General features: G+C 39.4%; 1 protein-coding gene across 1 annotated transcript; it reads right to left on the bottom strand.

The window, feature by feature from the left end:
• Positions 1–12575: 12575 nt before the first annotated feature.
• TNS4 (tensin 4) lies at positions 12576–56929 on the bottom strand. The gene is made up of 13 exons (XM_070729149.1): positions 56792–56929; positions 47860–48444; positions 41158–41560; positions 39162–39565; positions 36781–36867; positions 35246–35353; positions 28054–28146; positions 25487–25564; positions 25124–25192; positions 20525–20693; positions 17526–17594; positions 14104–14130; positions 12576–13275 (listed from the first exon to the last, which is right to left on the bottom strand). Exons 2-13 carry the CDS (start codon positions 48326–48328, stop codon positions 13149–13151), a joined length of 2103 nt encoding a protein of 700 aa, XP_070585250.1. The 5' UTR covers positions 48329–48444; positions 56792–56929; the 3' UTR covers positions 12576–13148.
• Positions 56930–70275: the final 13346 nt, after the last annotated feature.

The following is a 70275-nucleotide window of genomic DNA, read 5'->3' on the forward strand; positions in this document are numbered from 1 at the left end:
ATTAGCTGGGACTCGGGAGGCAGATGGTATTTACCAGTTTTCAAACTACTCAAAATTTCTGCTACTGATTCTCTGAACTACTCAAAATTTCCACCACCAGTTCTCCAGAATTGACTCATTCCATTTTCTTATGGGAAAAGATAAACTATTTATTCAAAATGAGTCCGTAAGTAAGCAAATAGTGGTACAATCATCTCCATTTAGTGGCAAATGTGCTATTTCAAATCTGAATAGAATAAATGGCTAGTAAATTTTTTTTTTTGCTTATGTCTGGTTCTCTTATCTACTTTCATAATTTTGGGATCATAAAGAATCCAATCTTATCTTCATCGATGGAAGAAAGCTTCATTTATGTAATTTCAATCTTTTTTTAAAAAAAAAATATTTTTATTGGTTTTGCACATTTGAAAATAACATAAAACAAACATAAAACAGTGCACAGTGCATGTGCCCATCACCCGACTGACAATACCCACCACCACCACCACCAATTGCAGGGGGTTCAAATATTTACTAGTTTATGTTCTTTTATTTCCTTAGCTCTAATTTGCATTTGTTTACTATTCAAAGAGTGATTGGAGTTTAGTTTTCACATTTTCATCACAAATTCTACTCAACATATAATCTTTCACCTTATTCCATCGTACCATCAGCTTCTCCAATTTATTTTCATCAAAATTGTTTAATCTTATTTCCATGATTTCAAAATGAATGTCCTCATGGCTGAACCCTGTTTTGCTTCAGCAAGAAGGCTGGCGGCTGCTGTTTTGTCCATACAACTGGATTTCCAGATTGCTTACTGGTGGAGGAAAATGCCATCAAGACGCAAGCCATAACAGATGGGTAGGCAATGGATGAAATGCTGATCTTTCGGGTAGGATGGACGTGTTTATGGGTATGTGAGTGGGGTTCTGTCTAGTAAAATTGGCTATACTCTCCCAATGCTTTCCCAAGCAAAAACCTTTCCCCTAGGAATTGAACTCTCAACTGTGTTGGTTGGGTAGGCTCTACTTTATAAAGGAACTTGAGTGGGGATGTGTGTGAATGCTACTTGGTGGAGCACAAGATAAGAGTTGTACTTTTTTGAGCATGCCCAACAACTCCCTGGAAAAGCCTGTAGAGTAATGACTGTTCTGTCTGGGTCACTCCGGAAGCCAAGACCAACCCAAAAAGAGAAGCCAGACACACCGGTAAAAGGCAAAGGCAGTTTATAAAATTCAAGAAAAACATAGGTAACAGAAAATGTCCTTACAAACAGGAAAACGCTGTATCTTCAAATACATCCATGAAGGCAAAAGTCCATGCAGCAATACAGGATTCTTGCTGCCAAGACGAGGCTGTAGATAGCAGACCTACACCTCCCACGGGTCTTCCAAACTGCTGGGCCACAAGCCAGGAACAGAGACGTTGAGAACAAAGCAGGTCACCGTAACTCCAACTGATAACACTCCACATGGCTTCAAGGGCTTGCCTGCCTTTTAAACCCTGCTAAGGAGGACCACACCCAAGCCCAGCTGTTCCTAATTCAGTGCTGATAATACTTCTTTAATTGCTCCTTTCTTTGATCTGAACATCTCTGTCGCAAGTCAATGACGGCTTGTGCTTCATCACCTAATGACTCCAAGCTACTGGCTGGGGAGAGCCCCCCCCCCCCCGGGCTCTCATGCTGTTCTCCTTCGTCCCATTCCTGACTTTCCTCTCCCCCGTCCTCTTCGCTGTCCTCCTCCTTCGGGCATGGAGCCAGCAGAGACCCAGCTGGTCCCTGAGCAGCCGCAGGCTGAACCACAACACCGACAAATGCCTAGCAGTCTTCCAGAGGTCTGTTAACACGAGTTAAAAGACTGCTGGAGTGATCAATGCCTGGAACACATTAACTGACGCTGTGGTTTCTTTTCCAAACCCCAAAACCTTTAACCTCAGATTGTCTACAGTTGACTTCTCCCCTTTTTAAAGAAGTTTGTAAGGGGTTTGCATAAGTGCAACATGGTGCCTACTGTCCCTGTCCTTCTGTTCTATTGTCTTCTTTTATCTGTTATCTAATACATGCTTGGTTAAATAATTAAATAAAATATTTGTGTGTGTGTGTGTGTGTGTGTGTGTGTGATGGAGGAAGTGACTCCACTTCAGAAATTAAACCCCTCAATTTTCTGATCTAGGAGAGCTGGGGGATTAAAGGGCCACTTACCCTCTCTCCTATGTTTTCCCCACCCACCCCATTATTGGAACTGGTGAACTGACTAAGATTATTTCGTTCTAAACGCATCCTGCAGGTCTGAGAGATCTTGCAGCCTGGGGATTTGGATTAAAGAAAAGTGGGAAGAGATGCTATTTGATAGAGGAAAAGAGTTTGAAAGAGCTGAATTCTGGCATTGCTAAAAGTAGAACAATCCAGGGAAACAGTATCTAGAAATGAAGGGGGTTATATATATATATATTTAGCTTCAACTGGCAGACGATGTAACCAACCCATCACAGTAAAGGTATCATTCATTGTTCAAGGAACAAGACTTGCCCGATGACCGAGTGAAAATATTACTACTTCTAAACTGGAATTACCAAGTTCTTAAGTATCTCACCTTCGTGGTGGGCTGGGACGCTAATAAGGTAGCTTTAGTCTGCATTTAACACAATACAAATAGTCCTTGACTTATGACCACAACTGAGCCCAAAGTTTCTGTTACTGAGCAAGACCATTTGTTAAATGAGTCTTGCCCCATTTATGACTTTTCTTGACACAAATACTATGTGAATCACTGCAATTATTAGGTTAGTAACATAGAAACATAGAAGTCTGACGGCAGAAAAAGACCTCATGGTCCATCCCTTATACTATTTTCTGTATTTTATCTTAGGATGGATATATGTTTATCCCAGGCATGTTTAAATTCAGTTACTGTGGATTTATCTACCACGTCTGCTGGAAGTTTGTTCCAAGGATCTACTACTCTTTCAGTAAAATAATATTTTCTCATGTTGCTTTTGATCTTTCCCCCAACTAACTTCAGATTGTGTCCCCTTGTTCTTGTGTTCACTTTCCTATTAAAAACACTTCCCTCCTGAACCTTATTTAACCCTTTAATATATTTAAATGTTTCGATCATGTCCCCCCTTTTCCTTCTGTCCTCCAGACTATACAGATTGAGTTCATTAAGTCTTTCCTGATACGATGTAAGTCTTTCCTGATACAGTAATATAGATGTTAAATGAATCTGGCTTCCCCATTGATGTTGCTTGTCAGACGGTTGCAAAAAGTGAGACGGTTGGCATTGGTCTCCAGAATTCTTAACAATAGCCCACTATTTTTCTCTGAGGATTTCTAAGAGTTTCATTTAGGTTGGGGATAACAGCATTTCTACTGGCCAGTTCTGTAAAATATCTATAATGGGGTGATTATAATACTACGCAGTTCTACCTCTACTCTTGTTTCTATTTTAGGGAAGATTACTATAATGGTGCTTATGATGTTCTTGGAGTAGTTTGGAAAAACATTATCAATAAAACTTCGATCAGACATCTCGGTCTCTCTCTCATTCTCTCTTGCTCTCTCTCCAATCTATATCTAATCTATGTACACTGCTAAAATAAATAAATAAAGGGAACACTCAAATAACATATACTGGATCTGAATGAAGGAAATATGCTCATTGAATACTTTGTTCTGTACAAAGTTGAATGTGCACAACAGCATGTGAAATTGACAGTCAATCAGTGTTGCTTCCTAATGGACAGTTTGATTTCATAGAAGTTTGATTTACTTATTTTATCTATCTATCTATCTATCTATCTATCTATCTATCTATCTATCTATCTATCTATCTATCTATCTATCTATTGGATTTGTATGCCGCCCCTCTCCGTAGACTCGGGGCGGCTAACAACAATGGTAAAAACAACATGCGACAATCCAATACTAAAACAACTAAAACCCTTATTTTAAAAACCAATCATACATACAAACATACCATACATAAATTGTAGAAGCCTAGGGGGAAAGAATATCTCAATTCCCCCATGCCTGATGACAGATGTAGGTTTTAAGGAGCTTACGAAAGGCAAGAAGGGTGGGGGCTATTCTAATCTCTGGGGGGAGTTGGTTCCAGAGGGCCGGGGCCGCCACAGAGAAGACTTGGAGTTATATTGTGTTGTTTAAGTGTTTCCTTTATTTTTTTTGAGCAGTACATATATATATATATTCAAACATATTTTATTGATAAAAATATATTTGTGTGTGTGTGTGTATGCATGTGTGCGTTCACACATGCGCGCACACACAGACAGAGTATTATGTATCTGTTTTCTTAATTCATGAGTAGTTATTTCTAAATTGAACTAAGATCAGAGCAGTTTTATATAAACATGTCTGTCTCCATCCTTTGTGGCTGAAACCTGAACATAGATGCTAAAATATCCTCTTCTGCAAATTTGGAAGATGGTTCAAGAAAAAGGAATTCTAACTTCAAGTCATAAAAAAAGACCAGAATGAAAGTCAGGGAAAAGAGCCAGTCTAGAAAACCTTTGATTTTATTGATATCTGGGAAATCAAAATCTTAATCTCTTCATAGCTCTCTTTACCATTATAAATGTGTTTTAATGAGGTGCAGTTATCATAAACGTGAGTAAATTAAAAAGCAGAGCTTTGTTCATGGCTTTCCAGGTTCCCTCAGAGAAATAGACTGTAATATGCCAGGAAAAAATAGCAAACTTGAACATTAGTAAGAGGTTTTATTTTAATCAAAACCGGACTGCATTTAGCAGGAACTTAAACCTCTGTTAAATGTTCTACTTAGTGAGTAAAAGTAGGATAGATAAAGTAGAAATTTAACTCACTGGCACCCTCTGCAGCACAAGAATAGTAAGTTTAGTTTCTCAGCAGGAAGCTGTGATCTTCTAAATCAAGTTGTTTTAATAAGGAAGGAAAAGAAGAAAAAGCTCTGGAGTTATCAGAGCAGTTTTATATAAACATGTGTCCTTCCTTTGTGGCTGAAATTTTGCTATGTTGTTGCTCTATAAAATTTTCTTCATCAATGAAGCCAAGGAAACAGTTCCTTCCTTCTCATTGAATTATTGTCACTTATATATACAGTGATCCCCCGATTATCGCGAGGGTTCCGTTCCAAGACCCCTCGCGATAATCGATAACTCGCGATCTAGCGGCATGGAAGTAAAAACACCATCTGCGCATGCGCGTCCTGTTTTCCATGGCCGCGCATGCGCAGATGGTGGGGCGACGGCAGTTCGGAGGCTGGCAATGGTTATTTTTCATGCCGACCCCCCCCCCAGCGCCTCCGGGCTCCTCGCCGCTACCCCCGCCCGCCCGATTCGCCCCTCTCACCGGCTTTCTTGGGGCACGAGTCCTTCTGTCACTTCTGATTTTCAAGTCCAATTTGAACCTGGGTTTTTTGCCCTCTCAAGTTGCTAGCTCTCAGTGAGAACACTTCTGTCACTTCTGATTTTCAAGTCCAATTTGAACCTGGTTTTTTTGCCCTCTCAAGTTGCTAGCTCTCAGTGAGAACACTTTCCACACTTCTGATTTTCAAGTCCAATTTGAACCTGGTTTTTTTGCCCTCTCAAGTTGCTAGCTCTCAGTGAGAACACTTTCTACACTTCTTTTTTTTTAAAATTCGCAATATAGCGTTTCGCGAAGATCGAGATGGTATCATTTGCTGAAAAATCGCGATATAGCGATTCGCAATGATCGGGATCGCGAAACTCGGGGGATCACTGTATATATATATTGACTAGTAACAAAGATTGAATTGCATCTGACTTGGGAGCACAACTGGATGGAATCTGCCTGAGAAATGTACCCCAGCCCAGTTGGTTTTTAGAACATAAAATCAAGGTATACATTCTTCCATTTTCAATTCATGTGTTGCAGCTTTTAAGCAGCTCAAGAACAGTTTTTGGAAGGATTTTGGCAATATAAAGAAGTCTTCATTTTATTGATAGCTTAGAAACAAACTCCGGATAGGCTGATAACACACACAAAACAGGAAAGCATAACAGGAAATTCAGAAAATTATAGCTCATTCGGAACACTTTATTGGTTCGTATATTTGTTTATTTTCCCAGAAGAAACAAATGACTTTCATATTGGTGCCAAGAAAACAACATTGACGTTTTCATGAGGTCACTGGAAGTTGGGCTGATGCTGAGGGAAAAAATTATTTATTCAGTTTATTTTTTTAAATTCCTGGCTATCTCTAAGGACACTGCATAATGAAATACAAACATATTCCCTATGCATAAAGTGAAGTAATAAGTCAATTAATATAGCATTTTAAAATCAGCAGAGATTAAAACAAGCACCACCGGGAAAATCCTAATATATGAGGGAGATATGATTCTTAAAGAATATTATGCAAAAGGATCATGAAGTATTTTTTTGAGGAGGCTCAAACTACCCAAGGAGTTGCTGATACAGTTAGTTTTACAGAGGAATTATTAATTCTACCATCTGCACTTCTATAACTGTCTGGTTTAGTTCTACAATTTAAAAAGACAGACACAGACTTCAGAGGATAATTAGAACTGTAGAAAAAACAATTTCTACCAACCTGTCTTCCATTGAAGACCTGTGTACTGCGTCAATGTGTAATGAGTCAAATATTTACAGACCTCTCACATCCTGGACATAATGTGTTTCCACTTCTACCTTCAAAATTACACTATAAAGGACTGCATACCTGTTGTGATTCCGTCTGAGGCCCCTCAGGGAACGGCTGATCCTCTGCCGGCTTCCTGCTCAGAGGGGGAGGATGAGGAACAGGAGGTTCAGGTAGACGGGGAGGAGGAATCTCAGGCTGAGGGAGAGGGAGGACAGCCAGAGTCCCCCGAGGGGGAGCTCTCCCCAGCAGCCTGGATTCCTTAGATGAAAATGCACAAGCAATCATCGATCTCCGGCAGAGAAGAGCAACACAACGAAGGGGACAATTAGCCAGGTACTTTCAGCACTAAAGAGGCAACAGCTGGGTTTGGGTGTGGTGCTCTCTGGAAAGGCTGAAAAGGCAGACCCACCCTTCCTGGCTTGTGGAGTATTATCTTTGGGAGTCCTGGGACCTGGCTGTGATCTTTGGCGTCTTGGAATTCTGGTTTGTGACTTTGAATACTGAAACCTTGGGGGGGGAAAGGTGTGGGTCTTATTCTCTACAGTGGTGGGTGTGCCAGCAAGAAGTCTGCTGTATTGTCTGGCCATCAGGACTCTGCTGTGAAGTCTCATAGCCTGCCTGTTGGGAAGAACAGGTTTTTCTCTGTGTTTATTTTTCAAACTATAAAGTGCTTTTGTTTTTACCAGCGTGTCTGGCCTTGTTTTTCCAGTTGGTGTTGAAGTCTGGGGACACCCAGACAGAACAATACCAAGACAACTAGACACAAGAACAGTTCCCCCCCGCCAAATGCCATCAGTCTGCTAAACAAATAATTCCCTCACCCCTTTCAAACTATTCACTAAGGTTGTATTGCTATTACTATTAGTCTTCTCATCGTTTCTAATTCATCCCATCCTACTTAGGACTATGATTGCTTATTTGTACCCTATGACCAGTAGTGGGTTCTAAAACCTGTTGCTACTGGTTTGTCTGCATGTTTGTGCATACATACAATGCTTTTACACATGCACAGAAGTGTCATAGGTGGATGGGCGAAGCCTCTTCTCGCTAGTGCTACCAGTTTTCAGAACTGGGGGAAACGGGAACAACCCACTGCTGCCTATGACTGTCATCCTGTGTTGTACTTTATGATTCTTGATGAACATATATTTTCTTTTTATGTACAGTGAGGGCATATGCACTAAAGAAAAATTCCTTGTGTGTCCAATCACACTTGGCCAATAAAGAATTATGTTCTGTTCTGTTCTGTTCTGCTCTGATCTGCTCGGCCCTGCTCTGCTCTGTTCCGTTCTATTCTGTCTCATTCCGTTCTATTCTATTCTATTCTTAGAGGATAAAGAAGGAATTTGTCTAGCACCTTGAAAGATAACAAAATGGGGACAACAGAGATCTCTTGTAGAGCATGATTTACAGCTGAGAAAAAGAAGCACAAGATGATCAATGAAAAGTTCTCTCCTCCTAAAGAAGCTACTGCAGTACTTCAGCATGCAATGGTATTCAGAAGAAGCCTTCCATACTAATCTCAAGCATATATGAAAAGGGGCTGTCCATCTTCTAATTCTCCTAGGTAGACCATGACATTTCATTATCTCTAACAATATGAACTGGGCATAAAAATGAGCTTAGAACCATCAGAACCATTGTCATTGGCATGAAAAGAGCCCTCTAAGGATAAACCACAATATGGTTTCCTTAGATTTACTTTGCATTTGTAAATATATTTTCATTAATTCAATGAAGCAACAGATTTCAGATCAATGTAATTAATAATCTCTGAGCCATGGAGGTGCTGTAGTTAGAAATCAGTACTGCACAATACTTCTGCTGCCTGCCAGCTGCTTGCAGTTTGGCAGTTCGATTTTCATTGGCTCAAGTTTGACTCAGCTTTCCATCCTATAAAATGAGTACCCAGATTGTTGGAGGCAATAGGTTGACTCTGTAAACCACTTAGAGGGCTGTACACACTGTAAAGTGGTATATAAGTTTAAATGCTATTGCTATTTAGCAAAAGATAAGCATATTGATGGCTTTTTTAAAGGCAGAGAGAGCTGATGGTCAAGCACAATATATAAAAGAGCATATCCTATAATTTGGAAACAAAGCAGGAAAAGGCATTCTCCACCCTCTTGTTATCATGCTCCTGAAATCAGAAAGATCTCCTGAAAGGACTTCCACAGACTTGAATTTATTCTCAATTTTAATTTAACTTAATTTGTGTTTATTTAGCCTAGTAGATGATCACTTAAATATGAGCTAGCAGTGATGGCAGCAGTCAAAAAAACTAATTCTTGGTTGTATAAGCAGGCGTAGAATCAGAATCCCTTGAAGTATTAGTACCACTTTATAAATCCTTAGCAAGGTCACATCAGGAATATTGCATCCACTTACAAAAAAGATGTGGAGACTTTAGACAAAGTGCAAAGAAGAGCAACTAAGATGATCAAAGGCCTGAAAAAAAACACCATGTGAAGAATGGTTGCAGGATTTGAGTTTGGTTAGTCTAAAGAAAAGAAACACTAGGGGGAACAAGGGAGTCTTCGGAGAGGGGCGGCATACAAATGTAATAAATTATTATTAATTATTATTATATGATAGCAATGTTCTAGTATTTGAGAGTTTTCCACAAAGAGGATAAGGTCAACTTATTTTCCAAAGTACTAGATGGCAGGACAAAAAACAATGGATGGAAACTAATTGAGGATAGAATTACCCTGGAATTAAGGAAAAAATTCCTAAAAGTTAAAACAATTAACCAATGGAAGAGCTTGCCTTCAGAAGTTGCTTCATCACTGAAGGTTTTTTAGAAGAGGCTGGGCACTTATTTGAAAAGGTGTAGAGCTTGAGTTTGGATTACAAGACCTACAAGGTCCCTTCCAGCTCTACTCTGATTGATAGCTAAATAGAAAGCATATGACTTCATGGACATAAAAACAAAATGATAACAAAATTTTATAGTTATAAAATGGACGAAGAGACTGTCAAGGAGCTAATGGTAAAATGGGCTCAAAATATTTTGGTATAACATAGAATTAGAAAAGTAGTATATGGAACAAAAGCTATAAAATGATAAAATATATAGCATATAAAGAAAAAATATATAAAATGGTTCATAGGTGGCATGTCCCATCAGCTAGGATTGCAAGAATACATCCAAATACGCAGTAATGGGCAGCCAAAATTTTTACTGCCACACTGTGGGTGTGGCTTATTTTGTGGGTGCGGCTTGCTGGCCATGTGACCAGGTGGGAATGGCTTGAACAATCATCATCACTCAAGTGAACTGTTAAATCCTCAACTTACAACCTCACCAGTGTCGCTCTCTGGAGTGACAATTTGCTTCGATCTCCTTCCTGGGTCACTCCCTGCCTCAGGCTGGGTAGCTAGGCGAACGGGTGCCAATCAGCTGTTGAGAAAAGATGGGTGAGGAAATGGGCCCCTGCAACTCCTGCTGGTGCTGCCGTTTTCTGAGGAGGAGGAGGGTGGGAGGGTGGGATGGTCAGCTGGAGCTGGGCACACAGCTTCATTTATGTTGTGAACCACCTTGAGTCCTCGGAGAGGGGCAGCATACAAATCCAATAAATAAATAATACACCTCCTGCCGATACACCTCCAGAATGCTGGAAGTTCAAACACAACATAGGAACCTATTATCACATGTGGTAGTCTTTCCCAAAGCTAAACCATATTGGCATAGGATCAGGAGGTGGATTGAGGAAATTACAAAACATATAGAAATGAAACCAGAACTATTTTTACTAGGAACATTTATAGGAAATCAAGATAAGAAAATGCAATATCTAAATCTTACACATCATTATAGCAGCAAGAATATCATTTGCCCAGATGTGGAAAAATCACAATATACGAACAGAAGAACATGTAATCCATAAAATTCTAGAATGTGTAGAAATGGAAAGGCTCACCAAAGCAATCAATGAAAAAGAGAAAACAGATTATTTCATGATTTGGGTATAAATGGTTAGACAATATATTAGGAACGACCCATTTTAAGCATAAGCGTAAAAGTAAGGAGTTTGCAAGAAAATGTATCACAAATTAATAGAAACAAAACATTGAATTTAAAATTTTAGTACTGTGTGTTAATTACATTACAAAAAAAAAGTAAAGTGAAATATGTTTAGTATATGTAAAGACTATATGTTTGTTTGATATACTGTAAATACCAAAGAGAAACAAATAAATTAGAAATGCATCTAAAAGAATGTAAATATTTTTAATGTAAAATTTTAATAGAAAAATTATTTTTTTAATAAAAAGAAAGCATATGACAGTTTGCCAGTTGACAACAATCATTGAGGCAACCTTCTGTGAATAAATCACTTCCAGGTGTCAATAATTTTGGGTTAAGTACAGAGCATTTTCCACATGGCCTCCACATTTCAAATATAACACCCAACTCAAAAAGATTGCTTGTCCTGTGAGAACCCACTCAAAAAAGTTTTTGAATTATGCTTGCTGTTTGTGTGATTTGTGAACTCTGCCACTTGTGAGTTATTGAGCAAACCCTATTTAAGCAGGATATGGAGGACTGGATTTCAGTGACAGGAAGTCACACTTATTGAGTATTGAAGAAAAGTTTTTTAAGGACAAGAATAGATTGACAGTAAAAAGAAGTAGGTATCCTTTCATTGGAGGCTAGACAGCTTTCTGTTTGGGATGTTTTAATTTCAGTCCCCACACTAATCAGGATGGCCTCTTGTACCTTTATGAAGCTATGCTATAGAACAGTGATGGCAAGTCTTTTTTTCCTCAGGTGCCAAAAGAGTGAGGGTGCGTGCTATTGTGCATGCGTGAGTGCCCACACCCATAATTCAATGCATGGGTAGGGCAAAAATAGCTTCCTCTGCCCACCGGAGGCCCTCTGAAGGCCGAAAATGGCCTGTTCCCCAACTTCTGGTGGGCCCAGTAGGCTTGTGTTCCACCCTAGAGCCGGGGGAAGATAAAAAAGTCCTCCCCCATCCTCCCGGAGGCTCTCTGAAAGCCAAAAATACCCTCCTAGAGCCTCTGTGCAAGCCAAAAATCAGCTGGCCGGCGCACACATGCATGTTGGAGCTGAGCTAGGGCAACTGTTCATGTGCCAGCAGATATGGTTCTGCGTGCCAGCTGTGGCACCTGTGCCATAGGTTTGCCATCACTGCCATAGAACTAAGTGTGAGTCTAGTCAGCTCTTTATTTAATACACAATATGTTAGCTTAAGAGTTAAAAAGTACTACAAGCCCCAGAAACATTTTTAATGTTATGTTTTCTTGCATGGGAAAATAATTCAGCATAAATGAAATCAGTGCAATGGTATGTAGATCATTACCTCTCTACAGTGAAAATAATTGGCTTATGCACTCTGAGGGCCTCCCTCTCCTCCTTTTCTTATCCTACTTCAGCTTTCCTTTCAAGGACACAAGCTGAAATCAGGTCTGTTGAGCAGGTGGAAAGACTGTCTAATAGCATGGAGGGAGAACAACTTGGTGTACTTGAGAAAATGCCATTGATCTGACAGTCATGGACAGAAGCAATGAAATACAGTATAGTCCATCCAAAGTATGGTTCAGCAGTTAAAATGGCCAAGTGAAACAAAAATATATATAATTGTAGTAATTAATTATTTTCATAATGCCATAGGATGCAATGAAAAAGGTTATCTGAGGGAGAAAGGCAGACTTAAAGCAGCATTCGGTTCCTGGACCTCTCAGAGTCAAGGCTGTGAGCTGGTCTTCTCATGTTTTCTGAATTTACAGTATAATCGAGAAGAATATCCTGTTGTGGCTAATAGCCATGCAAAAGGGTGTATATGTGAAAACCCCAAAGACTGAAGCAATAAGAACTGGCTTAATATTTTTGTGTAATGATGGAAATACGTTTTTGACAACAAAACAACTAAAAATGATTTTGAAACCCTGGGTATTTAAAACTGCATTTTCATTACATTTCAATTTCATTCCAGCACAAAGCAGCTTGCAAATTTAGTTTATTGGACTTCCCCATTGGCCATTACAATAAATGAAGAAGTGAAACATAATATACTGAATATCAAAAAGGCATTGAAATGGTGTCAATAATCTATTACATCACTATCAGCACTGTTATTCCCAGTACTTGAGTTGTCATTTAAAAAAAAAAAGCAATATCAATTGTAAAAGGTATGCTTTCCAATAAGACAGATAGGTTTTTGAGAAAACAGAAGGTCAGAAAATACAATGCTACTTTATCTGCAGATAGGATAGAACATACTTCTGGTTCTCTGTTAAGCCATTCCCATAAAGTCCTCTAATTTCTCATTGTAACAGAGTGAACAGATATTAAAAAGCCTGATTATTGTTTCCGATCAATCAATTTCCAGCCAATGATGGGGGCAGGGAGGATCTGGAGGTTATGAAGGTTGATACCAACAATCTTAAGTAGGATTCTATTGATGAAAACCAATCTGCAGCCTCAAAACACCAGCTAGAAGAGGTAACATCGTTTGGCACACTGCAGAAGGCAAAGAATTTGGTAGAAACAGACATTTCAGTACTGCAGCAGCCTTAGACATCAAGAAGTTTCTGGATAAAGTCAACTATGTGAGAAGCGGGATGAACGGCATCATATTCTGCAAAGAGGTGGCAAATATTCTCGGAATCAGCTGGGCTCTTGGAAACAACACCAAAGATCCTATGGTGGAAGGCAGACAGGAGATTTAGCAGTTTTAGCACTTTATAGTCATGACTAATGATGATGAAATTGCTTTGATTCATCATCATTAGTCATGATGAATCACTAGGTGTTGTGTTGCACTACTTTTCTTTTACATCAGGTTTTATATTGCACTACTTTTCTTTTACATCATGCATTTTGCTTCTGGTATTTCATAGGAGGGGCAGGATGCTATGAAAAGCATTTTAATCCTTTGTTCAAATAGGATCTGGTCTGGGCTTGAAATTTTTTAAGGAATAGGAAGAGGCTATACCCAAACTGACTCACTGATCGTATGCACTCAATTTTACTCTTTCCTTCCATTGATTCAGCAGAGATTAAGAAGCAGCAGAGTGCAACAATAAAGATTAAAGCTTAGATCCAAAATTAATTAAGAGTGTAAGTACAAAACGGGACATAAGCTGTAATGTTAATCTAGCATGTATAAGAAACTTCTTTGAAATTAAAATAAAATTTATATTTAAACGTTTAGTATGTAGATTTGGTTCAACAAGGAGGCATTTATGCAACTCCAATACCTTTAAACTCTATGTGTGTAATTGTTTTTTTTTCTTTTTAACATTTACTTGGCCAATAGCTTAAAAATCTCCCTGACTAATATCTAATACAGGAAAGACTGTAGAAGGGGTATGAGTAAAAAATTTTTTAGTTGGTAGCTATGTCTACTCTATACAATCAAGGCTTCCCTCCCTTATCTGAACTGCCTTACATCTGAAATACGTGTAAAAAATGGATGGTCTTTGATTATGCAGTCATCTTTGATTCATGCCACCCATATAAGCTTACCTTGAAGTTTTGGAAAACTTTTGCCACCTTAAAATGAAAAAAAGACATTGGATTTAATAAACATGAAATCACATCATTTTCTTAATGTAACTTCAAAGAAATAACTGAATTCATATAAGAAAAAAAAAGGCTTAGCTTTTGTTGCTGAAGCTTGGTGAAAAAAAATTGGAATGAGAAGAAACATAAGTAATATTCCCAGGTTTTGAACTTTAAAAAAAATCATGTTATTACTGAGACAATTCTGTTCTGTACATTTTGACCTTTTTCTGCAATTTTGATGTTACATTGCATTAAAAAAATAAGTGCGTTTAGAAAAGTTGTATAACCCTTCTTAACATTCAAGATTTTTTTTTCTCCAACAGAATTTTATCCAAGAACAACCCCAAATTTCCTGCACTAAATGTCTATATTGGAAGCCTAGTTGAAAATCTGAATTAGTTCTTCTAGTTCACTGAGCATTATGGATTTCAACATTACTTCAGATTCTATGGATATATATACTGTGTGTGTGTGTGTGTGTGTGTGTGTGTGTGTATATATATATATATATACATATATACATACATACATACATACATACATACATATATATGTACTGCATGTGTGTATACATTTGTATGTATGTATTTGTACACACACATACTCACAAAAAGAGAAGATGGTTTAGTTTCTTTAAGTTTCTTTCATATAAGCCTCTTCAAGCTGAAATTGATATCATGGGTTCAGTCAGTTATTGAAGAATGCAGATAATATTATCACCAAATCATTGAAACTATTTTCTGTTTCAAGGACTTGATATAAATATACTATTTTAAATTAGGAAAATGCCACTGATGTATATCTCATACAGGAAATAAAGCATAGGACCGCCCTCTTGGCAATAAAATACAGTTACTAATCTTGTTGCTTTTGAACAGAACTGCCATAATGTCTCAGCTTCTAATCAACATCTATGAAGTATCTTTTACAATGAGCTCCTTGCCTGTCCTATGGTTTTTAGCAACAGTCATTCCTATCTTCGAAAAAGGTAACACCAACCTCTTTGAGAATTATAAATCAATCTCCCTTTGCCACATCACCTGTAAAGTTATGGAAGCCATCATAAACCAATCTATCACCTTATATTTAGTGACAAATAACCTACTCTCTAATAAGCAATTTGGTTAAATTGTTGTGTAATCTGCAACTCATACATTGCAAACACATTTGGACCTCTCAACTTGACCAGGGTAAAGCAATAAATGCAATCTATGTAGACTTCTGCAAACAGGCAACAAATAGTTAAAATTGGAAATGCTATGTCAAATCCAGCACCAATTAATAGTAGTGTTCCCCAAGACAGTGTTCTGGGACCAACACTCTTTCTGCTTTATATAAATGACCTTTGTGACCATATTGCAAGCAGTTGCATCCTCTTTGCCAATGATGTAAAACTATTTAATACCACAGACAATTCTACTACCCTACAAAACAACCTAGATTATGTATCTGAATGATCAAACAATTGGCAACTCCAAATCTTTGCTAATGAAAGCTCAGTCCTGCACATTGGCAATAAAAATCAAAACATCAAATACAAGCTGAATGGAAACGACCTAAAAGATGACCCACACTCTGTCAAGGACTTTGGTGTTCTCATTTCAAAAGATCTAAGCCCCAGAGCTCACTGTAATAACATTGCTAAAAAGATATTAAGAGTTGTCAGCCGTATTTTATGAAGTTTTATCTCTGGTAACATTATACTTCTAACTAGGGCATACAAAACTTTTGCCAGACCCATCCTTGAATACTGCTCACCTGCCTAGAACCCACATTATATTTCAGACATTAATACATTAAAGAGGTTCCAGAGGTATTTTACAAGATGAGTACGCAATTCCCTTGCTCGCAATAAAATTCCTTATTCCAGTAGACTTGAAATTTAGTCCTGGATAACTTTGAAGTACGCAATCTATGTTCCGACCATAGTACACAAGATCTACCTGTTAACAACTACTTTAATTTCAACTGCAATAACACTAGGGCTATCAATAGATACAAAGTAAATGTAATCTGCTTTAATCTTGATTGCAAAAAATACAACTTCTGCAATAGAGTAGTAATTGTCTGAAACACTTTATCTAATCCTGTTGTTAGTTTCTCTAACCCCCATATCTTTTGCGTTTCTTCAGATTGATAGCTGGAGAAAGGCCATAGAATGGGACAGAGATTACATGGAAAAATAGGGAGTGTAGAAGAAACATAATTTTTTCTTGTATGTAAATTTCATTGTGTTCAATAAATAATTATTGAAGAAGAAAAAATGTGGCGCATTACTGTTTGGGCGACCAAAAAGTTATTGCTGGCTGGAGATCCCTTATAGTTGGTTTTTATTTTTTAAGTTTTTTAGCAGAAAAAAAAATGATTTATTGTTTATTTCTTTGAGGATTAGAAAAAAACCCACCTTTAAAAATAATAATCATAAAGTAAAAGTTAATTGTATTATATTTGTTGCAAAGAAAATCTGTAGTTACTACTTTCTATTCTTTTTGCTTATACTTTAAATTTTTCCCCTTTTCCTTTTTTAGTAACTCTTGCTAATTTTTTTCCAAAACTCTTACTAAAAAAGTATAAATAAATAAATAAATATTTGAATAATAAAAGTTCTACAAAATTACAGGTAGTCCTTGACTTACAACAGTTCATTTGGTGAACATTACAATAGCACTGAAAAAAGTGACATGGCCATTTTTTTAGTTACAACCTTTGCATCATCCCCATGATCATGTGATCAAAATTTAAATGCTAGGCAACTGGTTCTTATTTATGACTGTTGCTGTGTCCCAAGGTCATGTGATCACCTTTTAGATAATTCTGACCAGCAAAGTCAACGAGGAAGTCAGATCACTTAACATTTATCAACTTTGGCAAAAAGATCATAAAATGAACCAAAACTTACTTAAAACTGTCTCACTTAAGAACAGAAAGTTTAGATTCAGTTATGGTTGTAAGTAGAGGACTACCTATAATTCAATATTTATGAGAAGTTTTGATTTCCCTCACATCTTAAATTCTGGATATTAGCCATATATGAGAAGATCTTTCACAGGAATGATAAATTAGCAGCTTGGCAGCTTCCCAAGATTGAAATCATTTGATTTTTTTTTTTGCATACAATTGAATAAATACATGTAACATGAAATAAGGACATGAATGGGCTGTATTACACAATCTATTTTATAATCTCCCTTGTGGTGGAGGATTTTTTTTTCCAATCTGCAGCTCAGGGTATGGCAATGATTAAATGACATTCTTCGTTCCTTGTCCCTGCTTTTTCTTGTGCATAACATCTTGAAATTGCTTTGATGATATGTGTTAAAATGGCCTGAAAATCATTTCAGCCTTCAATATTTGTTGCAAGATTTAAACTGAAGAGTACTCACTTTCGATTTTCAGGATCCATGTCACAAAAACTGATGGTAGCCAATGGATAGTGCCGTCTGAAAAAGATCCTATGGGAAAAGGGTGTTTGTGTGTGAGGAAAGCAATGAAGAGGTTCAAAAAATAGAGAACATATTTGCATTCCCGCCAGCAGGAACTACCATGCCATCTTATGATGAAATTACCCCAGTCTATGCTTTTCGGGCTAAGAACTGAGATGTTCAAAGAATATTTATTTATTTATTTATTTATTTATTTATTTATTTATTTATTTATTTATTTATTTGTTTGTTTGTTTGTTTGTTTGTTTGTTTGTTTGTTTGTTTGTTTGTTTGTTTATTTATTTATTTATTTATTTATTTATTTATTTATTTATTTATTTATTTATTTATTTATTTATTTATTTATTTATTTATTTATTTATTTATTTATTTATTTATTTATTTATTTATTTATTTATTTATTTATTTATTTATTTATTTATTTATTTATTTATTTATTTGATTTGTATGCCGCCCCTCTCCGTAGACTCCGGGCGGCTAACAACAATGATAAAAACAACATGTAACAATCCAATCCAATAGTAAAATAACTAAAAAAAACCCTTATTATAAAAACCAAACATACATACAGACATACCATGCGTAAATTGTAAAGGCCTAGGGGGAAAGAATATCTCAGTTCCCCCATGCCTAACGGCAGTGGTGGGTTTTAAGAAGTTTACGAAAGGCGAGGAGGGTGGGGGCAATTCTAATCTCTCAGGGGAATTGGTTCCAAAGGGCCGGAGCCACCACAGAGAAGGCTCTTCCCCTGGGTCCCACCAAACAACATTGTTTAGTTGACGGGACCTGGAGAAGGCCCACTCTGTGGGACCTAACTGGTTGCTAGGATTCGTGAGGCAGAAGGCAGTTCCTGAGATAATCTGGTCCAGTGTCATGAAGGGCTTTATAGGTCATAACGAACACTTTGAATTGTGACCGGAAACTGATCGGCAACCAATGCAGACTGCGGAGTGTTGGTGTAACATGGGCATATTTGGGGAAGCCCATGACTGCTCTCGCAGCTGCATTCTGCATGATCTGAAGTTTCCGAACACTTTGCAAAGGTAGCCCCATGTAGAGAGCATTGCAGTAGTTGAACCTCGAGGTGATGAGGGCATGAGTGACTGTGAGCAGTGACTCCCGGCCCAAATAGAGCCGCAACTGGTGCACCAGGAGAACCTGGGCAAATGCCCCCCTCGCCACAGCTGAAAGATGTTTCTTTAATGTGAGCTGTGGATCGAGGAGGACGTCCAAGTTGCGGACCCTCTCTGAGGGGGTCAATGACTCCCCCTAATATTATATTGGAGGTACACCAGCATAGTTCCCTCTAAGCTGAGCAGTGAGAAATCGCTCACTTAAAAATCATCATCAACTCAGAGTTTTTCAAACCTGCCCAGAAGCCGAGAGGGAAAGAGTGAGAGGGAAAGAGTGCCGCCCAGTCCCGAAGGGACTGCCGCTCAGACACTATACTTTTCCGCCTACACCAGGAAAAAATTAGAGGGGACATTGTACACCAGGGGTGGGTTCTAATTATCCTCGCTGCTGGTTTGCTTCATCCTGCGCTGTTTGCACATACACAGTGCCAAAACCCCAGCTTCTGCGCATGTGCAGAAGCCAAAAACAAGATGGAGGCATCTATGATGCTGCCAAGAGAGCCAATTCAAGAGTGTGCCCAACTGGCAATCACTACCAATTTGATGAGTGAGGAGAAATTTCCGATAACGGTTCTATAGAACCGGTCCAAACTGAGAGCAACCCACCTCTGATGTACATTTTTAAAATATATGCACTTAGTCAAGAAGGTAAGGTAAAAATTTCATGTTGAAAATGATAAATCAATGAATGAATTCAATTTTTAACCTACTTCAACAATCCCACTTATATTTAATGTGTAGAATATATGTAGCGATCCTGGTGTGGGTTTATATGACAGCTGCCTTAATTGTTGTAATTTAGCTCCAGTAAAATCATTGTGAAATAATTGGGATATAACACCAATCATCTTAATCTAGCTTTAAGAAAAAGGAGATTAAATTGTTCAAAGTGTTGGTTATTTCAGAGGAATGTTTTTTCTGCCAGTCAGACGAGGTTGGATCTTATGTGAATGATTCATGATTTAATTCATTGAAATACAGTAAACTGCTCATTATTTATTTATGACTAATTCTCCTATTGATTTCAATAGAAATAAAACATGACTGAATTCTTTATTAAAGACTGTAGTCTAAATAAGTTAATCCGAACCCCAAATGCCATAATAGCATGACACATAAAATTGATCTTTGACTCAGGCAGACATTGTATTCAAACATAGTGCCAAGCCAAAAATCTTAAGTTATGAATTGTTAAATAATTCATAGTGGTCTATTTCATAGACAACATGAAAACAGATCATGGCTGGGCTCACATGATATAGTAAAACCAAAGTAAACAAATCACATTTGGATTAATGTGGTGTGTGATCGAGTCCCAAAATTTATACATATATTGATGATAGGAGCTGAAGTTATAAGGGAGCAGCTTTCCACCAAATATTTTGTTTTCAATGAACCAATCTGGCCACTTCACAGGGAAAATACACAAAAGTAAAGGAAACGTTAAAGATTTTCCCTGTCCACAACTGGGCATCTTCATTTCTTAGCTGAGGGAGCCAATGTTGTCTGAAGACATTTTCACGGTCATGTGGCCAGCACAACAGAAATATATTACCTTCCTAGCAAAATGGTACCTATTTATCTATTTACATTTGCATGCAATCATTGGTGCTCAGGTCTCAAACCCAGATTGTTACTTTCCCAACTGAAAAGCTCAGGGTCTTTAATGTCTGGGTTGTTGTGCCCTCAAACAAAAGCATATCTATTATTTTTCCATAAATTTTGAAAAAAAATACTTCATCTTTTCAGTGTGAAGATTTTTTTTTTCCGTGATAGGGATAGCTACAGAAAAGGACATCTTCTTACTTTCTCTGGATGTCAGTCAAAGTTATTCCTAGTGCAGTAACTTTGAAGTGGACCATGGTGGGCGTAGGCGGCATTTCTTGTTCAAAAGTGGTAGATACAGCTTTCTGAACTGCAGCTTTGCCAGTAAGGGTTTCCATAGTCACTGAATGCAGATACAGGAGATTACATACTATAAGACAAAAGGTCAAAAAGAAGAAAATAATTTACGGTGGCTATCATTGAGAAATTAAAAAACATGAAATAGTTTCAAAAAATATGGAAGGAAACCAAGGGTTGTGAGACATTTACAAAGGTCTATTTCTACACTAAGATTACATAGCATATTTTTAAAAAATACAATAAAACTTGTGAAAAAGCTGAAGGCATGCTGGAAATTTGTTTGTTTAATCAAACAAATCCACATTTTACCAGGTCATGTTTAATAGAATGAAGCTTTGTTTGGAACTGTAATTATGATAGCTTTTAAAAAAAATCCCAAATCATTTTTTTAATTAAGGAGAGGACAAAAGAAAATATATTCGATTTCAATGTGTTAATCAAGAAGGAACTAATATGTGCTTCAGAAGGGAGTGGACTGTTGGTTAACATTCTTTGTGCTCATATCATGATATTTTTGGCTACTCATAAAAATTTTGCTGCATAAATCTTACACAAATGCGGTAGTGAAAGTACCTTATTTGCATATGCCTCTTCTATTGTTCTAAGCTGTTTGATTTCCCGTGCCTTAAAACTCTGACAATGGCTACAAGACCTTGAGTTCCTTTCTGCTTTATCTTTCCATAAGTTTTTAAAATGTATATATTTTCTTAACTATAATTAAATATAGCACTATCTGAACAGTGACATGAAAAATTCTAATGGAAACAAAACATTTACATATAATACTTAGCAGGCTTCATTTTCTCATTTTCTTTAACCCCGTTCACAAAAGTAATTATGAGCTTTTGCAAAAAGCAAAAAACCCAAACCCCTGAAACACTAAATAATCATCAAAATATGCCCCTCAGTTGACAGAATTCGTCTCTTCATCATTTGAACAAGGAAACAGCCTTAGCAAGCTTTTGTGGTAAGTGAGATTAGATAATACTTTGTATTAATTACAAATCTAATGTGCTTCGTAGCAGCTGCAAATTCTCACAGGATGCTACAGTGGTACTCAGGGGATGCCCCCATGGCTATGAGAAGTTTTGACAGATAACAAAACAAGAGCGTGTAACAGAAATAGGAGAAAAGGCAAAACAAAACATCTAGAACAAATTGAGATTACAGCCACAGATAGGGAGTCGGAAAGAAACATAACACGAAGAGACAAAATGATATTAAAGCCTGTATGTACAGTATATACGGGCATGAAATTTGCAATTCCTATTGCTGATGTGCGTTGCATAGCAAGAATGCCTGATTACAACCAGGTCCTCTGTTTAAGCGGGAATATGGGAACTGCTGATTGGTCAAGTCATCTGACAGCTCCCTATATGAGGGCAAGCTGTCAGATTGCCTTTCTGCTGGATCTTGTACATAGTTGGAGATAAAGAGCTGTTGTCTGAACCCTGTCTCCATTCTCTTCACTCACCCACTTAATGAATGGGATGAAGGTGGGACTGTGAAGACAGACTGAGCAAAAAGAGCTGATAGAACCCAGTAGATCCAACCAGGTGGCAGAAAGGAATGGGGCCATCTTGCATGGCAAATTCGAATGGCAGTAGCTGCAGAATGTTGTTGTTCCACCTGCCTTTGCCCTTCGATCCAGCAAAGCAGAACTGGCGGTCCTACATGACCCGATTTGAATGCTTTATGGAGGCAAACAACTTCCCCAGGCTGTTGGACAACCACAAAAAGGTGCTATTCCTCAGCCATTGGGGATACAAGGTATTTGACACAGCCAAGTCCCCGTCAGAGCCAATGCTGGTGCAGATGGTGCTTTGGCAACTGCTTCAAAACATGCTGAAGATCCATTACACCCCAGTGTCACCTAAGATGATGAGATGACACAAATTCCACCAACAGTTGCAATGAGACGGGAAGTCTATCAACCAGTACATGGCAGGCTGATGAAAAGCCGCCGCACATTGTGAGTTTAGAGACTTAGACAGCATTTTAGAATAGAATAGAATAGAATAGAATAGAATTTTATTGGCCAAGTGTGATTGGACACACAAGGAATTTGTCTTGGTGCATATGCTCTCAATGTACATAAAAGAAAAAGATGACATTTGTCAAGAATCATGTAGTACAACACTTAATGATTGTCATAGGGGTCAAATAAGCAATGAAGAAACAATCAATATTAATAAAAATCTTAGGATACAAGCAACAAGTTACAGTCATACAGTCCTAAGTGGGAGGAAAAGGATGATAGGAATGTTGAGAAAAACTAGTAGAATAGAAGTGCAGGTTTAGTAAAAAGTCTGACAGTGTTGAAGGAATTATTTGTTTAGTAGAGTGATGGCATTCGGGAAAAAACTGTTCTTGTGTCTAGTTGTTTTGGTGTGCAGTGCTCTGTATTTTATTGGACCAACTAATCAAGAGTGACAGGTCCTTGTGCATATGTGCCATTAACAAAGCCCTTAAGCAGAGCGCCTACCCAGTGCCAATTTTATAACATTTGCTGCATACGCTCGGTCCAGGCATCATCTTTGCCAATTAGATCTTGTGTAGGCGTACCAGCAACTGCTGTTAGATGATGCTATAATGGAGGCACAAACCATCGTCACTCATAGGGAGGCATTCAAATGTCACAGTTTATAATTTGGCTTTAGTGAAGCCCCAGGAATTTTTAGGGTGCAGTGGAATGATTATTTCTCAAAATTCCTTGAGTTGTGCCCTATTTTGACAATGAGCTAATCACTGCCAGTAGTAAGCTGCAATTGATATCTAGGCTCTGGGAAGTCCTTAGCTAGTCTAGGGCTGAAGTAGCCAAAAGCAATGTGTCAAATAGGGGTCCAGCAGTGGGGTTCTCAGGCTATCAGATTAATGGGGCAGGCAGTCAGCCCACCAAGAGTAAGGTCAGGGCAATAAGGGACCCATAAACAAGACTGAGACACAAGCTTTTCTGGGTTTGATGAACTTCTATAACAGTTTCCTCAAAAACAAAGTGACTATTGCTGATACATCAGCTATTAGCCAAGAAAGCACCAAATAAACTTCATCTCCAAGCAAACCAGATCTAACATTGGTGACCTGGTTTCACAAAGAACTTTGCTGAGGATATACTATATAGCATTTAAGTCACAAGTCTTCAAACTTGAAATTAAAGTTCATACACAACTTTAAGACTTGTGGACTTCAACTCTCAGAATTCTCTAGCCAGCATAACTGGCTGAAGAATTCTGCGAGTTGAAGTCCACAAGTCTGGGGACCCCTGATTTAAGTGATTTCTTGGTGCAGAAACACTATCTAAATTGGGAGCAACCAGCTCCTGAGTAGGTAAGGGGCCTGGCAAGCCAAGGAGTGCTAGATCCATGAGCTCAGAGACAATTTTTCTGCTGCAGTGAAATGGGAGAGTCACCCTCTCCTCCCATTCAATTCTCTGGAATTGGTAGCAAAGCCCTGTCTCATGCTTAGTCTCTGGTGTTCTGGGCTGGCATTGGCATTTGACAGGACCCCAGCACTGCTCCTTTGGCCTTCCAGATTGTCCATCTTGTCCCATTGAAAGCTGAGCAGAACTGCACTTCAAATTAACAAATGATCTGCACAACTGGGTGAAACTAACTCCGTAATAACTCTAGCTTTGCTAGAAGTTGATATAAGTTGCCAGCGATGAAATAGCATAGACAGATAAAAGAAAGAAAGCCAAGAGCGAGGAAGGAAGGAAGGCAGGAAGGAAGGAAAAAGAAAGGGAGGAAAAAGGAAGGAAGGAAGGAAGGAAGGAAGGAAGGAAGGAAGATCACCCATAGAGGAAATCAATGTGGGCAACACAAGGATGCATGAAAGCGAGCATGAAATCATAAAGCCCAACTGTTCATACAAGCAACTCAAAAAGAAGGAAATTGTCAGGCTGAACTCTCTAACTCCACATGAAGACTTGAGAAGTTTTTTCCTCTGCTATCCTGATATACAGGTATTTTAAAATTCAAATGTGCTTCTTGTTCCAAGGTATTTGGGGCCACAATATCCTCTGAACCTAATGAAACAAATGAATGTTATCTGGTAGCTCAGCTTCACGGTATCTGATGAAGGCTTCTTCGCTGATCTTCCTGGAAGGCCTCTCTTTAACCCTTCTCGTAAGCCATAGTGAAAACCAGTCTGATTGAAAACTACTTCTGAAATTCCTCCCTCCCTCCCTCCCTCCCTCCCTCCCTCCCTCCCTCCCTCCTTCTCCTCCTCCCTCTCCCTCTCCCTCCCCCACAAACATACACACAAACCACAAAGGATTAAAATCTATTATGTAATCACCGTGCCAAAAAAAATTCTCTGTGTCGATACAGGATATTGTGGTCTGAATGGTAGCAAAATGTGACATCTTTACAGAAAAGTGACAACACTGAATGGAGGCAAAACATGTAGACCAAACTGCAGGCCATTATTTATTATCTTAACCTTTATAATATGAAATGGTGTGGTTAATTGAAGAAAAAAAATTACTCTCCTTATACTCACCAGCAGCTTTCTGGGACAATAGAGGAGCGGCTTCGGAACCAAGGACTGGATTTTCATCACTGAGAAAAGCTAAGATAGGTATAACAGAACACCAGTTACAACCACACTACAAACCACTATTAAATTTAAGTAATAACTCTACTAGAAAGATCTCTAAAAATTTGTAATTCCAATATCATGCATAATTCGGTTTAATTCATTAATGTTTACTTATTCTTTTCATTGGGATTTTTATTCATTAGCAAATATATTTGGGTTTAAAAAGGAATTGTGGTTATCTAGTATCTATAAGGTTTGGGGGAATTTGTGCTGCAGTGTACTCTGGTCCTTGCAGGAACTCTTGGTCCAAGGTTCTAAACATACCTTGTCTAGGAATAATCAGTTTGCAGGGTAATGCTAATGGCATAATGGTGTGTTGATAGACAAATGCTGAGAGACTCCCTGTAAAAAAGAACAAACGGATGAGGTTTGTACAAAGTGTTCATAACATCTCTATATTCTACATTATTACCTCTCTCCTACACCACATGTCTAATTATTCACCCTTCAGGTAATCAACAACTGGGGCAGCAGAGATAAGAAATGAGATCTATTTTATCTTGGAATTATTGTTGGTTGATAATTGTTTGGTACATAGACCATCTACGAAAGGTTTTATGATTAGTATCTTTAAATGTTAACAATAAGGGGTTATGGTCTGCCCAGGTTGCATTAAATATTTGTATATCTGTAACTTCATTTATAATTTCAAGATTAGACCAAGCCATGTCAATACGAGAACAAGTATTAGAAATTGGAAATTAAATGCTTGAATTACAAATATAATATATGATATAAATGGTAACGATAAGGATATTTTTCACTTACATAATTTGAGAAATACATCATCGATACAAAGAATTTTATGTATTACTACGTACAGTACTATCATTTTCCCAAACCCCTTGATTTTGTATCCTTTCCCCTTACCCTTTTTCTCTTCCTGTTTATACTTCCCTTCCCTTTTTTTACTAATAAATAAACTATTTTTCAAAAAAAGAAATGAGATCCATGAGACTAAGAGATCTATTTGTGGGACTGAAAAGAATGGGGTGGGAGATTTTGAGTAAATGGAAGGCAATTCTTGAAATGATGGCGGTTTCCCATTCTTTGGATGCTCCCTCCCTCCCTTGTTACTTTGAATGGAATGATAACGGATGAATGAAAAATGGCAAAAAGTTTGATCCATTCACTTTCTAAATTTAATCCCAAACTAGAAGGGACTCAATAGGTATCAACTTTCAGGAGGATTTTAAAGAAATCACACTGATTTGTGAGTATCAGAGATCCAATCTGCAATGGTAAGATTCACTCTTCGTGATAAAGGAAGAGATGGAAAAGATTATCTATTCTTACCGCACAAGACATTACTAATAAAAAGTTAGCTATCTCATGTTGTCTGCTAATCTGTTTATTGTAGGATTGCAGACCATGTGAAAACGTCCACTGCCTTCCAAGACTGCCACATACAAGTATCTGACTTTCCATAAATACCTGGTCCCACTCAATTGAAATAGAATGCTGAGCTTATTTCAAGTCTGTGCACGCGGTGGCTCAGCAGTTAAAGATGCTGAACTAGTCAGCTAGAAAGCTGACAGCCCAGGTTCGAGACCCAAGTACTATCTGAGCTCCAGTTGCTTGTCCCACCTAGCAGTTTGAAAGCATGCACTCTCAAGTAGATAAATAGGTACCACTTTACTGGAAAATCAACAGCATTCCATACACATCAGTCAATAGTCATGCTAACCACATGGCTGCTGGTTCCCTTGGCTAAGAAATGAAAATGAATACTTTGCTGAATCAGATGGGCAGGATAATTTTTTATGAGCAAAAAGCAACACAGATGCAACTGTCTCAACCTCAGCTAATTTATTTATTTATTTATTTATTTATCTATCTATCTATCTATCTATCTATCTATCTATCTATCTATCTATCTATCTATCTATCTATCTATTGGATTTGTACACCGCCCCTCTCCGTGAACTCGGGGCGGCTAACAACAGTGGTAAAAACAACATGTGACACTCCAATACTAAAAACAACTAAAAACCCTTGTTATAAAACCAATCATACATACAAACATACCATGCATAAATTGTAGAAGCCTAGGGGGAAAGAATATCTCAGTTTCCCCATGCCTGACGGCAGAGGTGGGTTTTAAGGAGCTTACGAAAGACAAGGAGGGTGGGGGCTATTCTAATCTCTGGGGGGAGTTGGTTCCACAGAGAAGGGTCCCTGGGTCCCGCCAAACGGCAATGTTTAGTTGACGGGACATGGAGAAGGCCAACTCTGTGGGACCTAACTGGTCACTGGGATTTGTGCGGCAGAAGGCGGTCACGGAGATAATATGGTCCGGTGTCATGATGGGCTTTATAGGTCATAACCAACACTTTGAATTGTGACCAGAAACTGATCGGCAACCAATGCAGACTGCGGAGTGTTGGTGTGACATGGGCATACCTAGGGAAGCCCATGATTGCTCTTGCAGCTGCATTTTGCACGATCTGAAGTTTCCGAACACTCTTCAAAGGTAGCCCCATGTAGAGAGTGTTACAGTAGTCGAACCTCGAGGTGATGAGGGCATGAGTGACTGTGAGAAGTGAGTCCCGGTCCAGATAGGGCTGCAACTGGTGCACCAGGCGAACCTGGGCAAATGCCCCCCTCACCACAGCTGAAAGATGTTTCTTTAATGTGAACTGTGGATCGAGGAGGATGCCCAAGTTGCGGACCCTCTCTGAGGGAGTTAGTAATTCCCCCCCAGGGTAATGGACAGACAGATGGAATTGCTCAAACTCAGCTAATTGCAACCCCAGCTAATATATACATGAATATATGACTGTCATAGCTTAAGCATAAGTAGCTTAAACCAACTGGACCAACAATCTTACCAAAATAGGGTTCTTCTTCCGCTCCCTTAAGATGCACTCCTTTGGGAGAAGATTCAACGAGGAAGTGTCTAATGTGGTTACCAGCATCTTCTCCTTTAAAACAAACCAAACAAAAACCAAACTGAAATGCAACTTATTCAAAACAAACAAACAATACCTTACATTGGAAGCTTTCCAAAGAGTTTTAAAATTGGGTTTTTAAAAGGCTTTATTCAATTTTTTTCTCTAATTCTGATTTTGGTGTCGTTTATATTTAATAATGGTTATGATATGTGACAATGAAGACATAATTTCCAAACCCTGTTTTGTATAAAGAAATGCAGAGTTTTGTATACAGAAATATGCACATTTCTTTTCTGGTTTCCTGATGCTATTATCATATTTTAATTCTATGGAAATTTGTTGTTATAAATCTAAACCAGACGGAGGAGCATAATTGTTCTGAGAATAGTTTCAGCTCATGAAATGAAGTGTTTCTGAATATAAATCAGAGATGGACTCATAGTGGAATTCTTCCAGAGATATGAAAGTTAAAACTTTAAAAAACTAAAACCAATGCCTCGTGAAATGGGTTGCACAATCTCTCAGCAATTCATGTGCCTAAAATCCTGTATTTAGAGAAATATTATGTGATTGCAATTTCAGTAATGTGAGAATTGGATTGAATAACAACATAATTTACTGCAAACAATAGAATTTGGAGCCAGAATGATAACCTTGACCCTTTATCACAATCATGAACTTTTTCAGTATATGACAATAACAGAAAATGTCTTCTATATAGTTCACCCATACAAATAATCACAGAGAAAATATTGTTTTTGGCTTGCAAATGCAATGTAAATCAAACCAAATTGAGAAGAAGCAAATATACAGATATTCTGTAAACTATGTTTTCCCTCTCTCTGTGTACAGGAGTATGTACATTTTTTCTGCAGTCTTTTCCAGTACAGAGTCCTCAAATGGTTTGGAATACAAATTCCATAATTCCCAATGACTATGCTTGATAGGACTAATGTGAATTATAATTGAATATATTTAGAAGGCACCAATGTGGCAAGGCACAGTGGTGCTCTACTGTTTTGTTTAAATGATAAACCCTTTCCCAACTATCAAAACTTAGGAATGTTGAAGGACAAAGTTTAAAGGTTTAAGTTTAGGTTTATTAGATTTAAGGGCTGCCCTTCTCCTCGCAGACTCAGGGCAGATTACAAGAGTAAAATAGAGACAATTACAATAAATAGAATTTAAAACATTGAAGATAATAAAAAAAACCCACAATAAAACAATTGACCATTCTTTTATGCAATGACAGGAGCAAAACTGTTGCTCACAATTCCCAGACCTGCTGGCACATGTGTGTCTTTAACACCTTCCGAAAGGCAAAAAGAGTGGGGGCAGTGTGGATCTCCAGGGGAAGTTGGTTCTAGAGGGTCAGGGCCGCAATAGAGAATGCTCTCCCTCAAGGACCTGCCAGCCAACCTGCCAGTCAACATTGTTTGGCCAATGGAGCCTTGAGGAGGCCCACTCTGTGCAACCTAACCAGTTGCTGGGACATGTGAGGCAGAAGGCAATCCTGTAAATAATCTGATCCAATGCCATATAGGGCTTTATGGGGCTACCTTTGAAAAGTGTTCGGAAACTTCAGATCATGCAGAATGCAACTGCGAGAGCAATCACAGGCATCCCTAAGTATGCCCATGTTACACCAACACTCCGCAGTCTGCATTGGTTGCCGATCAATTTCCGGTCACAATTCAAAGTGTTGGTTATGACCTATAAAGCCCTTCATGGCATCGGACCAGAATATCTCTGGGACCGCCTTCTGCCACACGAATCCCAGCGTCCAGTTAGCCCACAGAGTTGGCCTTCTCCAGGTCCCATCGACTAAACGATGTCATTTGGAAGGACCCAGGGGAAGAGCCTTCTCTGTGGTGGCCCCAACCCTATGGAACCAGCTCCCCCCAGAGATTAGAACTGCCCCCACCCTCCTTGCCTTTCGTAAACTTCTTAAAACCCACCTCTGCCGTCAGGCATGGGGGAACTGAGACATCTCCCCCGGGCCTATACAGTTTATACATGGCATGTTTGTGTGTATGTTTGCTTTTATAATGGGGTTTTTAGTATTTTTTAAATTATTAGATTTGTTTTTACATTGTCTTTATTATTGCTGTGAGCCGCCCCGAGTCTATGGAGAGGGGCGGCATACGAATCTAATAAATTATTATTATTATTATTATTATTATTATTATTATTATTATTATTATTAATAATAACAATAATAATAATAACCAATACCTTGAATTGCATTCAGAGACCAATCAGTAGCCACTGCAGTGCACAGAGTGCTGGACTAATGTGAGAATACCTGGGTACGACCAACACAGGGTGTGCAGCTTCATGTTGAACTAGCTGAAGTCTCTGAACATTCTTCAAAGGTAGCGTGCATTGCAATAATCAAGCATAGAGGTATTGAGGGCATGAGTGACTGTGAGAACAGACGCCCTGTGCAAATAGGCCCACAATTGGTGCATCAGGCGAACCTGTGCAAAAGTCCCTCTAGCCACAGCCAAGAGATGTTGTTCTAACCTCAGCTGGGGTCTAGGAGGATTCCCAAGTTGTGGACCCTCTCCAAGGGGGTCAAGATTTCCCTCTCCCCAGAGTAATAGATGGACAGGTGGGATTGTCCTTGGAAGGCAAAACCCCCAGCCACTCAGTCTTGTCAGGGATGAACTTGAAACTGTTGATGCCCATCCAACGCTTACAACGTCCAGAAACTAGTGCATCACTTCCACTGCTTCACTGAATTGGTACAGAGTGGAAATGTACAGCTGGATGTCATCAGCGTACCGATGGAAACTCACCCCATGCCTATGGAAGATCTCACCCAGCGGTTTCATGTAGATATTAAACAGTAGGGAGGAGAGAATTGACCCTTGAGGCACTTCAAAAAGAAGGGGCCTAGGGGACAATCTCTGTTCCCCCTCCAACACTGAGTGTGACTGACAGTCACAGGTAGGAGAAGAATCACCACAGAACGGTGTCCCACTCCCAACCCTTCCATTCGGCACAGAAGGATACCATGGTCAATGATATTGAAAGCTGCTGAGAGGTCAAGTAGCACCAGGATAGAGGAAAATCCCCTATCCTGGGTTTGCCAGAGATCACTGACCAAGGCAATTTCCATGCTGTAGCTGGGCCTGAAACTGGACTCATAAGGGTCTAGAATAATCAGCTTCATCCAAGGACTGCATGAGTTGGAACGCCACCACCTTCTCAACAACCTTCCCCCAAAAGCTGAGTTTGGAGACCAGATGGTAGTTGTTTAAAACAACTGGATCCAGGGAAGGCTTCTTGAGGAGATGCCACACAACCACTTCTTTCAATGGAGGCAGAAGGATCCCACCTTCGAGGAAGCATTGACAACCTCTTGCATCCAGCTTTGTGTCACCTGCCTACTGGCCGAGGCCAGCCAGGAGGGACATGGGTCCAACAAACAGGTGGAGGAGTTCACAGCTTGTATGGCCTTGTCCATTTCATCAGGTGTTGCAAGTTCAAACTCATCCCATACAACTGAACTAAGATTTTCCCTATCACCTCAGTCAATCCTGTCTAGTCGGAGTCCAAATCTGAGTGATTTTGTCTGAAAAAACCCTGAGCTCTACCCTGCAAGGGCTCCATCACTTCCCCCATGCTAAGGAAAGAGCGGTCACCCTAAACAGGCAGCTGAGTGAGATTCCACAGATGCAATCATGGTGGCAAGATGGAAAGATCTTGATGCCTTGATTGCCACTAGTTAAATCTTGATATAAGATCTTAACAGTGTTTGGTCAGCTCTTACTGGATCTCCAATGCTGCTCCAGATGTCTCTTCTGGTATTTCATCATCCGGACCTCCTTGATAAACCAAGGAGCTTTCCTGGGTCTACTGCCCAGAGAGGTCCCAAAGGTGCAATCCGGTTGAAAGCCTCCATTGAAGCCATATTCCAAGCCCTCGTAAGTGACTCCATCAGATTGTGTATAAGCAAGTTCAGAAAATCCTCAAGCACCCTCTGAAATCCCTCTGAGTCCACTAGGTACCTGGGCAGAACTACCTAATCAGTTCTGCCTCTCTGCAATGGAGGATTGGAGTCGTAAAGTTGAGCTGCAGCAGGGAATGATCTGACCACGATAAAGGCAAAATATCCAAGCACCTTAATTTCAGATCATCACTCCATTGCCCTGAGAGACATACCATGTTGAGCGTGTGTCCTTCCTCATGGGTCAGACTCTGAACTACTTGGGACAGGTCTATGGTTGCCATGGTGGACATGAACTACTGCGCCACCTCAGAGGATTCACCAAGCAACAGTAGATTGAAGTCCCCCGAGACAATGTCTGTGGAACTCCACCGCCAGCTCAGTTACTGCCTCAAGTAGCGCAGGCAGGGCCGTTATCATGCAGCTTGGAGGCAGGTACATGAACAACAGGCCCACCTGAACCCCTAGATTCAACCTCAGGAGGAGGCACTCACACCCGGCTATCTCAGGTGCAAAGAGCCTGCACAGACTAGAGGTCTTCCGATTATGCAGCCACTTCTCCACCCCTTCCCTGGGGTCGTGTCTGGTGAAGCACCTGAAGCCCAGCTTGGCCCATCTCTGAGAGGGGAACACCATCCCTCTGGGCCTAACCAGGTCACAGTCACACATGCCAGGTCAGTCTCCTCATCCACATGTAAATCATGGATGAGGGGAGTTTTATTTCCAACCAACCTGGCTTTGAGCAACAACAGCATGAGTCCAGGGTCTGGGTTTCACCTATCGCCAGTTATCCATGTTGAGCTGCATATCTTAAAGGGGTCAGAACAGGGAATCACTTTAAAACAATGAATTCCAATTCCCCGTGAGCGGCCTACCCCTCAGCTCCTGCCATATTGGCTTCTCCCAGTCAGGGGTGGGAGAGGTGTTGGTTCTCACCTATAAAGCCCTACATGGCTTAGGGCCAGACTATCTTTGGGACCACCTCCTGCCGCATAGCTCCCAACGACTGATAAGGGCTCACAGGATTGGCCTTCTCCAGGTCCTGGCTAAACAGTGCCAGTTAGCGGAGCTGCAGGGGAGGGCCTTCTTTGTGGTGGCACAGACTCACTGGACCAGCTACCTCCTGAGATCTGTACTGCCCCCTCCATACTGGGCTTCCAGAAAGCCTTAAAGACCAGCCTTTGCCAGCATGCCTAGGGCCATTGAGCACATCCAGCCACAAAGGATATGAAGGCTTTTTATGAGGGGTGTTAAATTGTTTTTAGACAATTTATGTTTAAATGTCTAAAATGTTTTTGCTGTAAGCTTCCCAGAGTCTTTCGGGAGTTGGGGAGCATATAAATAAAATACAAATAATGCTGGAAATAAATATTATTTTTTTAACATTAAAACAAAGGCTGCAATTTCCCCCATTTATTTACAATCTCCCACTGCTCTCTTCTGTTTTAAATAGAGCATTTCTGCCATCCAGCAAAATTTGCTATTTGACCCATATTGGAGAAACTCTCAAAGTTGTGTAGAACGACATGAAGCATTCAGCTCAGCTCCTCTTAAGGATTATTAACTTTCATCTCTTCTGTGCTTCGTAACCGAGCTGGGGCACACAGAGTTAATTAATAGAGAAGTTTACATTTCCCCTCAGCTGCACTCCCCTCCCTGAAGCTGATCCGTGCTGAAGTCACAGAAAACTTGCTTGTCCTGGCTTGCAACTACTCTACCGCTGGAATCCATGCATGGAGAGGCTCCAGTACATTAGCTTTGCTTTGTTTCTGTTTCATTTCCCCTGCGACATCTTGCAGGTTCCTTCCAATGTGAGAAGCGAAGTTTGCTCTGACTTGAACTTCACACTGCCCTTGATTCAGAAAGACTCAGAATATAGTCATTTGCCAACTTTCTATTGCTTGTATTTGTTATTTGTTTGCAGTTCCTTTGGGTGTCTCATCAGTCATTTCTCCTCTCCTCTTTCACTTCTCTGCTGGTTTGCCCTCTGGGGTTTCCCCCACCATTGCTTTCCTGTGTGAAGAAAACTTGAGATTTGTTCGGTTTTGATTTCTAAAACATGTACAGTAATGACAACTGATTGCCTTTATGGAGATGCGGTGCTCTGCCACTTATAGAGCTCTGTTTTTCATTTTTTCCAGAATTTCCTTAGCTGTGTACCATGAGGCAACTGGGAACATGCAGTGAGCAATATGTTGAATGATTAACTACAGCCATGAGTTTGTAGTCTTTGGCCATGCAGGGAACTATCAACTCCAAGACCAGGGAAGACCATATTCAGTTCTGGTCACCACACTTCAAAAAAGACATTGAAACTCTGGAGAAGGTGCAGAAAAGAGCAACCAAAATGCAGGAGTCTAGAAACCAAGACTTACGAAGAGAGACTGTGAGAACTGGGCATGGATAGCCTAGAGAAAAGGAGGGCCAGAGCGGACATGATAGCAGTCTACAGGTATACAAGGGGTTGCCACAGAGAGGAGGGGATCACTTTATTTTCCAGGGCACCAGAGGGCTGGACGAGGAACAACGGCTGGAAGCTGACCAAGGAGAGATTCAACCTGGAAATAAGGAAGAACTTCCTGACGGTCAGAACGATCAACCAGTGGAACAACCTACCAGCGGACATTGTGAACTCCAATACTCTGGACATTTTTAAGAGGAAATTGGATTGCCATTTGGCTAGGATGCTATAGGGTTCCTGCTTGGGCAGGGGGTTGGACTTGATGACCCACATGGTCCCTTCCAACTCTAACAATAAATAAATAAAAACTGCATAAGCTGCAGTTGCATCATCAGTCTTTAGGAAAAGTGAATGGGTTGCCTCTCTGTGACGGTCAATAGCCTCTCTTGTTTTCCAACACTGCAACAGTCAAATTTTGGGGAGTCTGCTATCTTTCCCTTCCTTTTAAGGTCTCGTCAGGATTCAGGTGGGAGCCTAAATAAAGAATCCCTTGTGGGATTTCTGCACAGTTTGGCACCAGAGCAGTTTTCTCAATTCATTGCCCTCCAAATAGGCTGAAGCTACAGCTTCCAGACTTCCCACCCAGTTGGCCCTCTGCTTGGGAATTCTACAATTTATAGTAAAATACTGGAAAGCACCAGGTAGGAGAAGGCTGCTGTTAGCCCCTCTCAATTATCACTTTTTTTTCAGTTTGAAGAAGGAACTCTGAGTACCTGCTTTGTTGTTGAAGACTTTCAGGGCTAGGCCAAATGAGCCAGGATAAGATGTGCTGTCCCTCATAATAAATGTACCTGGTGGTTCGTCCATCAGCAGTTGGATAGCTGTTAAGACATACACCCAAAGAGCAAAGTGTCACCATATCAAAGAATAAAGAGAGAATAATAAGCATTTGTATCTTTTGCAAACACTGGTTCCCATGTTCAAAGCACTTCATGTGTACTACTTAGCCGACAACCTTCACAGTAAATCAATATTGTGATCATATGTTGCAGAGAGCGATAATGGCTTACGTAAGGCTATTTGACCACGTTACACAGAAGCCAGATTGGATTCAGCAGCTTTCTGATTTACAGCTCAGTCTCTTTGCTCTTCGTTACCTAAGATAAGATTTAAAAGGCTCTATAGTTGAAAGAATTGAGCAATTTGAAGGTCCTAGGGAGAAAATACTGTCTGCTCCTCAATAATATTGCATTCTTGATCTATTTTATGCAAGCTCTCCCTTTCAGAGGAATAAACCAGCTACAAACAAAACAAGTAGTACCAGAAGCATTTCCTTTTTAAGTTATACTAAAATAAGTGAATTTAAAAAAAATTATAACATGATAATGATAGATAGAATGTAATAGTTTAAAAACAATATAAACATAGAGTATTTTTGCAATATTATAAATTTTAAAGTGTTATTTTTTATATTTTATTACTAGTTTAAGTACTTGATATTTAATAGATAAGAAAATTAATTAACATAAAGAATACAGAGTTAAATTTAACAAGAACATAGAGCACGTGTGTTATATTTCTGTATTGATCTGATTATAGTTAGCTTTTTTTTTTGTATTAGCTAGACTTCTGCGACAAGAGGAGCAATGGTAGCTCCTTGAATGTTGAATGTTGTTTGTTTTTGTTTGTCTAATGAAAAATAATAAAAAAATATTTTAAAAATACAGCTCAGTCTCTTTGCTCTTCGTTACCTAAGATAAGACTTAAAAGGCTCTATAGTTGAAAGAATTGAGCAATTTGAAGGTCCTAGGGAGAAAATACTGTCTGCTCCTCAATAATATTGCATTCTTGATCTATTTTATGCCCATCAGTTTGCAAGCTCTCCCTTTCAGAGGAAAAAACCAGCTACACACAAAACAAGTAGTACCAGAAACATATCTGGGAAAAAAATTCCTTTCCCAAGTATGGCCTGGTACGATTGATTTGTATATAGCAGTGATGGCGAACCTTTTTTTTTTTGCTCAGGTGCCAAAATGGTGTGTGATCAATATAAAAAAACTATACTGAATTTTGTTAATAACTTAAATGGAGCAATTGTAGCACAACTTCTCTAATATACCTGGTTGTTAGCTCAAATGCTTGAAGAAATAGTACTTCTCTTAAATTATTTTGGTGCATAACTCTTTGATCATTATCCTTTTCACTACATATCTCTCTGTCTGAATCAGGCCACATTCTTAGTGTTTTATTGTAGCTTTCTTGCTTTGCCTTCATTTTGTGTATTGTTGCCTGCTGTTTCTTAGATTACCTTGGTCTCTTGTGATACTGGGTTTGAACCAATATTTAGAGGTGTCCATCACAAACTTCATAGTTGTCTGGGCTTCTTTGGAATACCCTGCATGAAAAAAAGTCATACATATATCTAAATAAAAGGTTAAGGAAAAGTGGTTAGAATAATCAGATTTTTTTCATCATAGAGGTTTCTTTTTTAAAAAATTAGAAAATAATCTGTATATAAGGAAGATTTTATAAAATAAATGAAGGCAAGCTGGAGAGGAAAAAGAGATTATCTCATTGTTTTCCATCTGTTTCAGTCTACAAATACTGAAATGGATGGACCACACTGAGATAATGGGAAACATCCCAATTCCTTCCGAATTCCCAGTGATCTTAGGTTTACTGAAATCCAGACAGTAAATTAAAAATGACTTCATTCAAATTCCTTTGATTTTCTTTTGTAATTAACATAAGGGTATCTGGGGAAGAGGTTAAAAATAATCAAGATGGTTCAATGGTTCAATGAATAATGAAAACCACACCCTATGTTTACATATGTTGTACATAACATTGCTTCCATCACTTCATTATAGCTTTCATTTTGAGGGATTTTTTTTGACACCTTTTGCAGATGTCCACAGGGTAGCCGTCATCCTACTGGACTTTTATAAGGCTAGAAAAGTTTTTTTTCTCTTTTACATGGTGACGCAACTAATTTAAAAAGTGACTGCTTAGTTGTAATAGCTAAAAACACAGCTTTCATATTCAGGAAATTTAATGAATCCCAATCTGATTTGAATTTCGATTTGAATCTGCTCAAATCGCATGCCAGAATTTTAAATCAATTTTGCTTCTGGATTTTGTACTGCCCTCCTCTCCCTCAAAAGTAAACACTGTTTAATTAGATTTCCTAGCAAACATTCAAAACCCCAACATTACATGTCAGGATTTAATATTAACAGAGTGACTACATTTTCCTAGAACATTTGGCTACTGTGAAGCAACAATATGCCATTCTAGATGAATTATTGATTGGATGTCCCTGATCAGCCACTTTGTTTTTCTGATAGTCCTACTTTCTGGAAAGAGGATACAAACTGAACCTGCAAGTTTGCAACTACCCCTTCCTCCAGAAGTGGGATTCAGCAGGTTCTGGCCAGTTCTAGAGGACAGGTAGTAGAAATTTTGTGTGGTTCGGAGAACCAATAAATAACACCTCTGACTGGTCCCAGCTGATTGGGAGGAAATGGGGATTTTGCAGTAACCTTTCCCTGGAGTGTGGAAGGAATGGAGATTTCACAATATCCTTCCCCTGTCATGCCCACCAAGTCAGAACTGGTAGTAAAAAAAAAATTGAATCCCACACTGCCTTCCTCCTTGATTGGGGTATTATTGTTCAGATGGTAGCAAAGAGAAGCATTGCAAAGTGTTTGGAAACTTCAGATCGTGCAGAATGCAGCCCGTCAACTAAACAATGTCGTTTGGCAGGACCCAGGGGAAGAGCCTTCTCTGTGGCGGCTCTGGCCCTCTGGAACCAGCTCCTCCCAGAGATTAGAATTGCCCCCACCCTCCTCCCCTTTCGTAAGCTCCTTAAAACCCACCTCTGCCGTCAGGCATGGGGGAACTGAGATGTTCCTTCCCCCTAGGCCTTACAATTTATGCATGGCATGTTTGCGTGTATGTTTGGTTTTATAATAAGGGTTTTTTAGTTGTTACATGTTGTTTTTGTCGTTGTTGTTAGCCGCCCCGAGTCTACGGAGAGGGGCGGCATACAAATCCAATAAATAATAATAATAATAACAATGTATAAGAACAAGAAAGCAAATCAAGTCCATTTCTCATACTGGTGTTTCTACTCAACCTAATTGTCAGATGGAAGATATAAGGAAAAAGAGCATTGAAATAAATTTACTTCATTTTCATTTGTGCTTTTTCCCTCACTAAGTTTCTTGAAGTATTTCAAAAGGCCCACAGGCAAAGAGGAAGGAAGGTATTGAATTAAACAAATAGAGAATATGTGGTCAATTTAGGAAATTTTACCAGGCTGATTGTACCAATGTTTTGTTTGGATAATATACAGATTGGCCTTGTTCCCTGATTTTTGTATGAGCAGGCACACTGCCATTTTTAGTGTGGATTACTTCCTCTACTTCGCACAGCAGGGAAATTTTATTTCACCCATCCTCTAAATTGGTACTTTTTAGATAAGCACCCAGCCTTCAGAATTCTTACCAACATCCATGTTGACTGGGGAAGGAGTTGCAATTCAGTTTGTGAGTTAACCACATAATCTGGGGAACCCCAAAAGTTGTATTCCTTCCCAATTTTTAAAATAAAATATTTATTTTCATCCCAATTAGAAACAAAGAAACAAAGATGAGAACTTCCAGTGATAGGGATGGAATAACTTACCATCCAGAGGTGAAGGGGAGGAACTTGAGTTGTCAGAATAGGAATTATTTAAGCCATTAACTCCTGAAAAACTTCTGGAATTGGCCTTAGGCATCTTATTTTTGAAGGAACTGGAGCAGCCCCTGGAAAGTTGAGCATCTGTCTCACTCTCTTCTGGGAGACCATTGATGAGCACTATAGGGATTGGGAATGGGGGCGTTGTAATAGATGAAAGAGAATGGGGGTATGGCTGAGTTAGAGGAGAATTCTCTTTCTGGGAGCATGTGGCTCTTGGATAGTAAGAACCAGGGCTGTTGGGTGGAACATAACACCCTGTCAGGGATTCAACGGAGGGGGGACTTCCTATTGACCTAGTTAGAGGTGTGTCAGATTCATGGTTGGACAATGATTGGCGGCTGCTGCTGCTGCAAAAAAGAAAACAAACCATAAAAAGTTAGAGAAAAGTAGGATGGTACTACTGTTAGTTCTAAATATACATATACAAATATACAATATAAATATACAAATGGCAACAAATGCTAAGCATACAAGATTTTAGAGCTCTCTAATGGTGTCCAGTTTTGTTAAGCATGTCCAAAATATTAATAGAAAGTCATCTAGATAAAACCACTGTTCCCTCTCCCCGTGATGACTAATTAGTGTTTTTTTTAAAAAGATCCATCCTTTCAAAATTCTAAATGGAAATAAATGGAGCTAGCTGGTATTTCTTTAGAGGGGGCATATTTTGACGATATTCCTCAACTAATGGGGCATCATCAATCACTCAGAATCAATCAGAATAGAGATGGAAGGGATCTTGGAGGTCTTCTAGTCTAGCCTCCCCTCCACCCCATTCAAGCAGGAAAATATATTAAAAAACATATAGATTGCATTATTACAGAATTCAAGAAACCAACTAATAGTCTTAACTTACAGGAAGGCAGATTCCACTTGGACATTAGAAAAGAAGCACAAACAGTTGAAGTGTCTGGCTGTAGAAATAAAGTCCTAGAGAAGTGGATCTGCTCCTTCGCAGTGGACATGCTCACTAGATCTACAGGGAATGCTTTTATTTGAATTCCTGCATTGAATGCAGTGTGGAAAGTCAAATTCATGTTTCTGAATGACTTCCTTTTCTGAAGACTCTGCTGTAATAGGCAATACGGACTTCTATGAAGACTAAATAACTCAGCAAAGGAAACAAAAAATGTGTTCTATAGCAAGTTGCGCAAATGAGTCCCTAAGCACTCTCTTGTCCTGGGGTGAGAAAAACAGATGGACCAACATGGATTTGTCCAGTGACATAGAATGTGCAAGTGATCTGGGCTTTAACCACGTCTTTCCATCCCATAGTCAATGCTGACAAAGTGGGATTTCTGGCCATGAAGCTTCCGGAGGAGAAGATACTTAAACAGAATTAATAGAATCAAACAGGCATTTGGATTCAGCGATCTATGTGGTCCCTCCATCTCTAAGATCTTTCTATTGGATTTCAGCAACAAATACAGCGTGTTTGCTTAGGTGTGTATGGCTGCCAGCATTTCCTTGATTTTATAAAAGTGATTCTTAGTTATTTTGATATAATGAGGGATGCAGAGGAACTAAAAATTGTGGCTATGCCCTCCCCCCCCAAAAAATAACATAGCAGTTGCCTTGCACCTTCCTTTACCAACAAATCAATGGGTGAAACCTACAGTCGCCTGCCATTTCCCAGTTCCAGTTCATCTATTCCAGCTACCATCTTTAAATGTGTACAATTGTTGCTGGATTAAAGACAGTGTGATGAGGCCAAGGTGTCTGTTGAAGGCACCATTCTGCTCTCACTGAGTTTTTCACCACTGCTACTATTTTCTCCTGCCATCATTGCTATACATTTTTTTCCTTCCTCTTTTCACTTTCCTGCCCGATAGCCCTTCTTGCAAGACAGCAACTGCGAAGTAGCTCAGGCAATGATACTTTACTACAGAGAAATGTTGAATAACCACACAGGATAATTCCTTTTATATAGTGCATTCACCTTCCAAAAATGTAACTGGTGTCTGACCCAGGACTTGTTGAAAGCATTGATGCCTCACTGCATCGCTGGGCCATCTTCCTGAGTTGCAGGATGCCCGGAGAGGAAGCTAGAGAAGAATTTGAACCATAAGATGCAAAGTTCTTCTGATCTCTTTGTGGAATGGAGATACTCTCTGATACTTGGATGCAAGTTGGTGACTGCCTTCCTGTAGGGGAGAAATACTGTGCGCTTCCAGAAATATTGCCAGCAGCATCACAGTTATAGCCAAGGTTGCCTCCACGTGGAAATAAGTGTCCCCGGTTTGGGGAAGACACAGAAAATGGAGTGCTGGAAAGACTTCTTGAGCTCTGCCAAGACTCTTGATACTTGGTTTTGCCTGGTGACATTTCAATATATTTTATGTCTGGTAAAAACAAAACAAAACCAAAAAGCATTAAGACAAACCACGTGTGCCACAGAATAAATTAGAACCCTTTAAGTTCAACAGTCCTAAATCATTCTCCATAGACAGCATATAAACTTCTTTACGACATTTATAAAACAATATATATATATATATATAAACAGATTTTAAATAATAGTACATAATGTGTATCCATACTTTATAACCAGCAACACATGGGTGGGGAGAGGAAATCAAAATGAACAAATGAACTACCATGATAGAAGCCTTGGGAAGATATGTCCTTCATATGCTAAATACAAGACTGAAGAGAGATTTTACTTGTGGAATTGATGAAAAGTCCTGCATGAAAAATAATGCTAGAAATCTTAGTATCTAAGGGGGGGGGGGAGGATATTAGCACAGATGTATCAGGGTCTGATGGAGTATTGCAGAGGATGTGGAAAGTAGAGACCAAAAGTTGTTCCAGTGGTGGTAGGGCCACTCGGAACTGTAATTCCTAAATTGGAAGAGTTGCTCCAACAAATCCCAGGAAAAACATCAGACCTTTCTGTCAAGAGAACAACTAAGATATTATGCTGAACCCTTAAGCTTGTAGACTTCTGGTAGAGGGTTTGAAATGGAAGAAGATGCATACCACCCATTGTATTATACTGCATTGCATTACTTTACATTAGTATACTACCATACTGCTATGCTGTGCTATGCTATGCTAATCATATACTGGTAATATATGGTGGGACTAAAAATCGAATAATAAATAAATGTTCTGCATTTCAATTATCATCATCTATGACCATGCTGGCTAGGACTAAGAGAATGGCAGTGGCAGCTGGAATAGTTTCAAAGCAGCTGAAGGATGCTAGGTTGTCTACTGAAGACAGGCCAAGAAAGAAAGACGTTTTAAACTTACAGAGATTTTGGATCATACACATTAGCACTGACAGTTGGTCAAATTGGCAGAGATTAATGGTCTGGCTCTATCATAACTGCTGGTACATAGACCACCTTTTCATTGTATTGCATATTCCTAACATGGCAGAAATATGGCTAAGAATTCTGGGAGTTGTAAAATTCTATAATCATTTCCATTATAACATCTACTATCATTATTTAAAGTTACTCTATAACCTGCCTTTCCCCCAAATAACAATAATTACTGGGGGGACAAAGCTGTTGTAAATGCAGATACCACATTTGTTTCATTCATTGTGAGATAATATTATGTGCGTGCGATTGCTCATTCATTGCAGCACAAGAATACTGGAGCTAAAGGGCAGATTATCTAGGTGGGTAAACACCATTTTCAAGACCTTCTTTTTTCCAGGTGCAGATAACCTTCTAACCAGACCTGGAATTCAAAGAGCCTCCCAACAATGTGTTTTGTAGCGTCATCCAAGCAAGCTTCATGTCAATGAGTCCATTACTTGTTGGCACCTGAATAAAAGGGTGGGGATGCAAGCTTCAGTTGTTCTCCTTTCCTGCCTGTTCTAACAGCAAATGAGAAACATCTGGTTACTCCCAAAGAACATATCAGATACAAGCTAAAGGAGATTACACAAGGCCATCTCCCTCCGCTGTTTTGACTCCAACCAAGCAATGATCTCATGCTGGCTTTTACCAATATGTGTTATACAATTAGTAAATATGAATTCAATTTTTTTTCTAACATGGAACTGCATTTGAAAACAAAAAGGTAAGTTTATATTACTGCTAATGCTGCCAATATTTTCCCTGGCATTTGTATTTAGAAAAGAACCAACATTAATTTGCAAAAAATATTTAAAGACTTTTCATTTAAATTTGATATCGCAAGCCATACCACTCTAGACAGTTAGATTTTAAAATGTATAATATACTAGATGTGCTCTATAATATACATATAAGAAACTTTTATATGGATATGGTTTTGAAGAAAGAATACAAAGAAAAATAAGAGATATGTAACTTCCCCAGTGGATTGTTCTTCTGTTCACGTAGACACATTTTGGTCTACAAAGAGACATTTTGTTTGTCCAGGGACAAATGACCTATAATTCATCTAGAACACACAAACATCCCTTTTCTTTTCTTCATTACTTCATTACTTTTAACCCACATAAAAAAAGAATCTTTGCTCAACAGTTGATCACATTACCTACATGCAACAGATCAAGATTAAATCCTAACAGTTGCCACCTGGAATGGGAAAAGTTGCTATCAAAAATCTGCTCAACTGCTATGACACAAGTGATGGGCCCAGTGATGGGCTACCAAAATTTTCACTACCACACTGTGGGCATGGCTTATGCATTTTGTTTCAACATCTCTCAGTGCAAATTGGGTGCTCTGGGGTGGAGCTCCAAATTTTGCTACTGGAACTGAGTTTCTGACCGTTTCCATAGGAGCCCATCACTGGATGGGCAATAACTGGTGTGGTCAGGTGCTCCATCCCGGTAGCAAATTCCGGGATGCATGCACAGCTGCATGCCCCTGATGTGTGCATGCATGCCCTTGTGCAACATAAGAACATAAGAAGAGCCATGCTGAATGGAGGCCAAAGCACATCACATCGAGTCCAGTATTCTGTATCACACAGTAGCCCACCAATTGTCCATGGGGATCTTGAACAGAAAGAGAAGGCAAAACCTTCCCTTTCCCTTGACCCCCAACAAATGGTACTCAAAGGAATCCTGCCTGCCTAAACCAACATAGAGGCGGCACATGGACATCCGTTTCAATAACCACCGATACACTTGGCATCCATGAATCTGTCTAATCCTGCCTTGAAGCTATCAAGGTTGACAACTGTCACAACCTCTTCTGGAAGTGAATTCCATAAACGAACGACCCTCTGGGTGAAGAAATATTCCCCTTGATTTGTCCTCACTTTGAGCTTCAGGGAGTGCCCCCTCGTCCTAGTATTGGGTGACAGAGAAAATAATTTTTCTCTATCCACCTTTTCTATCCCATGCAAGATTTTATACACTTCGATCAAGTCACCCCTTAAACGCCATCTTTCAAGGCTGAAGAGACCAAGGTGTTGCAACCTGGTATCATAAGGGAGGTGCTCCATTCCCTTGAACGTTCTTGTTCCCCTTTTTTGCATCTTTTCCAGTTCCATTATATCCTTCTTGAAGTGTGGTGACCAGATTTGGCTTCTGCACCTGCACAACAAGTGAAATCTTATGTGAGGATGCTTGCGCGAGCGGGATATAGGTGATTTTGGCAGAACCAAAAATATCAGCGAAAATCACCAAAATCTCACTCACGTGCGTATCATCTCAGGAGATTTCATTTGTTGTGCATGCATAGAAGCCAAATCTCATGCCAATGGGTGCCTGCATGCCTGCCGGACATCTGCACGCCCACGATGGCCTTGGAGGGTATACCGGTAGCACCGAATATGCGTGCCCCTTCATTGTATGACACTATGTGAATACTGACTCAGAAAGATCAATAATTCAGTTTGGAATCAGGCAGCTTTAAAACAGGTTGATATCAAAAACCTGCAAAGACATATCAGTTAAACTTGATTTTGTTCTCTTTCATATATTAGCTAGGACCCCCCAAGAACAGAATCCAAGTTTGAAAATATAAGGATGTGTTATCTTTTATAAATAGTATGTACCTATGTTGCCTGAAGGGCCTATAAAGAAGTTGCTGTGTCCACGATCTTTTCTTGGTAGTCGTGGCAAATATTTGCAGGGCAGACCAACTTAGCTGTTTATAAGAAAAGCACACCCTAGCAAATGATGTCATTCATGGGCATTCTGTATTCTACAAACTATGCCAAAGTACAAACTTTAACGTGGCATTATGAGACATGCTTATCTTCCTGCCTTTCCTTAAGTGGGGATTGATAGGCTGAAAATGATTACTTGGACTATACAACCAGAATGAGAGTTGTAGTCATTTGTAGCTTGGATTCCAGCATTGAAAACTAATTTTGCTTAGTGAAAGCACATAGCAAAACTTACTTATTGAAGATTTGATTACTCCATATGATAAGGCCTTTTAAAGTTCTGCAGTGCAGCAATAGTTTCCTATGCTGGCCTGTTAAAGAATGTGCAGAACCCTTCAGTTACCAAGGACAAGCACATAGGAAAATGTAGCCCTTCACTGGGTGTCAAACTCACGGTATCACAGTGTTGTCAAGTGACATATTGCATGATATATTGAAGGGACTTTTTGTCCCTTCAATATATTGGGCATGAGCATGACCAGCATGTGCCGCATCCGGACCGCAAGTATGACATTCCTGCCTTAGGGCCAGCCAAACCCCAAGCGGAAGACACAAAGAAACTGGCATATCCAATCTGTTAGAACTGAAATATATCAATCTGTTGTGTAAGACCAAATCATAACAAACCATTTGAGACTGCACCACAGAACTAACCCTCGGACACAGTTTGGATGGGACCATCTGGTGATGATTTGATTGAGTTACTTTTATGAGAAAGTTCCATTACTTGGAACCACAGATTGGCTACAACCGGAGCGGTCAGGTGCTATACTCTGGTAGCGATTTTTGAGATGAGCATGCAGCTGCACATCTCCAACATGCCCCCGGATGCTTCCACATGAGATGGGCAGCAAATAAATTTGATAAATAAAAATAACAAAAAAAGAGACTCTTGTCTTTGTTTCCTTAGTAGATTTCACCTCTAACAGGCGTGAGTTCCTCCCGGTTTGGACCGGATCACCCAAACCATTAGTGACCTGCTGGTAACATGAAAATGGTTTTGTTTTGAAAACAGCTGTGTTTCGGGATGATTCCACTACAGAGCAGGTGCAGAAGTGAAATTTTACATGGGGACAGGCACACGTAAACAAAAAACATCTATAATTGCAAAATTAAAACCCTGAGCCTTTTTACCTCCTTGATAGGCAGAATACCCACAGAAAGAGTTAGGGTTGGGATTTCACAGTATTGTGAAAAGTTGACTCACCTACGGACATCCCTGCTCCCTTTTTATGGTGAAAAAGGAAAAGAGAAATCCTTTCTCTATGCCTGTCTAGTATAATTTTGGCAACCCAGAAATGCCATTGCTGATTCCCTTCATTTTCATGTTAAAATAATTAACAAGGCAGAAAGTAAGCAGATATCACCCAGGCACCTTTGTGGCAGCTGATGGATTAAAGGATTAAAAGATTGCCAGCATATGACTGAATAGCAGAGGTGGGATTCAGCAGGTTCTAACCAATTCTGGAGAACAGGTAGCAGCAATTTTGAGTATTCCGGAGAACTGGTAAATACCACCTCTGACTGGCCCTGGCCCCATCTATTCTCTGCCTCCCGAGTCCCAGCTGATTGGAGGAAATGGAGATTTTGCTGTATCCTTCCCCTGCCATGCCCACCAGGCCATGCCATGCCCACCAGGCCATGCTACACCCACCAAGCCACACTCACCCACCACTGCTGAACAGCCATTCTATGTTTCATAGACATAGAGGTTAGAGGAGGTGCAGCAGGGTTTGAGCCCTTCATATATAGTTTTGGTAAAATGACAACTTTTACTACATGATTGCCAGATGTTGGCTGTAGAATTAAATGGATTGCCAAAGCAACAAAGTCTCAATTTGTAATCCCACCTCATCTATCTGCCATAATTTTCAGACAAAATCCATTAAGAATTTTTTTAAAAGCACATATGTTTTGGTGTCTTTTTATTAGTGACATCTAAGAACCCCTGGGATCATCTGTTGCAACATCATTTCCACACACATTTTTAATGCAAGAAATTGCAAATTTGTTGCAGTGTTTTTAAGAGGCTTCCACTCCTCTCTCTAGAAAATGATCTTTTCATATAAATTTTCAGGGCTTAAGAACAAATGGTGCAGCTTTATGAATTCACTGCACTTAATTTCAACTCTCTAGGCCTAAAATCTCTCAATGGCGGGAAAAGGAATTACTTTTAGAGTAGGGATGGGTTCTAACCTACCTCACTGCCGGTTCACTTCCTGCCATGCCTCATGGGTGCACATGCTTTGCATGTTTGTGCATGCACAGTGCTGAAAAATCCCCAAAAAATTTCCCCAAAGGCCAAAGTCAAGATGGTGACACATGCGTAGTGCCAGAATCTTGGCTTCTGCACATGCGCAGAAGAAAAAAAAAGAAAAAAAATCAAAACACTCCAAAATTTAAAATATTTTTTTTAAAAAAAGATGGCGATGGTGTCCATGGACAAACATTTCTGTGATGTCATTGTGACATCACCAGTGGCTTGCTATCAGTTCGGGCGAACCGATCCAAACCAGAAGGAACCTACCTCTTTTTTAGAGTGATCTCTTATGGTTTGAGACATTTCATATCTTACCTGATGTATCAAGTTCATGCTTTGCCACCACACTGTTGTTGCTTTGTGGAACAGTTTGGAGGGGACTGTCTGTCTTTGTCGAATGTTGCAGTGGCTTGAAAGTTGGGTCAATTTCCAAGATCAAGCGGTTTAAGTTCTCAATAGATATATCCAAAGTAGGAGAGGCTGGATAGTTGTCTTCATTTGGCTCTGTTGGTTTTACCTGATGTTTGTCCTCACAGTGTTGAGAGGGCGCAGAGGTGACCATTACAGTAGATTTAACAGATTTATTAGTTGGGGAACACCCTTGGGTTTGAGGCAACAAGTTCTTCCTGTCCCAGCCTTCCATTGTATAATAAAAACACTGCATTGGCAATGTGTGGCAGGACAAACCATCGTTTGGATGCCGCAAACAGGCATGTTCTTCTTTGGGTGAAATGCACACAGTTTGCCCAACTCGTACCACATGATTTGGGATGACTTTTGACATCCTGAAGCAATTGAGTCTTCTTTTCTTTATGTTGTGATAAACTCCAATTTCGTCAATCCCTGTTAACTTTAGTTGGGTCCTGATTCATTTATCGAGAAGTCCCATGTGCACAGGACCTTTAAAAAGAAAGAAAGAAGTGCACTTTAGTCTCAGAGAAGGGAGGGAGAGGGGGAAAGAAAATAGTCCACAAATACATTCTTAGGATAGGAATTATTTGCACCAATGCATTTTCAGCCAAAATGGATTTGAAGGATAAATTTTAATTAATGATGCAGTACTTCATAGTGTTCTGAAATGACTTTCCCTGAGATGCCTGTTAGGGCTCTGTCACCCATACCAAGGTTGTTGTGGGAACATTCTTGCTTTAAAGAGCCATCTTTGGGCTCTATCTATTTCAACTGTTTCAATTTTTAGCCACGCTGGTAGAAAGGGAAGTGTATTGAAGCTGCAACAGATCTTAGGCAAAATTATTTATCCTAATGCTTTGTAGTCTGCTTTCAGGTCCAGAATTGGCACAGAAATGGTCTGTAATCTGTGGCTCAACCCAGGCAAAAGAGACAGATACTGTTTGTGGATGATGCTAGCTGAGTCCCAAAGGACTCTGCAATTTCCTGAAAACAGCAGGTTTTCAATTTTGAAAGTGGTCCTGGATTCTCCATTACCAGACACCCAGGTTGTCTTGGTGGCACCATGTGCCTTTTATCACCTTTGGCCAATTTACTAATTGTGACATTATGTGGAGAGAAGCAGCCTTAGTAAATTTTTGCTTTGGTATCTTCCCAGATGGATTTTTGTAAATGCTGTACATGGGATTGCTTTTGAAAATACTTTGTTAGTTTAGAATGATTGGGACTGATTATAATAAACATATTATACTTCTCCCCCCCCCCCCCCTTTATACTGGCTGATACTTCATTTTCAGACCCAATTCAAAGTGCTGATTTTAACCTATTTTAACCTATAAACATCTTAGGGCCATGATACCTGAAGAAGTGCCTTCTTCTATATGTTCTATCTGACCTTAAGATCATCTACTGAGGCTCTCTCTAGGCCCTTGCACCTAGGAGGACTTTATAAAGGGCTGAGCTTTTTGTAATCATTTAGACAATTCCCTTCTCAAAGATGTCAACTGCAACAACTAGCATCATTTTAGCACTGGGTGAACAACTTCCTATTTCCCCAAGCTCCCCCAAAGTTCCCCATAACTTTTAATTGCATTTTAATTGCATTTTAATTTTGGTCATTTTAGATTTTGAATGACTGCAACTGTTCTAGGATTTCTAAATCATGAATATGTTCAGAAGGAAAGGACAGCAAAATTAGCAGTGAATGAAACTGAACTCTGGTAAGACCAGATTGTGTTTGATTCTGGGAACTGGTATGCAATTTGAGATACATCTGTTCACTATGGGGTTACAATTCCTTTCATTGAACAATCTTGTTTGTCAAAGAACCTTCTGGATCCAGATTCCAATCCAGTGGACACTGGTATACTTTCAAAGGCAAGAGAGGTTTTTTAATGAACTTTCAGATTTCTGTACCTGAAAGAGACAAACTACACTCCAGAAACTCAAGCACTGCTATTTGTAGGATAAATCTGTGGAAATAAACTCTTCTTAAGGTGGCACTTCAAGATACTCTAAAAACTGCAGCCAGACAAGAACACTGCATTTTATGCAAAAATTACTGCTTCTTTGGGATCCTACATTACCCATGTATTCAAACAGCTTCCTTCCAATCCAATTCAGGATGCTCACAATACTATATACATTCTTATATGGCTTAAGTCCAAGCTATGTCTGTTGCTGTTCACTCCACTCCCTGCTGTTAGATGAGGCATCTCATTGCTTGCAAGTCCTGCCATGGATCCTCTGATCATTAATGAGACATTTTACTTTATTTTACTTTATTCATATCAAGGCCAGTATTATGGAACAAACTACTGTTGGGATTCTATCTTAACTGCATATCTAAGAGAAATTACAAAGTTCAGGAAGAAACTTTTTAAAATTCTCAAATAAGATAAATGCTCAAAACGTATTTACTTGGGCTTTTAAATGTTGCTGTATTATGTTTTATATTGCTTTTGTTTTATAGTTATTGCCTCTATGTAAATTCCTAAGAGAAATGGAAATGAGGAAACAAGCAGCTGTTTTCCTTTATTATAGACAAAAACATTTCTTAATTATTGTATCCTGACTTCATGGGGGAGTTGTCTGCAGTCAATAGAATTGCTGTATTTCAAAGACATTAGGTAACATTTTTAATCAAAACCCAAAGAAATCCCAAAGGGCAAAAGTTAGGCTCCAGAGGAATTAAGACAGAACTTAATGGACAGATCAAAATGTAAACATTAAACCTCAGAGATTGTATAATTGTCATGTAAGCAAAAAACAGACATAGAAAGTTTATAAAATAATACTTGCAGAAGGAAAAATATTTTTAGAAGTGCACAAACAGCCCAGAAAAAATAAATAAAGCTGATGCATCAATCTACAAAGACAGAAGCACAATGGGTCACAAGTACCTTGAATTCCTACCCTGATCAATTTCCCTGATCAATTTCCATAGTATGCATTATTGATTTATTGCTTGATCTTTGAAATATCTTCATTGTAGTGTCAGAGAAATCTAATGACGATATTTAGAGTTTTTTTTAAAAAAAAACCCAGATACTTAATTAAGTATGTTCTTTGGGAGCAGATGAATTAGTGATGGACTGGGTATAGTTCGTCCATGGTGGAGAAGCTCTTGATAAACATGTTATGACTAGTAGTAGTTGACTAACTACTTTGAAGTTGATGGATGAGGTAAATGTAAAGTTTTGAGAAATAGCCAGAACACGATGTCCCATAAATTATATAATAGTTGGCCAAGAACAAATAATTCCTGTCTGTTCTCTTCCTCTGCATAGCTAATCTGTACATTTCCAGGGCTATCCATAATTCTTATGCCTTTTTACATATGTAGTGCTGAATATGTAAGAGTTGAAGTGATGGTGGAAGAGGACCACACTTTTAAATTTGCTCCTTTCCGATTTATTCTTTCTTGCCCCCCCCCCCCCAACATCAACAATTGATCATCTGCTTTATGTATAGAGTTGCATGTAATAGCTTGCTTCAGGATAAACTGTTTGAGAATTCTGATCAGATCCTGGCAATAGAATAGAGATGGCAGCATTTAACTGTCCTTGGCTGTTCTTGAAAAAGCTAAACAGGTCTGGATTTGGTTTGCATTTAGAGAGGAGATCACCCCAAGGCTCTAGGCTAGACTGGGAAGTAAAAAATATTCTAGAAGAAGACTAAATGGGAGCCAAAAACACTGTATTGATCTTTCCAGGAGAAAAGCTTGATTTCAGAAGGAGACTACCTTTATTAGTCTACATGTTATAAATTCCAGGTTAATGGTTTTTTTATATGTAAAGGGTCAGGAGGAATGACCGAAAATGATTATTGCTTGGAAACTCTTGTATTATTTTTCAGAGCAAATAAAGGAAGACTTGCTTTTTTTAAAGGAGGGTGAAGAATGGTATTGATGGGAAATGGCTGTTTTGCAGCTTCACAAAATTGTGGAATGTTATGCTTGGAGGCATCTAGTCTCCTGATGCTAAATGCATAATGAAACAATCGAAGCTGGCTAGGCGAGCCTCATTAAAATACCTCTAATAAAGGAACCCACCATTCTTCAAAACAGTGTGGATAATTCTTGCCTTTGGGAAATGTCTCCTAATTTTTATCAAAACCTGCTTGGGAGAAGGAGCTATGCAAGAAATAGACTAATTGTAGGTTATCTGATTTTGGGAATACAGTATATAATTTGTTTTTGAAGTTTTTATATGTAGATAAGAGAGCACAGTTAATTAGACACTCACTCCATTCAGACATGGCTGTTGAGAAACGAAGTCCTCACAACCTTTGATACCTATTTTTTACTCATGCTCATGGGATCCCCATAAGAATCAGTCTGAGGAAGTGGTTAAGATGTTGGAGTGGTACCAGGAAGAATGTGGTCTTCCAGGTGAAAACAAAGCAAATATATTGTGCCAAATGGCCAAACATACCCAGTTTTCAATTTCACCATAGACTCTTTAGGCATTATGAAGAGAGGTCAAATTCTGATCGCATCTGGGGTGTGCTTGCCCTGCCTCTCTCATGCATAAGGCAAAAGCAGCTGGAAAGATTTTTTCTAGTTAAGAATTTACCAGCCTTTTACACCGGACCAGAATACCTCCAGGACCACCTTCTGCCGCATGAATCTCAGCGACCGGTTAGGTCCCACAGAGTTGGCCTTCTCCGGGTCCCGTCGACTAAACAATGTCATTTGGCGGGACCCAGGAGAAGAGCCTTCTCTGTGGCGGCCCCGACCCTCTGGAACCAGCTCCCCCCGGAGATTAGAACTGCCCCCACCCTCCTTGCCTTTCGTAAAGTTCTTAAGACCCATCTCTGCCATCAGGCATGGGGGAACTGACACATCTCCCCCGGGCCTATACAGTTTATACATGGAATGTTTGTGTGTGTGTTTGCTTTTAATAATGGGGTTTTTAGTGTTTTTTAAATTATTAGATTTGTTCTTACATTGTTCTTGTTATTGTTGTGAGCCGCCCCAAGTCTACGGAGAGGGGCGGCATACAAATCTAATAAATACAAATACAAATACACTTACAGACAAGCTCCACGGGAAGAAGAAGTCTGGACCATGGGTGGGAATGGGTTGGATCCGTTTCCATAATACAAGCAAGAAGCTTATACTATACAGATATCTCCACAATCTCCACAATAGGACAATATTATCTCTATATTGCAATAGCGGGGCTGAGTTGGGAGAACAGACTTTTTCTGAAGCATGAGGTGAAGTTTAACATAGACACCTATATTTCACATTCTTACCTATTACCTTATACTTGTAATGTTTGACTATCTGGTTTTTAGTGATTCCTGTGAACAAAGTGGAGTCATTTCAGTGAGGATAGGGTGATACCAGGGGTGGTCTTCAAAATTTTTAGCAAGGGGACTAACTGGTTGCTGCGTTTTTGCCTTCCCTGGGTTCCAGAAGCTTTCCTCGAGCCTCCAGGATGGCGAACATGGCCTACCCAGGCTCCAGAAGCCCCCTGGAGGTCAAAACCAGCCTTCCTGAACTCCCCATTTTTCACCCTCCTGGAGCCTCCACACATGCTTTGCACTTACCTGCATCTAAAATGGGCCATGTGGGGACTCTTGAGAGGGTTGGGCAGGATGGGTGAGGCCAGTCAGGAGTGGGATTTGTGGGTTCAAACCTCTGCGAACTCCCAGCAGCCCATCTCTGGATGATATTTATTGTAATGTATTTTATTTATTTATTTATTTATTTATTTATTTATTTATTTATTTATTTGTTTGTTTGTTTGTTTGTTTGTTTGTTTGTTTATTTATTTTGTCCAATACACAATAATACCCAATGAAGGTAAGAGAGGACACCTTCGAGGAAATAGAATTAGAGAAAGAATAGAAGAGAGAATATAGGATAAAATAAATCAATGAGAGAATAGAAGAAAGATATAGGGATAGAAGAGAAGATATATGGGATATAGGATATAGGAGAGACAATAGGACAGAGGTCAGAAGGCACTCTAGTGCACTTATGCATACCCCTTACTGACCTCTTAGGAATCTGGAGAGGTCAACCGTGGATAGTCTAAAGATAAAATGTTGGGGGTTAGAGTCCGGTAATGAGTTCCACGCTTCAACAACTCTATTACTAAAGTCGTATTTTTTACAGTCAAGTTTGGAGCTTGACTGTAAAATATTAAGCTTGAATCTGTTAATATTAAGCTTGACTGTAAAATATTAAGCTTGAATCTGTTAATATTAAGCTTGAATCTGTTGTGTGCTCTTGTGTTGTTGTTGTTGAAGCTGAAGTAGTTGTTGACAGGCAGGACATTGTAGCATATAATCTTGTGGGCAATACTTAGATCATGTTTAAGGCGTCTTAGTTCTAGGCCCAGAATTGTAAGTCTAGTTTCATACGGTATTGTATTACAGGAGGAGGAATGCAGGGCTGTTCTGGTGAAGTATCTCTGGACATTTTTGAGGGTGTTCTTCTGATGACATGATCTTAATTTAATTGCACAATGGAACCTACTAGATAGACACACATGGGCAGCCAATGTCCCTAACCTTCATACACTTCACGTGTATTTTCAGGCTCTTTCTTCATATTCATACTAGCTGAGATCCAGCAAATGATACTTCCTCTAAGTACATCCTCTAAGGCAGTGTTTCCCAACCTTGGCAACTTGAAGATATTTGGACTTCAACTCCCAGAATTCCCCAGCCAGTGAATGCTGGCTGGGGAATTCTGGAAGTTGAAGTCCAAACATCTTCAAGTTGCCAAGGTTGGGAAACACTGCTCTAAGGGAACCAGATAAATGAAACAGTCATAATTCGATACCTTGCTACACCACCCAAATTATCCCAGTGAGGCAATAGCCTCCCTGTTTTTAATGGCAAATCAATCTAGATCAACATCTTTTTATCTGCAGGCAGACAGGCAGGAAACCAGGCATCCAGTTACACAAACACACACATATACTTCAATATTCTTTGAATCCCCAAATATGTGAAACTCTAAGGCTTATATAATTACACTATATCCTTGATAACATACATAGTTATTATTTCTATTAAAACATAAACACGTTTTGGTAGCTGTAGTAACTAACATTCTTCAATTTCACTGCCACACCTCTCCAGCAAAATGAGCCATAAGGAGATCTAATAGTCATTTTTCCCCCTCCTGCAATCCAGCTTCCTTTTATGCTATTGAGAAATGGATCTGTGCAATTCTGCAGCTGCAGTTTTAGGAGGAAAAAGGGAACTGCCACTACAAATTTCCTTAAATGGTCCTCAGTATCTCCTGGTCCACGTGCTAATGTATTTGGAAAGCCACCTAGTTTGAAAAAGTTGCATTACAACCTGAACAAATGTTCTCAATTGAACATTGTGTTAAATAGAGACAAGAACACACTTTGCTTAGTATCATGAAAAAATTGTACGGATTTTGCCCAATAACTAGTCTTCTGCTCTTGATGCATGATGAGGGAAAAAGAAGGGAAGGGTATAATTCATTGGTAGAACCATTCATTGATTGGTATACATTTACCAATGGCTTTTCAGAGCATCATTTTGTAAACTGATCTTTTAATTGATGCTAAAATATTTGAAGTTATGATTAAAGAAAAAAAAACATTCGCCACTGTAATGAGTTGGAATTATCATATTCTATCAGTAATAACAAAATGCTTTAAAACAAACAAGAGACAAACTCCAATTTCTACCTTTGCTAATTTAGTAAGGGAATCAGTAAATGTATGGTAAATAAAAGTGGGCAAGTAATGTCATCTAAGACTTTATGTCATCCTGTGAAAGAACAAATTGCTTTGTAATTTGTATTAGTTGTTAGGACTCACAAAATAGAGTATCACTAATGTGGTACAATGCTACAGCGAAGACTGGATGAAACTACAAATTGCTAGAGCAGAAACACTCATTAAATGTCTAATGTTAAATGAACATTATAAGAGTTAGAAATGGTATTAAGATTTCACTTGTCCTCTGCACATTCAGCAAACACATTGAAACTTGCTTAACTTTTTTATGCATATGAGTCAGTATTATTCAGATGTTTTACAAGTACTGTCCAGAAAAAATGACTTCTTTGACCCCATGGGAATGGTACCTGCATGTTCAGAAAATGTCAAGGTCTAGTAAATAAAATAAAATAAAATAAAATAAAATAAAATAAAATAAAATAAAATAAAATAAAATAAAATAAAATAAAATAAAATAAAATAAAATAAAATAAAATAAAATAAAATAAAATAAAATAAAATAAAATAAAATAAAATAAAATAAAATAAAATAAAATAAAATAAAATAAAATAAAATAAAATAAAATAAAATAAAATAAAATAAAATAAAATAATAAAATAAAATAAAATAAAATAAAATAAAATAAAATAAAATAAAATAAAATAAAATAAAATAAAATAAAATAAAATAAAATAAAATAAAATAAAATAAAATAAAATAAAATAAAATAAAATAAAATAAAATAAAATAAAATAAAATAAAATAAAATAAAATAAACAGAGCAGTGTTTATGTGCTGCTTTTGTACAATATAAATTTAATGCAGGATCTTCTTCAAGGAGAAACATTCAGCTAAGTGGGCTTTTTAAATCTCTGAATTCAAAACATCCCTCACAAAGAAAATATAATGTTTTCCCCTACGGAACAACAAAAGCTAACATTTTAAATAAGTGATATTTCAGATTACAATTCATTTAACCTGATTTTGTATCATTACTAGACAGAAATGTCATGCAGTCTGTAAATTGCAAACGTGAGATGTGGCAAGTCACTATGAAGAACAGGAGAAAGCAGATTGCAAGCAGAAAGAAAAGAAAAATAATTATTTTCTCCATTACCTAAACTCGGTGGCTGCTCTTTCCTCTGATGCCCTCAGCCTCCAAAGTGTGGCAAAAAGAAAGTGTGAACAAATCTTAGTGCCTTGAGGGTGCTATTCCTTTAATGGTAGCCCTGTCCCGCCTATGCCAGGTGAACTCATGGCAACCACACCTGGATTTTTGTTAGGTGTGTCTATAGGCTTATATCCAGGAGTGATGGAAAAACTGAAAGTGTTGATTGTGGACCTGGCTATTAGCCAGGCAGACTCTGTCCTTTGTAGCTCATACCTTAAGCAGGCAGGAAAACATAAATCTTTTCACACAAAGAAAAATTAAGCAAGAACATTATAGCAGTGAATCTAAACATTTGAAAGAAGAGTTAAAATCTTATCTGGGTTTCTGATGAAGGAAGGAGGAAAGAAAACAATTTTCTGTTCAGTTCCATGACAGGCATAAATTTCTCCTTAGCATGTATAGAATGTTCTTTGTTTATTATAACAGGCTTGGAATTTTTAGAGGACTGAATGGAACAATAAAGCAGTGTGCTACCTTTTATTTTTCATATACATGCACTCCTTCCCAAATATGCCATAATAATATATCATTCTTCTACATAATGTGCCCAGAACTAAAACCAGCATGACAATAAAGTAAAACAACCTATTCACAATTGTAATTATGACTATAAAAATAAAATAATATACTAAAGCAGTGATGGCAAACCTTTTATCCACTGAGTGTCAGAGGTAGGTTCCTCCTGGTTTGGACCAGTTCACCCAAACTGGTAGTGACCTGCTGGTGATGTCATTAAGATGTCACTGAACTGGATCGAATTTCTTTCTCTCTCCCCCCCCTCTCTCTCTCTGTCTCTCTCTGTCTCTCTCTCTCTCTCTTTCTTTCTTTCTTTCTTTCAACACATTTTACTTATTTATTTATTTTTCTACACATGCACAAAAGCTGAGTTTCCAGCACTGCACATGTGATTTTTGAATACAATTGTGAAACCTATGTCTATATATGCAAAGAAAGCCAAAACGGACAGATAGTTAATATAAATTTAGATAAAGATTCAAATATTTATCTATTCATTTTATTTATTTATTCTATTTTTATGCCACCCAATTCCCTAGGGACTCTATAATAATAAGCCATATCCAATAAATCTGGAGTTATGCCACCATCATTTAAGAACCATTAATGAAATGAAAATTTGAAGCCATTTTGAGAATTCATTTCATTAGAAAAGTGGGCTATAGACAAATAAATAAATGGTTCAATAGTCGTCTAGTCGTCAGGAGACAGTGGAAGGTTTTAAAATAAAGAGTTTATAATTGCTTCCTTCAGTGGAAATGAAATATAATCATCCTTCAAAGAATGGATTATAATATCTGCAATTTAATCAACCAATTTGCCTCTGGCACCTTTTATAAACTAAGTTAATTACAGGTCTAAAGCAAGAGACTGAACAAAAAGAAACTCATCCATTAAAACTGGATGTAAGCCAGCCTCAATATTTTGAACATACTTTACTAATGTGGAGTCCAGCTTGGAATAGATGTAAGCAATCTGGTAAACAAAATTTATTTCTGCATTACTTATAGGCTCCTTCTCAATGTATGAGTCCATAGCAGTTGCCCTTTGACTTGCAGAAATATTGGTCATATTGGTAAAAAAAAAATTCTGATATTTGTTCTGGAATTTCAAATTCTTCTTTATTTGTAAGATTTATATACGTACTCTGCTTCTTCAGTCTGAATGGCTGTCCACGTAATCTACAGGTTATTATTATAATGGAGCCTGAGCATTAACTTTGTAAGCTGTAACAGTTGTAAAATGTGACCAATCTAATTTTATTACCTTTTTCATAGCTCTGGTTAAGCAAACATATTGAACATAAGTTGAATGCTCAGGTCATTAAGCAAATCCATTGTTCACTGGGATGCATTTTGCTGAAAACTGAAAGTGCTGGTTTTCACCCAAACCATTGCAAAATGAGGGCATATAACAGTAGGATACTGCAAACATCCATAAATGTATCCATGCTGCTGAGTGACTGAAGAGTGGTCAGGTGACCATTGGGGCGGGGGAACCAGCATCAGAACTTTGGGTCCGGGACATAAGTCAACTTTCTGGGATCCATTGCAATTTTGAACAGTTGCTAAGCAACCAGTTGAAGTCAAGGACTACTGGTAAATCAGGAGTCCCCAAACTTAGCACCTTTAATACTTGTGGACTTCAATTCCCAGAATTCTCCAACTAGTTATGCTGGTTGGAGAATTCTGTGAGTTGAAGTCCACAAATCTTAAAGTTGTCAAATTGAAGATCTCTGTTCTAAATAATATAAATAGGAGCACAGTAATAACCATTTACCACTGCAACATTCATTTTAAAAAGTACAGTCAATGCATAATACACAAATAAGAGTTTTATAAAATAATCCATAAAATTCCCTTTGAAACATCTAAGTCTTAACAAATCTTCAGAAGGCTACATGAATTAAAGCAAGCTATCCCAACTTCAGCAAGGTTCCTGAGACTTTTAGAAAAAAAGCAGGCCTTATCCAGTATTCAAAAGGCCACAAGAATGGTATTGAACAAAAACACTTGGTTCAACTTAAAACCAAGTAGTTGGATTAGCTGGACTGCAGTTTTCTTGGCAAGATTTTTGTCATATTAGATACACTTGATTGGGACAGGGAGAATCTATCTGGGGAAGGAAGTCTTGCAGATATCTAGATACAGTGATACCTTATCTTACAAACTTAATTGGTTCCGGGACGAGGTTCATAAGGTGAAAAGTTTGTAAGACGAAACAATGTTTCCCATAGGAATCAATGGAAAAGCGATTAATGCGTGCAAGCCCCAAATTCACCCCTTTTGCCAGCCAAAGCGCTTGTTTTTGCACTGCTGGGATTCCCCTGAGGCTCCCCTCCATGGGAAACCCCACTTCCGGACTTCTGTTTTTTTGTGATGCAGCAGGGGAATCCCAGCATCGCAAAAACGGGCGCTTTGCTGGCAACGGAAGTCCGGAGGTGAGGTTTCCCAGCCTCAGCAAAATTGCAGCATCACAAAAACACCGTAGTCCTCGAAACCTCACCTCCGTACCTTCCGTTGCCTGCGAAGTGCCCATTTTGGTGCTGTTGGGATTCCTCTAAGGCTCCCCTCCATGGGAAACCCCACCTCTGGACTTCCATGTTTTTGCAATGCCACAAAAACGGGTGCTTTGCTGGCAACAGAAGTCCGGAGGTGGGTTTCCCAGTGAGGGGAGCCTCAGTGAAATCGCAGCATCACAAAAACACCGAAGTCCGGAGGTGGGGTTTTGAGGACTTCAGTGTTTTTGCAATGCTGCGATTTCACTGAGGTTCCCTTCGCTGGGAAACTCCACCTCCGGACTTCCGTTGCCAGTGAAGTGCCCGTTTTTGCGATGCTGGGATTTCCCTGCTGGGATTCCCCTGCAGCATCGCACCGCTGCATCATAATTTCCCATCATTCTCAGACTCAGCAGCAACAGCAGAAAGTAAGACCAATGCTGATGATGGGGGGAGGAAGAAGCGGAAGGCCATATGGCAGGCAGGAAAACATGTTGGGGTGGCAGGGAAGGAAAGTAGCAACCTATTCCTTTCCCTGCAGCCTTGACATGATTTCCTGCCTTCCATGCAGTCTTCCCGGTTTCCCCGTAACCAGCGTGTGAAGGCAGGCAAAGAGAAATGACTTGTAGAAGGCAGGAAAGTGTGTCAGGGTGGTGTGTCTCCCATGCCAGCTACGTGAGACTTGGGGCTCCAAAGCAGCCCACTGGTTTCCCACCTGGCCACCTATCTGCTTAGTTTGACCACTGGCGCCACTCCGGGAACTCAGCTTGTGGACTCCAGGGCTCTGAGGGAAGAAGGCTCAGCCTTGTGGCTGCTTCCCACCAGCGAAGAAGTGGAGCGAAAGGGGCAGAAGCTGCCAGCTGCTGGTAGGATGGCAGTCCTCCGTGTGGGCTGCCCACCGTGGAGCTTTCCCTTCAATTTGGGTTACAGTGCTTATTCAACTGGGAAGTGCAAGTAGCCCTTCATCTTCACCATGACACCCCACTTGTAGTTGCACAGCCAGCCAAAGTGGGACATGGCAGGGGTGGAGTGGCCGATGCAGTCACCAAGGGCAAAAGAAGGCTCTTGAGTTTCGCTTGGGCAGCTAAGCCAGATGGTGGAGGGAAACTCAAAGCATTGGGGCTTCAGAAGGGTAGAAGGTGCTTCAGAAATTGCAGTTCCTGGATCTAACAGTGAGTGAAGTGAGTAATGTCAAGCTGGCCATGCCCACCGGGTCACATTACCCACCAAGCCACAGTCACAGTGCCAATAGGGAAAAGTTTCCTATTTCACATTTCGCCCCTGGCATGAACAAGCTTCCTTAATAGCTTCAGCTGAATACCCTATGAGACTAGACTTTCAAACCTGGGCTTAGGACACTTAGAACTAAGACATCTTAAACAAGATCTAAGTATTGCCCACAAGATCATATGCTGCAACGTCCTGCCTGTCGGCGACTACTTCAGCTTCAACCACAACAACACAAGAGCACACAACAGATTTAAACTTAATATTAAGTGCTCCAAACGTTACTGTAAAAAATATGACTTCAGTAACCGAGTTGTCGAAGCTTGGAACTCATTACTGTACTCCCTAGTGTCATCCCCAAACCCCCAACACTTTACCCTTAGATTATCTACGGTTGACCTATCCAGATTCCTAAGAGGTCAGTATGGGGCGAGTACAAGTGCACTAGAGTGCCTTCCGTCCCCTGTCCTATTGCTCTCCTATATCTCCTATACCATTCTTCTATTCCTATATCTCTTCTTCTATTCTTTCATTGATATGTTCTATTACTATATCTTCTTTTCTATTGTTTCTTAGATATATTTTACTATGAGTATCTCCTCTATAACCTTCATCATGTATTTTATTATGTGTATATAGATATATACCCACTAAAACCCTCATTGTGTATTGGACAAAATAAATAAATAAATAAAATAAATATAAGCTTGCTGGTGCATTTGCCAGCACTAAGTAAAAGACCTCCTAAGCTGAAGATCCAGGTTGCTACTAATCAAGAGGCTTTTGAATGAAAAGCCACTCCAAATTAATAATTTAGTTTGAACCTGATTTCTCCATGCAGATCCACTTGCAGTCTTCACACCTGAGCAGTTTTGCCTGTAAAGAAATACAAACTTGTGGAAAGGTATGAAAGAGCCATTCAAATGGGTAGAAACCCATGGGCTATTCAGGAGGGAGGCAGAGAAGCAATTACGCAATCCAGAGATGGAAATAAGAAATTTCAAACAATTGTGCTTTGATTTGTCTGATATAAGATGGACAGAAAGAAACTTGGACAGGCTCTTAAGATGACATCAGCCCTTCAAGCTTGGCCAGATCAAGAAACAGATACCACAAGGATTCCAGTTTATTTTTCTAGGGTATAATAACAGGATCTGGAAAGCATGTCCAAATTTCTCTCTGTTCCATTTATACTAAACAAATCAAGGAAGGGTTATTTGGAGTTTCTCAGTCAGGGTGGAGATACACAATTGGGTTTATCTGGATATTAATGATACCTCATCCTGAGATAGCAGATGACTTCTTTCAATATCTTGCAATTTCTCAATCATCCAGGATGTGGTTTTCCCAAAGATGCTTATTCCGAAAGACAGCTGGACATTCTTCCTTTTTTTCTTTGAAAATGTTTTGCTTTTGAAGAACTGAAAAAGCTTCTTGGAGGAGAAGCAAAACATTTTGACATACCAAATCAAGAAAGTCCAGTTGCCTTTTGGAAAAAAAACATCTTTGGGATTTCTTCCAATAATTTCATGTAAATGATAAAAAGAATAGGGGAAAGGTTCAAGCCCCATGACGGAGTTCTCCACTAAGCACTAAGTTGATGAAATGATAACATCAAGTCTGTCCTTCTCTGCTGTAAGGAAAAAATGGGAATCAGTTTCTTCTCCCATCAAGTGATGCTGGATGGGTGCAGAAACAAGCTAGGAACTCTTGCGACAAGTAAAAGGAGAAATTCATTTAATTTGATTTTTAATTTGATTTTACTTTGATTTGATTTTAATTTGATTTTAGATTCTAAAACACGATCTAAGTATTGCCCACAAGATCATATGCTGCAACGTTCTACCTGTCAATGACTACCTCAGCTTCAACCGCAACAACACAAGAGCACGCAACAGATTCAAACTTAATATTAACCGCTCCAAATTTGACGGTAAAAGATATGACTTCAGCAACTGAGTTGTCGAAGCGTGGAACTCATTACCTGACTCAGTAGTGTCAACCCCTAACCCCCAATATTTTTCCCTTAGACTATCCACGATTGACCTCTCCAGGTTCCTTAGAGGTCAGTAAGGGGTGTGCATAAGTGCACCAGTGTGCCTTCCGTCCCTTGTCCAATTGTCTCTCCTTATCTCATTTATCTTTTCTTCCTTTCAAATATGTTCACCTATACTTTTAGATCTTTTCTTCTATTCTTTTCTTTATTTATATTATTACATATCTATTCTCTTCAATGTGTATTATGTATTGGACAAAATAAATAAACAAAACAAAATAAAAATAAAATAAAATAAATTGGAAGAAAGAAGGGGAGAATGCATATCTTCCATCTCCTTTGCTGCCTTAGGGAGCATTAGAAAGATGAAAGGAGAATGTCTCCTCTGGTGTTACTTCACTTATGACCTCTCCATGGGATAGAGAATTGACACTTCTCCACCATACTTCTCTCTTTCTTCCCACTTCTTTTCAGGATCTAGCCCTACACTGCTTGATAGCTCAGGGCTGAAAGTTGGGTCAGCCTTTCTTTAAGAAGCCATACTTAAAGCCAGTCCCTTCACTAAATAGCAGCATTGTATGTAAGATATAAACCAGTGATGCAGTGAAGGGCTACAAAACGTTTTACTGCCACAATGTGGGTGTGACATATGCAGGACGCCCTGCATTTTCTCTCAATATCTTTCAGTGCAAATTGGATGCTCTGGGGTGGAGCTCCATTTTTGCTACCCCACTGTGTCCCCCCCCCCCATTTGGGCAGTAGCCCAGCCCTGCAGTGATGGCTAACTTTTTTGACATTGCATGCCAAAACTCATAATAAATAATAAACTCATAATAAAATGCATATGCAACCCCTCCCAGGCGACCCCCCATGTGGGCATGACACTCCTGCGGCCCCTGCCCCCCCATTCTTGCATGACTCCTGTGATCTCCTGTGCATGTACGTGCAACTCCCCTTGCATGTGTTCCACCTCCTGCACATGCATGCACAACCCCCATGCATGAGCATTCATCTCCCGCTTGCTGTTCTGCTGGGCTCTCTGGTAGGAGCCTCCCGAAAATTCAAGGGTACAAATTTCAGACACACACACGTTTGAAAATTCAAAACAATGTTCTTTATCGCAAAATTCAAAATAAACTAAGCACCCTTTTTGTATTGCAAAGAGCACTTGTCCCAAAACAACCGGGTAGTCTGTACAATTTCCCTTAAGCAGTCATTAAGTATTTAGCTAGCAGCTGTGAAGAAACTTCACACCCCTTCTTCTTCCAATGAAGTGAGACCCACACACACGTTGCTCTGCTTTGGTTTCAAAGGCATGAAAAATCAACAAAGTCCAGAAAACAGCAACACACGATTCCTGAAGAACTGTGATCAGATACTCTTTCACAATGGCCAAACCCACACACTGCTATTTATAGCATCAGCTCTAATTACTGGAGCCCCACCCAACCACAGGTGGCCTCATTTTCTCTTGTAATAATCCTTCAGTTGTTGTCTCCTATGCATCACTCTATGCATGGGTGGATGTGTCATTAATTCTTGTTCAGAATCCAAGGATGATACAGATGATTGATCTCCTCCTGGGCTGTCTGCCAAACTCCCCTCTTCCCTGTCACTCATGCTTCCTTGGTCAGAGGAGGCTTCATTGGCAGATTCCATTGGGAGCAAAACAGACCTGCAGCATGTGGATGTCTCCCCCACATCCACCTGCACATTCCTTGGGGCAGGAGCTGGGCCAGAGTTAACCACAACACTTGCGCCCTATCCTCCACACAACAGAGACCTGAAAAGCAGAGGTGTGAGCACATGTGCAATGGAGCTAAGCTGGGCGACAGCTCACATGCCCACAGAGAGGGCTCTGTGTGCCACCTGTGGCATGCATGCCATAGGTTCGCCATCACAGGTATAGACTCTGTCCCTGTGCTACATGCACAGAAACACTGCATGCACATATTTAATTAGTTTGTCAAACATGTACAGGATAACAGGCATAAGTATAAGCAGCAGTGGGCTACTAGCCGGAATGCTAAATTCCGCTTGCCGACATGGCTCATAAGTGCTTGTGGGGCCAGCACGATTTTTCCCTCTGCACTTGTGGAAGTAGCAAAATTGTGCACGGAGCCGCAGGTGTGCCTGTGTTTTGGCGAGGTTTTTTTTCCTTCTGCGCATGCTGAAACACGGGCTCACTTGTGGCTCCATGCATGATTTTGTTACCTCCACAGGTGCAGAAGCAAAATTAAGCTGGCCGCGCAAGCACTCATGAGCCACAGCGTGCAATTTAGCGTTCCGCTAGTAGCCCACCGCTGAGTATAAGCATGGATATGAACACAGGAAATGAGTAGAAATAAATGGGGAAACAAAAAAAAGGAGGCACACTGCAGGTAGACTCAGCAGGAACATGTAATGAAAGCTACATTGTATTCTTGGCTGTGTTTTGTGGTATATCTAGTGTGCTTTTCCAGACATTCTTTGTATTGGTTGCACTTTAAAAAGCTTCCTAAAATTCTTCTGGAGCTGGCGCATCACTCTGTCCATTTTTAAATGTCCGTCATAGGAGAGAAGTTTGCTTTGAAGGATCCTGAAGATGTTTGTGTGGAACTGCATTTGTGTTTCTGATGAAATCCTGATATCCAGTGCTCCATCCCAGGGCAAAGTCTTTCTATACAGGCACTGAATTAACTGTTCTGGAAACCGGATGCTGGACTAGATAGGCTTTTGTTAGATCCTGCCGGTCCTTCTTTTTTGTGATAAATTAACAAATGGTGTTCCTAGGAAGTCTGTTAATCCCTTTTCTTCAAGTGACTCACATTACTTTGGATAATTAAAAGAAAAACCCATGTTGACTCAGTATGGGTGGAGCACTCAACGTGGTTTTATTTGTTCCTGTTACTTTTATTTTCTCCTGCCAAAGTTTATCTGTGAGTTAATTCTATAATTTAAAAAACCTATAAAACGGGAAGCTGCTTCCATATTTTTGCCATTTCTGTGCCACCAAGTAAATACATCCTATTCCATGGAAATCTAAGTTGATAAAGGAAGTAAAATGTATTTTACAAAAGGAACACAAGGCAGTTGTTTTAATGATTCACCAAGAAAAAGGGGGTCAATTTGAAAGTGCTGAAAACCTATTCCTGCCTGTTTGATGCAACCAACCATAACAATATTTAAAAATAAAAGTTCTTTAATAAAGGACCCAAAACCCTTTATGAAGCATGATTAATTATCTGAATAATTCAGTCTATGTTGCCCTCAGATTTGCTATGATTATAACTCCCAGAGTTTCTTGGCAGCAAAGAGGACTTCTTGGGGACAAAAAGAATTATTCTTAAAGGAAAACAGTTTGGTGTAGCACTTCAAAGGCATCAGGCTAAAAAGTAAGAGACAGTAAGTTCCAGTCCCACTTTAGAGCATTTCAGCTCTAGAATGTAAATTATTTCAGTTTTAAGAAAGGAAGGACTAACCCCTTCCAAAATCTTGCCAAAACTGCAAGGACTAGCCTGGGCAATAGTCAAGAATCAAAATGACTCAGATATGGAATGGTTGTATTGAAGAGTATAGATTACTCATTTTTGTGAGTAAGGCCTGCTTAAAAGACTGAAGTATCTTTTGACAGGAGAATGAAAGATTAAAAAGTGAATCAATATTCCAATATCATGTAAATCAGTATTTTTCATCTTTGGAACTTTAAGTTGCATGGACTTCAACTACCAGAATTCCCCAGCCAATGATGTTAGTTGGAGAATTCTGGGAGTTCAAGTCCTCTTAGGTTAAAGTGCCTAAAGTTGTGAAATATTGATGTAGAGAATGAAATGGAACTGTTCTCTTTTGAGCAACTTAAAAACCAATACATGGAAATTGCACAGAAACAAATTTACCCCCCGAAGGCGAGTAACGACACTGAGACATGTTGTGGATTAAATATGGGTCATTTTCTTGAATTAACATAAATTTAAATAAATTTGAATACGTCAATTTAAATATTTAAATTCAGAACAAACTAAGGACCTGCAGAGGCCAAAACTAACGGGGCGGAAATTCCTACCAGAAAATACCTTGGTAACTTTGGGCAAAAACTCCTTGCTGAACCAGGTGAAGGTACCACCTTCACCTGGATCGAAGCCACGCCCCTTCATCGTGTGGGAGGAGTTCACCCTCCAATCCCCGTGGGAAATTGGATCCGGTGATTCCCATGGACATCCTCTCTCCAATCCCCGACGTTGTCCAACCTCTAGTTCCTGGAGAGAGGCGGTCCATCACCCTTTGAAGGATGCCCAAAAGGAGCATGCGCAGTCACTTCTAATTACCCATTTCCGCCCCTAAGCTGCCAAACCCCAATGACCAAAGGGAGGCCTATACCACTAAGTGCGCCACACCCCCTAACCAATCCAGTCCGTCCCGTCAGTGTGGAATAGGCGAAAAAATGGCCACCTCTAAAGGGGAGGCCGCAAAAAATTCCTATTCGGCCCCGAGGCGACCTCCTTAGGACACACTGTTGATAATGGAGGGTGGGCAGGTGTTCGCCTGAAGAGGGAGCCAAAGCAAGGGGGAGGTCCCGTCTGGATCGCCCTTAAATAGGGTGACCCAGGACCTCCCCCAGGACCCAGCAGGCAGCGCGCCACCTTGGTGCGCTGCCAAAAGCCGAACTTCCGGGTTCCAGAGGAACCCGGAAGCATGGAGCTTTAAAAAGCTGCCGGCAGCGTCTCCCCCGGCTCAGAGGTAATTTCGCCTGGTGGTTTTTAAGCCGCCGATCGGGCATTTGAGTTAATATCATGATAATGTTTCTAAGCATATGAAATATTAAATTATAAGCCAGATTTTTTGGGGGGAAATAAGTGTATTCTCCATTGCAAATATTTTCTCTAGATAGCCATTTGCTAGGAATGCTGTGGAGAATTAGGGGTTTGAGGTTTAAGGAGAATTTACAGTTCAGAGTCCTTGAACAAAAACAGCAGTGTCTTTCTCTAAAATTGACTACTAAACAATGGTTGGAAGAAAACCAGGAATGGGTTTTTAACTGAATCACTTATTAGCTTGATTCCAGCTACTGATACGAATTCCTCACATGTTTGTTAGTTTTAGTTAACTTTAGCAACATGCCTATATCTTTTTTTTTATGCCTGGTGCCATTTGATGGATTTTGGGACAGGTAAAAACAGAATAGAACTTTATGCTTCAAAAAACTGTTCTGACTGGGTGATCTATTGCAAGACTTTCAGAATAGTTTTTTGTACAATTCCACCCAGAAACAGTTAGACAGCCAACATTGTTAAAGTATATTATTTAGAGGCCAAACCCAGAAAATGAATTTGCTGTTTTATGATTACTCCTATCTTTCTCAAACTATCCAATCTGATATCACTAGCTGAAGATAGAACAATTGAGATACCAAGGATAGGCCTTGGAGACCAAGACTATGCCTAATAAATTAATGGGAGCAGATGGAATTATATATCTTCAAGGAGCCATTTTTTGAGGGGTGGACCTTGGCAAGGGAAAGTAATCTTTCATTGCCCATTCTGACATATTGGTGTCAGGGTGAATAAAATGTCCTGTACACATTAGAATAACAAGGCTGGAATTTTTACAACCTTTGAGTGGTTATGTAGATGGGACGAGGCAGGGCTGAAGTGAGCTGACTTGAAGATCATACTATTCAACTGTTCCAGTTTACAAGGGAGAGATCTGATTTTGAGAGGCCGATAATTTGGACTATAATTCTACATAATGTTTCACTTGAATTCATGTGCCAAGTAGATCTGAAAGCAAAACTAGTAAGTCCTGTTGCTCTCTGCATAATAGAAAGTAAATATGTTGCACTGTTTATTGATCAGTGACAAGTTATAATAATAACTTGTGATGCTGATAAATATAATACATGGTCAGCATAATTCAAAACATGTGATGTAGATAATAACAGTCGCAATGACACTTAGACTTATATACTGTTCCAAAGTGCCTTTTCTCTGTATGACAGTGTCAGCATATTGCCCTTCCCAATCTGGGTCCTTTTTTTATTAACCTTTGAAGGGTGGAAGACTCTGTCAACTTTGAGCAGCTCAGAATTGAACTGCTAGGGTGTGGAATGAGTTAGCCTGCAGTACTGCATTCTAACCATGGCTCTGAATCAATTCACTTAAACAAATTTAGAGTTTAAATATTTTGTATTAAATGCCCACTTTCATTCTAAAAAGAATATTTTCTGAACTCTTATTAAAGATATTTTAAAAAATATTTTTTACAAATTACAAATTATTTTAATATAACAATGTAATGTACAAATTATTTGAATGTCAAACATGTTTTATAATTGGTCCTGATTTGTCTCTATAGCCAAATGGTATAAGACCTCATAAATTCATAAACTCTCGATATTCCAGTGATAAGAACATAAGAAGAGCCATGCTGAATCAGGCCAAAGCCCATCGAGTCCAGCATTCTGTGTGGCCCACCAATTATACACGGGGATCTTGAGCAGAAAGAGAAGGCAAAACCCTCCCTTTCCCTTGACCCCCAAGAAATGGTACTCAAGGGAATTCCTGCCTGCCTCAACCAACATAGAGGCGGCACATGGACATCCATTTCAACAACCACCGATACATTCCGCACCCGAGTTTGCGGAGAGGGGCGGCATATAAATCCAATAAATCTAATCTAATCTAATCTAATTTGGGATTCTGATATACTTGGGATTCTGTTTTATGTCATTTGTGGCATAATCGGAAGCATGTTGACTCTGAAGGAAATCCAATTCAATCTACAGAGTATTCTGATCAACCAGAATTAGAAAAACTGAGATTCCTCATATCATGGCTTTGTTATCAAAAATCTTTAGGGGGAAAACTGGGGAGGATCAAGCTTCCTTCTTCCATCTAATGTCAGCAGAACAAGATTCTCAGAACCATGTGTGCCATTGTGCGCCTTGATGACAGTATTGCAGGCTAATTTTGCTAACTGCCAGCAGTTTGATTCTCACCAACTCACGGTTGATTCAGCCTTCCACCCTTGTGAAACTGATAAAATGGGGACCCAGATTGGTGGGGGCAACATACTGAATCTGTAAACTGCTTAGAGAGAGCTGTAAGGTGCTGTGAAGTGGGTATATAAATCTAAAGGATATTGCTATTGCCATCATGCTTTCTGGCACTGCAGAATTAGAAATGGATAAGACAAATGGGCAAGTCAGATAGTTTTCTC

The sequence above is a fragment of the Erythrolamprus reginae genome, chromosome Z (genome assembly GCF_031021105.1).
Source record: "Erythrolamprus reginae isolate rEryReg1 chromosome Z, rEryReg1.hap1, whole genome shotgun sequence".
NCBI lineage: Eukaryota > Metazoa > Chordata > Lepidosauria > Squamata > Dipsadidae > Erythrolamprus > Erythrolamprus reginae.

What these genes read in the sequence shown, in the direction of transcription:
- TNS4 (XM_070729149.1), bottom strand. Translation starts at nt 48,328, where the DNA reads ATGTCAAAAGTCATCCCAAATCATGTGGTACGAGTTGGGCAAACTGTG. An exon ending in CTCCCCTTCACCTCTGGATG is followed by an intron (nt 36,868 to 39,161) that starts GTAAGTTATTCC and finishes TTTTTCATGCAG; the next exon opens with GGTATTCCAAAGAAGCCCAG. An exon ending in TTGACTGACATCCAGAGAAA is followed by an intron (nt 17,595 to 20,524) that starts GTAAGAAGATGT and finishes CTTTTCCCATAG; the next exon opens with GATCTTTTTCAGACGGCACT.